General features: G+C 38.0%; 3 protein-coding genes and 2 long non-coding RNA genes across 5 annotated transcripts; 3 read left to right on the top strand and 2 right to left on the bottom strand.

The window, feature by feature from the left end:
- Window positions 1–6,234: 6,234 nt before the first annotated feature.
- Window positions 6,235–12,257, top strand: LOC113015013 (C-type lectin domain family 4 member E-like). The gene is made up of 8 exons (XM_026156903.1): window positions 6,235–6,398; window positions 9,372–9,482; window positions 10,461–10,538; window positions 10,758–10,826; window positions 10,965–11,024; window positions 11,400–11,551; window positions 11,651–11,751; window positions 11,870–12,257. The coding sequence occupies exons 1-8, from the start codon at window positions 6,368–6,370 to the stop codon at window positions 12,036–12,038; spliced, it is 771 nt and encodes a 256-aa protein (XP_026012688.1). The 5' UTR covers window positions 6,235–6,367; the 3' UTR covers window positions 12,039–12,257.
- A 25,898-nt stretch (window positions 12,258–38,155) lies between these two features.
- LOC113015437 (uncharacterized) lies at window positions 38,156–41,157 on the top strand. Its single transcript, XR_003271107.1, has 4 exons — window positions 38,156–39,085; window positions 39,253–39,420; window positions 39,541–39,636; window positions 40,087–41,157. It is a non-coding gene; the product is annotated as an uncharacterized LOC113015437 (long non-coding RNA).
- Window positions 41,158–45,030: 3,873 nt separating this feature from the next.
- Window positions 45,031–46,326, top strand: LOC113014849 (uncharacterized). Its single transcript, XR_003271020.1, has 2 exons — window positions 45,031–45,138; window positions 45,260–46,326. It is a non-coding gene; the product is annotated as an uncharacterized LOC113014849 (long non-coding RNA).
- A 10,726-nt stretch (window positions 46,327–57,052) lies between these two features.
- LOC113014886 (protein C2-DOMAIN ABA-RELATED 4-like) lies at window positions 57,053–59,193 on the bottom strand. Its single transcript, XM_026156687.1, has 2 exons — window positions 59,120–59,193; window positions 57,053–57,620 (listed from the first exon to the last, which is right to left on the bottom strand). The coding sequence occupies exon 2, from the start codon at window positions 57,604–57,606 to the stop codon at window positions 57,217–57,219; it is 390 nt and encodes a 129-aa protein (XP_026012472.1). The 5' UTR covers window positions 57,607–57,620; window positions 59,120–59,193; the 3' UTR covers window positions 57,053–57,216.
- A 3,567-nt stretch (window positions 59,194–62,760) lies between these two features.
- On the bottom strand, window positions 62,761–68,725 carry LOC113014756 (CD209 antigen-like protein E). The gene is made up of 7 exons (XM_026156482.1): window positions 68,667–68,725; window positions 68,456–68,530; window positions 67,598–67,729; window positions 67,095–67,172; window positions 63,304–63,455; window positions 63,097–63,221; window positions 62,761–63,016 (listed from the first exon to the last, which is right to left on the bottom strand). The coding sequence occupies exons 2-7, from the start codon at window positions 68,484–68,486 to the stop codon at window positions 62,839–62,841; spliced, it is 696 nt and encodes a 231-aa protein (XP_026012267.1). The 5' UTR covers window positions 68,487–68,530; window positions 68,667–68,725; the 3' UTR covers window positions 62,761–62,838.
- Between the last annotated feature and the right edge of the window lie 3,364 nt (window positions 68,726–72,089).

The raw sequence follows: 72,089 nt of genomic DNA on the forward strand, positions 1-72,089 counted from the left end.
AATGTCCAGTGAACTATACTATCACCTAATTTCCACAATAAGCATCAAGTTCTTGCTCCTGTAGCGCTACAGAAGCAACATATACAGTCAAATTTGTATTTATTAAAGTTATTAAAACCTGTCAGAAATAGTCAGTCATAATGTTTTACTTTACATTAAATTATTTTTATAGTAATTTATGTTAACATATTTAACTTGTTATTTTTATTTGTAATTGACATGTTAAAAATAATCTAACTTCAACTCAGACATTCTTCTTCATGAGTCTCAGGCAACACACTAGCCATCAGTGAAAGTTGTCTGACTAAATGTCTGACTTGCCATTTATTTTAACATATTAATTATATTAATTTTTAATATTAGCATAAACATACTAATTATATAACATTTAAAACATATGATTTTACCATACAGTTATATAATAAAATACTTGATTCATACTGCATTCAGTTAATGAAATATCAATTCATAACTAAAAAAAGATGAAAATTGTGTTATAACATATCTATAATAGGTTATGACATAATCAAAATATGTCAGAAATTTATTACCGGCTTTAGTGCAACCTCATGAATGTAATTTTGACAGGATGTTTTGTTAAATATTCTTTATCACACTCAGACCAAATCTGAAGGAATTCACACCTTCTTTGTCACATATCAGTGATGTCCAAGACAAAAATAAACACATCAATTAAAAAAAAGAAGATTTTAAGCTGAACCAAAATCAGCCAAGTTACTCTACTCCATAGGTGTCAAACTCTGGCCCGCGGGCCAAACTTGGCCCGCAGCCTAATTACATTTGGCCCGCGAAGCCATACCAAATTACTATTAGAGCTGGCCTACTGGTATTATACAGCTAATATATATATTGTTTAGTATTAAGCTTTGCTTTTCCATATTCAGTTTTTCAGCAAAACTTGTTTGAGTCCATAAGAAAAGATTCATTCTTATATCTGGAGGAAGATTTTTTTTTTTTCCAATAAATATTAACGTTAGCCCGCGACTTTGTTCCAGTTTTGAATTTTGGCCCACTGTGTATTTGAGTTTGACACCCCTGCTCTACTCTCTGTTTATATGGGTATATTGTTTACCTGCATGCTACCAAAGCCTGCTCATGTGTGAACAAAATCGTGACTACAAGTTTGCTGAAATAATAGCAGTTCTAGTAACAAGACCTTCTCCTTGGCTATTGACTCTGGAAAATCAAAGGCAGATATTCTTTACAGAGATTAAGTGAAGCCAAAAACAGTACTGACTGAGTTACATTTTTTTTTCTTATTTAAGTGTTTGAGCTTTTGAAAACCAAGGAAATGCTCAGAAAAATTGAACTGGAGCGGGAAACTGTAAAAATTCATGTCACGGGTAAGAAAATGAGACTCCTACACTGCAATTGTGGACTTTCAATTTTGTTTATGACCTCTGGAATTCAATCACATAACACGACATTTCTCCTAAACTTTTACTTTACTTTCCCAACATTCATTTTCTATTCTGTTTTTTTGTTTGTTTTGTTTTTGTTTTATTTTTTTTTCAGAGAAATTGGCTGAAATCAAACCATGCAATACAGTGACGCCCACATGTCCATTGCAGCCTGAAATGAAAATAAGTAAGTTATTAACTTTTCGCCATGACTTGTATCTGCAGAAAGAGATGGAATAAAAACATATACAGGATCAAAAGAGCATCCTGCTACAAAGAGACGATTGTGATGAAAAATTTATTGAGTAAACTTTTTTAAATTTCTTTTTCATAACAGTAACACAACCTTACAGCACAATAAAGCCTACAACCACAACCTCACAACGTCCTGAAGTAAACATGAGTAAGTTTTAGATTTTGTCTTTGACAATGTTTTTATCCTGTGATTGAAATAAAGTTGATGGACTGACAGAAATGATAAGATAAACTGTAACTGCAGCACAGAGGCACCTCCTTCTGCCTCCAAATCTCACAAACATAAACATGATTTGTTCCACCTGAAGAAATATCTTCCTGTAATCTCTTCAAAGATGAACCATGTTATAAATGTGAGGATGACTGGAAGGAACATGGAGGAAATTGCTATTACTTCTCCACCAATTCATCCCCCTGGAATGAGAGCAGAACTGTATGTAAAACTAAAGGAGGAGACCTGGTTAAAATAGACAGCGAAGAAGAGCAGGTATAAAACATTTCTGCAGGTTCATGTTCTCATCCTGATGTTTCAGTATCACAGGACTGAAAGATTCCCAAAATAATTTAATCAAATGTTCCTGTTTAGAATTTCTTGAGGAAAAATGTTCAACAAAAAATGGAGATACATGACATCCCTTTCTGGATCGGACTGACAGACTTAGCAGAAGAGGGCAGATGGTTGTGGGTGGATGGCTCCCCACTAAATGAAAGGTTTAATTCAATCTAATTAGATTATACAACATTACACACACACACACACACACACACACACACATATATATATCTATATATCTATATATCAATCGATAGATAGATAGATCTATATAAACGCCAACATCATCCTAGTGCACAGACAAGTTGAAGCAGACAAAAACAACAAGCACGCATGCTACAAACTTTACCCGAGTCATTTAGATAGCCGTTAGCACGTGATTCTCCTTATGGGGACCTGATATGTTTAATATGCTGCTGAGAATATAGCCCAGAAGAAGCGTATAGTATAGCTTTTATTTTGGAAAGAGCCATTTCTCTGTAATAAACTCTCTTTTCCAAAGATGAGTGATTCCTCGATTAGATAGATTTAATTATTTTTATTATTTTGTTCTTTCAGCAACATTAAATTTAAAAATTGTACTTTTGAGTTAAAGTATATATTTATAATTTTAATAAATGACAAATTAAAAAGGCATGGACATTTTTTTTATCGAAAAAATATTGAACCGTATCGATATATATGTATATATTAGGGGTGCAACGATTCACAGAATTCACGGTTCGGTTCTATACGGTCCAATATTTTTTCGGCGTAAATGTGCAGTCATATTCGTTGTGTTCCCACTAGTGCTGTCAGTGCTAATCTCGTTAAAATTACATTAACGCCACAAATCTCCGTTAACGAGTTACCGCGCATCGCCCCGTGCGTGGGGCTGGACGGCGTCAACACGTTAACAAGCTAACTGGGCTAACGCACTAGTTCCCACCAATTGAGCATTGCGTGGTACATCCGACATACTGTTTTACTTTTGTCCATGATGCGGTCATGCTTCACATGAAAACCAAGATAGTTCCAAACGCCAGATCTGAATGAGGGTGGGGAGGTTCAATTTTGGATAGCGTTGGGGCAGTTGCCATGTTGCAATGAGCTTAGCTTCTGTCTTGCTAGCTTGCGCTGTACTCAGTGGATCTGCACTCGACAGTGCAGCCTAGGCGGAGTAGTCGAACGCAGATCCACTGAGCGCTCAACACAGACAGCATCGTCAGAAGAAAAGTTGATAAAATAAATAAAAAATCTTGTATTGTTCGATACATATGCATACCGAACCGAAAGCACTGTATCGAACGGTTCAATATTGATACGAGTATTGTTGCACTCCTAATATATACATATATAGTCACCTTAAGGTGCATTATACTGTGAGGAAAAAAGGGACCGCAAAAATCAGACAATCCCAGTAGCATTTTATTAAAGTGAGTGAGGAGGTAAGTGGAAAGTGAAGAAAGAGAGGAAACACACACAGAGACCAGGACAGAACACAAACACAGGGAAAGAGAAGACAAGTTTTATGACATCCAATAGTGGCGTAAAAAAGACTGAACACATTACAAAAACACTTTTGTTCATTTCCAGAATCATAGTTCAGCTTTTACTTACTTACTTTACTTGACTCTTAACATTCTTTCTGTTTTTCATCCTTTAGTTTGACATTTTGGAGGTTTTTTGAGCCAGATGATTGGAAAGGGAAAGATCCTGATGGAGAGGACTGTGGTAGGATGGGGCCAGTGTATTGGTTTGATAACTCCTGCAAAAGATCTCGTGGAAGTATTTGTGAGAAATCAGCAGTGGTCGGACACCATATATTTGTATGTGTCTAAAATTCAGGTCAGCATGTATTTTTTTAAACAACTTGAGCAGAGTATGTAAAGCTAATACCACAAACATTTAAAGCTGCCTTTCAGAAATGCTCAGTGAAAAAAGAAATTCTGCATCGTGTATAATAAAATAAATGTGAATAAATATTATGTGCTGCATGTCGACATCTGAAACGTTTGCCTGTAAGAAACTTAAACTACGTAAACAGACTTCAATATTACTCAATCAACTCAGGAGGGGAAAGTAGTGCTTAGTGTTCTTAGATTATGTGATAATTTAACTAGTGGTTTCCTCAGTCACCCATGTTGTTGTCTGGTACACAGTGTGCTCTGTTTCCTGTTTGGTTCATGCAGCTGTGTTTGTCACAGCTATCTGATTTACCATAAATAAGAGGAAGTGAATGTTCACGGAAAAGTTGTGAAATACTGTGTGCATAAACATCATGGCCAGCTTATGACTTCTTTGTTTTAAATCAGTTGGCACAACTTTAATTTCAAAAAGAGAAAAAGAAACAAGCTACAAGACAGATGAATCCAGCATCTAAATTAAGATAAAAATATATATCTACTATTATCTGAGTTTACATGGCAATATTTGCCAAGCCCCTCCTTGTAGTGTTGTTAGTCTCATTAGTTAAGACCTAATTTATAATTAAAGGTTTGCCCTTTTGTTATTATTATAGTTTTATACTTTTGATTTACTGGAGTTGATGGTACACATGTCTGAAAATGTTGAAGGTAAAATTATTTACTTTTTTTTTTCAACAAACAAGCAAATTGTTTGTTGGATATAGTGAATTCAATCAAAACTGAGTGAATTCACAAAATGTCAGAGGATAGCGGCTGGTTTTAATATGCCGTTTTTTCAAATATTATACTTTGTACCATTTTCCTGAATGCAAACACAACCTGTGCAAATGTTATTGGTGAATAAAATTAGCACTAGAGGCAGAATGAAAATAGAAACTAAAAAAGTACTTAAAAAAATTAACCTAACCCCCAACTAGTGAGTTGTAGAAGCAGAATTAAAACAGATGCTAGAAAGGTACTAAAGAAATAGGTTGAATTGCTAATTTTTAATCTGATGTATTTTTTATCAAGTTTAGTGAATCTAAAATGCTATAGATTTGCATTAAATTTCTTAAACAGTTGTTTGAGCTAAAAAAAAAAAAACCCACAGAAAAAGTCACAAACCTTGAAGTTTGTAAAACTGCAATATCACGGGTAAGAATGGGATACTCCTATACTATACTATAAAACTGGATTAAACTTGGACCATCAGTGCAATTTGATATGATGGCTCACATCCATTATTACCCAGCTTTTCTTATTAAGTTTTTTTTCTCAAAACATTTATTACTTTTTCAAAGAAAGTTGGGAACAAAACTTAGAGTAAACTGCCATTATTACTAAATCATATTTTGTTGTTTTAAATCATATTAACTAAAAATGGACCACCAGAGCTTAGCTGACCATGATGATACTGAAAATAATTAATTTTATAATTTTAAATGAAAGACAAATTAAATTGTTATTGAAATGTGGAGTGTGCAGTGAGAGAAATCTTAATAATTGACAAACACATTTAATGTCATTGTAGCTCCATAAAGCTACACTGTGAAGTAGTAAAGTAGTAAATAGTAAACAAGCAGGACAGAAATGTCTTTTCATAAACATTTGAAAGTTTATTGTGAAAAACTAAAATTCAAAGTTTCTGACAAAAATCAAAACACAACTTGAGTCATGCACAAGAAAATGTTTAGCATGTTAAGCCAGAAAGGCATAAAAGTTCCTATCATAACATTTATTCTTATTGTTAAATATACAGTAACTGGTCTTCTGTTCCACTTTGTTATATTTTATTGTTGTGTTTAAGGTAAATAAACACAAATATTGATGTTTTAATGATAATATTTGTCATACTTGTAGCTTAACGAACTGAAACTAGTTTTCGTACAGCTCATTAGTGTTGAGCAGGTTTTTTAACTGATGTTTGAAAAGCTTTGTTGCTGAAATAATTTGTTCTGCTCTAGTATCTCTTTGAATTTGTCTTGAAATAGATGAGCTGCGCTGTAGATAGGCTCTCCTCCCCATCCTTTAAAGTCATCAGGAAGTTGTTGTTTTTTTTAACAGAGCTGTGAAAGGTGTTGTGTTTCACTTCTCTTTGAAAAGCCTGAGGTGAGGGTCGTAGAGGTGAATCTTGATGCTAAATTTTCAGTAAATATTGAAGGAATTGATTAAAATAATTGGTTTGTTGTTTTTTTTATTGTGATTCAGACACAGTTGGACTAACTCTGAAGTCAGGAGCTTGAAGCCTCAGCATGATGAGCCGTCCACAGAAATACATAGAAGGTAAGAACATTAATGTCAAGTCAAGTCAAGTCAAGTTTATTTAACCAAGGCTGACCAAAGTGCTGTACAATAAAATACAAATATAAAATACAATTAAACACAAGTACATAAAACACCTCACTGATAAAACAATAAGTTAATACAGTAAGTTAAACCTTGCTAAAAGCCAATGAGAAGAGGTGAGTTTTAAGAGCAGTTTTAAAAGTTCCTAGGCTTGTGGAGAATCTGATGTGAGGAGGAACTGTTCCACAGTCTGGGTGCAGCCACAGCAAAAGCCCTCTCTCCCCTAGTCTTTAATCTGTACCTGGGAACATCTAAAAGCATCAGGTCTGCTGACCTCAAAGATCTCCTGGGGCGGTAAATGCTAAGAAGCTCTGCCAGGTAAGGAGGTGCAGTACCGTTAAGAACCTTAAAAACCAGCATGTGGTGGTAAATCAACAGGGAGGAGAAAATACACACTTTTTGTGAACAATGTTGTTTTCATACAACGTAACGTGTTGTGAAATTAAACAATACTCTTTTGGGTAAAATATCTTAAGCCTGTTTTCTGGGTTTTATCATACGAAAATGTGAAAAAACCTCATGTCTGTCTATCTTGCGTGCTGCACAATATCGTTTATTATTTAGTATCTACTGATATCTACTGCTAGCTAGTTAATTGTGATGGTGCCGTTTTTTTTATTATTATTATGTTGCTCTTTGTTGTTTGCTTTCTCTTCTGGTTTTTTTTTTCTCCATACAGGTGATCCAGGTGTTTTTTTTTTTTGTTTGTTTGTTTTCTTTCTTCCCCCCCTTCTCACCGTCTCTTCTCCCCTTTGGTTTTCTTTCTCTCCCTCTCTTTGATTGATTGATTGATTGATTGATTGGTAATTTATTTCAACATGTGAACAATATACAAGTACATTTAGAAAAGAAATGAGAGAAAAAATATATATATACTATACAAATTACATACAAAAAAACATTCTGATTAATTTACATGTTGAAAGGGAGTGGGAAGAAGTATACACTTATTTAATCCCACCCCTGTCCCATAAATTATCAGTGAATATTTAGTCAGCTTCCTTACTGATATAATTTGTAATAAAAATAGTGAACAGATTTCTGATATACTATATACTATAATATCACATCATGAATTTTTTGTTTGTTTTTAAATAGAGACATTCACTTAATTTAAATATTTTCCTTTTCTTTATAGATCGAGAAGATCATATTTTTATAACTCTTTTTGAACAGTTTTATGTTTGGACATTGCTTTAATTCCATATTCAGTTTGTTCCATAGTTTCACTCCTTGAACAGAAACACAAAAGCCTTTTCTTGTAGTACGTACCTTCATTGTTTTGAAGTTACAAAAACCCCTTAAATTATAACTTCCTTCTTTCAAAAAAAACATACTCTGAATATTACCTGGCAGTTCTTTATTTTTTGCTTTGAATAGAATTTGTGCTGTTTGGAATTTCACTATATCGTCAATTTTCAATATTTCAGACTGCAAAAATAGTGAGTTTGTATGTTCCCTATAACCTGCATTGTGGATGATTCGAATTGCTTTCTTTTGAAGAGTAAAAAGTGAATGTAATGTGGTTTTATAGTTATTGCCCCAGACCTCTGCACAATAGCTTAAGTATGGTGAAACCAGTGAACAGTAGAGAATATGAAGTGATGTTCTGTCGAATACCTGTTTTGCCTTGTTTAGTACTGCAATGCTTCGTGATACTTTGGAATGAATATATCTTACGTGAGCTCTCCAGTTAAGTTTTTCATCTATTATTACCCCCAGAAATTTATTTTCACTGACTCTTTCAATATCAACACCATTTATTTGAATCTTTGCATTTGTATTTAAACTACTATTTCCAAATAACATAAGTTTAGATTTATTCAAATTTAATGATAATTTGTTTTTATCAAGCCAGAACTTCACTTTACTTATTTCATTAGTCATATCCTCCAATAAATTCTGCAGATCATCACCAGAGCAAAAAATGTTTGTATCGTCAGCAAAGAGAACCATTTTTAATACTTTGGACACTTTACAGATGTCGTTAATGTACAAGTTGAAGAATTTTGGACCCAAAACTGACCCTTGGGGTACACCACAAGCAATCTTTCTTTCATTCTTTCTCCCTGTCCTATCCCCCAGTCATGTCTGTCCCGTTTGTAGCAACTGAAAATAAAATTAATTCATAATTATAATAAAGGTCAATCAAATGGACCAATATGGCAAGGCCATGATGATCCACTTGGTAAAATAAATCCGCTTGGCATCTTTCTTGGCCTTAAGACAACAATTCTGATGGCTAAAGATCCAAACGGGACACAAAAAAAAAAAAAGAAAAAGAAAAAGAAAAACCTCATGTCAGAGATATACAGTTATCAAACAGTTAGGTGAATAAACAACACTGAGACACTTGGAGACTGTTAACGTGCTGCACGGGTGAGGGCTCAGAGAGGGACTCACACCAAGCTACAGCAATCGTCTTTATTTATAGCAGGGTGAAACAAGCATAGCAGTTTCCTTTAATTTTGCATATATGTGTGTGTGTGTGTGTGTGTGTGTGTGTGTGTGTGTGTTAATCTCTTGTGGTAAATGTCACAGGGTGAGCTTCCTGTTTCTAGAGACAGAGCGAGTAGTACATTTTGTTCTTTTCCTATTAAGAGTAAAATATGAACATATACTTTAATGCAACATAAAACTCATAAAAGCGTTTCTTCCTTAACACCTCATTTATGAAGAAAAAAATAACAAAGGAAACCATGTTGTTCTGTAATATGCAGTGTTTCATGTTTCCCGTTGGTCTAATCCAGCTGTGGTTCTCACCAATTTTAAACTTTTGTACTAGACAAACACTGAAATGACATTAAGCAGTGTAATATCTTTGCATCTGTCCTCAGATGCACTAGAGTTAGAACTATTTATTAAATGTTTATGTACTTGTGTGTTCACTTTCTGTCTCCTCTAAATCAGGTGAAGCTCTTGATTCTCAACATGCAAAATCAAACAATGCGTTAAAGCTCAGAGTGGCCGTGCTGGTTGTCTGTGTTCTCCTGGTATCGGCTCTTGTGGTAACTTATCTCTGTGAGTTTGTAGTTTTCTTCATAGCTTTAATTAAATAAGTGTCTAATTTACCATAAATTTATTAACAATCAGAATGTTTACTATAAAATTGTGAAGGAAAAACTTTTGAGTTGTGACCTAAACCAGCGGTCCCCAACCCCCGGGCCTCGGACCGGTACCGGTCCGTGAGTCATTTGGTACCGGGCCGCGAGAGTTGAGGCTCAGGTGTGAAATGTATAGTTTTCAGGGTTTTTAGCGTTATTTTGTTATCGTTTACTCGGTTTTCCTTGGTCTTTTCACGTGTGTTATGAATAAATCTTCTTTTTTTCAGTACCGGTACTAGTTTTATTTTTCTTGTATTTATCCGCGACACCTTAAAGGCCGGTCCATGAAAATATTGTCGGGCATAAACCGGTCCGCGGCGCAAAAAAGGTTGGGGACCGCTGACCTAAACCATAAATTGGATGGATAACACAACCACTTTTGAATGTGTTTTACTCTGTGGGGAAACTATGCTTTTTAGCTCATGATTTTTGTCATAATTAATATGTTATTATTTTTATTTGTACGCTAAGTTAAAAATCATAATTAAACTGTGACTCAGACATTCTTCTTCATGAATCTTAAGCAACACACCTGTAGCCATCGATGAAAGAAGAATACCTAGCTAGCTTCTTATTTTTAACACATTAACTTTATTAAATGTTAAGGCTAGCATATATATAAAAAATTATATTCAATTAAAAATTTAATATTAGAGTAGCCAAAGATTTTAAGATTAAAAAAGTTACTTTGGTCTCTGGTTATATGCACATATTCTTTACCTGCATGCTACCAAAGCCTGCTCAAATGTGAATAAATCAGCACTACAGGTGAACTGAAATAAGAGGTTATGGTAACAACAACTGTCTCATTGGCTGTGTAGATAAAGAGATAAAGTGAAACCGAAAATATTACTGATTGAGTTTTGTCTTTTCTTATTTTTATTGTTTTAATAAGTGTTGGAGCTTTTGAAAACCAGGGACATGCTCAGAAACCTTGAGATGAAGCAGGAAACTGTAAAAGCTGATGTCACAGGTAAGAACATGAGACTACACTGTGATTTTGTACTAAACTTTTGTTTGTGACCTCTGGAATTTAATCACATAACACACGTTATTATTAATATTATTAAATGTTGCTTAGCATTTTTTTTCCCAACATTTTAATATTTAAGTTATGGTGATTCTCATAACTGATCCTGATGAATAATTATTGTTTTTAAGCCTGTTTTTTAATTTGTTTTTTGTTTTTTAGAGAGACCTCCTGAAATCAAACCATGTAGTACAGTGCAGCCCACATGCCCAGAGCCTGAAGTAAAAATTAGTACGTTATGAATTTTAAACACATTTGTATCTGCAGAAAACAATTGCATAAACAAATATACAGCTGCATGACACAAGGACCATCCTCCTGCCTGAAAAATCGATGAAAATCAATTTTTTTATCTCTTTTTTATAACAGTAACACAATCGTGCAGCCCAATACAAACTACAAGCCCACAACTTCTTGAAATAAACACGAGTAAGTTTTATATTTTGTCTTTGACATGTTTTTTATCCTCTGATTAAGGAAACGGGATCAAAGGAGCATCCTGCTGCTGTCAAATCAAAAGTAGATGATCATGCTGAAAATTTTGCAAATATTTAAAAAAAAATCTCTCATCTCTTCTCTATAACAGTAAAACAATCACACAGCACAATACCGACTACAACCCCACAACTTCCTGATATAACTATGAGCAAGTTTTATATATTTTCTTTGATATATTTGCTATCCTCTGATTAAAGAAACATTGATGGACTGATATAAACAGTACGTTAGACTGTAACTGTGGAGTAAGTCGTGAACAGTGATTTCTTCCGTCTGACTGAAGTGTTTGACGTAATCTCTTCAAAGATGATTCATGTTATAAATGTGAAGAGGGCTGGGAGCAACATGGAGGAAAGTGCTATTATTTCTCCACCAAGTCATCCTCCTGGAATAAGAGCAGAACTGAATGTATCACTAAAGGAGGAGACCTGGTTAAGATAGACAGCAGTGAGGAGCAGGTATGAAACACTGCTGCAGGTTCATGTTCTCACCCTCATGTTTCATCATTCCGGAACAGAAAGTTTCATAAAATAATTTGATCAAATGTTCCTGTTTAGATATTATTGCAGAAAAAAAATGGAAAATTCTGGATCGGACTGACAGACTCAGCAGTAGAGGGCAGATGGCTGTGGGTGGACGGCTCACCACTGAATGAAAGGTTTGATTCAGTACACACACACACACACACATAACAAATTCTGAATTTGTCCATTTTCAAAATCAAAGTTCAACTTTAACTTTTACAGTTAATGCCCATTCTGTTCTTCATCCCATAGGTTGACATTTTGGTTCTTTACTGAGCCAAATAATATGCCCGTGCAAGATCCTGATGGAGAGGACTGTGCGATGATGGGGCACAATGGGATAATGTTTTGGTTTGATTATTCCTGCAAATTAACTCTTAGAAGTATTTGTGAGAAAGCAGCTGTGGCTGTGTGCGTCTAAAATTCAGTTCAGCATTAAAAAAAGAAAACAGTGGAAGTAAAGGACACATTGAGACAATTTTTCCAAAGCTAATGCTGCAAACATTTAAAGCTTCCATTCAGAAATGTTTAAAGAAAAAAAAATTATAGACACTGTTTATAATGAAATAAATGTGAATTATTATTATTCACATTATTTTGCACTTGATTTTCTTATTCATGTATTATGTGCTAAAAGTTACCAGGGAATTTTTTTTTTTACATAAATAATTTCCTGGATAATGTGTTATTGAACTGTCTTTTGACACTAAATATGTTTTGTGTATCTATATTAAAGAAAAGTACTACATCTAAAGACAAATGAGCCTGGAGTCAAAACAAACACTGATGAGGCAGATGGTGCTGCAGGTCAATATCTGAAAATTTTGCCTGTAAGAAAATTAAATTAAACTACATAAAGAGACTTCAGTGTTACTCAGAATAAGTAGGTTTTTTTTTTTTTTGGTTTTTTTTTTGGAGGGGGGTTTGGGTTTTTTTGCCTGTCCCGTTTGGCTCTTTTGCCATCAGAATTGTTGTCTAAAGGCAAAGAAAGATGCCCAACGGATTTACTTTACCAAATTGACCATCCCAGCCTTGCCGTAATGGTCCATTTGATTCACCTTTTATTGTTTATTTTATTTTCACTTACTGAATACGGGACAGACTTGACTGGGGGAAAGAAGGGGAGAAAGAAAGAGGGAAAGAGAAACAGCTGAGAAGAGGGAGAAGGGCAAAAAACAAAAACCAACAGAATGAGAAGAAAAAAAAAAGAAAAAAAAGAAATAAAAAATGCATATATCGATCACCTGGATCACCTGCTGAGAAAGAAAAAAGAAAACAAGCAGAAGAGAACAAGAGTAATAGAATAAACAACATCACAATGATATATGGGAATATGACAGTAAATACTAAATATTAAACATTATTGTGCAGCACATAAGATCAACAGAACACAGTGTGCTTTGAGGTAGGAGCCAAAAAGGGTGTAGTTTGTGGGTGTGATCACCCGTGTGTACACCTGTGAGCATGGACGCGCTTGTTTTTTTTTAAAAAAGGTTCCTTCATGTAATGATCTGCTAGAGGGTGTGGGGGGGCCACAGCCCCGTCCTCCAGGGCATGAAGCAGGTATGGAGGAGATCAAAACTCCAGACATCCAGAGGCCCCCAGAACACAAGAGACCAAGGAAGACCAACAGAGGGGCAGCCACGCCACTGTCCCAGAAAGAGCTGAGGAGAGTCCCAGATGAGGGCTCACTCAGCAGCCGCGGAGCAGAAGCCAGGGGGAGTTGCAGTGACGCGCCCGTGAGCTCCGCCGGCAGCCAGCCGTGCCTGAGTGACCGAGCCCCAGGCCGAGAGGCCGGGGGCACCCCACCCCCGAAGTGGCCCGAGCGAGCCCCAGGCTCCAGGCCCCGATAAGCGGCCGCCAAGGAGTGAGCCGGTGTGTACCTGGACGCCAATCTGGAAATTTCAGATTTGTGAATGTAGACACCCTTTGCTTTGTTGACTGCGCTGCAAACCCTTGCCCTTCTCTCAATGAGCTTCATGATGTTGTCACCTGAAATGGTTTTGCTTCACAGGTGTGCCTTGTCAGGGTTCATTTGTGCAATTTCTTGTCTTCTTAATGGGGTTGGGACCATCAGTTGTGTTGTGCAGAAGTCAGCTGACAGCCCTATTTGACAACTGTTAGAATTTATATTATGGCAAGAACCAAGCAGCTATGTAAAGAGAAACAACAGTCCATCATTACTTTATGAACTGAAGGTCAGTTAGTTCAGAAAATTGCTAAAACTTTGAATGTGTCCCCAAGTGCAGTCACAAAAACCATCAAGTGCTACAATGAAACCATCTCACACGAGGACGGCCCCAGGAAACAAAGACCAAGAGTCATCTCTGCTGCTGAGGATAAATTTGTCCAAGTCACCAGCTTCATAAATCACAAATAATTTCCCCCAGGGATCAATAAAGTATTCTGATTCTGATTCTGAACAGCACCTTAGATTAGAGCCCAGATAAATGCCACACAGAGTTCCAATAGCAGACATATCTCTACTTCAACTGTTTAGAGGAGACGGTATGAATCAGGCCTTTACCGTCAAAGGCTGCTAAGAAACCATGACTAAGGAAAAGCAACAACTAAAATTGATTTGTATGGGTTAAGAAACACAAGGAATGGACATTAGACCAGTGGAATCTGTCCTTTGGTCTGAGTAAGAATTTGAGATCTTTGGTTCCACCCACTGAGTCTTTGTGCAGCGCAGAAAGGATGAACGGATGGTCTTTACATGCATGGTGTGATGGTGTGGGGGTACATTGCTGGTGACACTTTTGGGTATTAATTCAAAACTGAAGGCACACTGAACCAGCATGGGTACCACACCATCCTGCAGCAACATGCAATCCCACCTGGTTTGCATTTAGTTGGGCCATCATTTAGTTTTTCAACAGGACAATGACCCCAAACACACGTCCAAGCTATGTAAGGGCTATTTGACCAAAAAGGAGGGTGATGGAGTGCTGCACCCGATGGTCTGGCCTCCACAGTCACCTGACCTAAACCCAATTGAGATGATTTGGGATGAGATAGACCGCAGAGTGAAGGCAAAAGCGCCAACAGGTGCTCAACACTGATTGTAGAGAGTTAGTTAGGACTGACCAACAGCTTTGTTTTGTCTTTTTTTCTGTTTTTATAGAAACATTTCCCATTTTCCATAAAAGATGGCAATTATTGATGTGTTAATAATAGAATTTGTCGTGCATGTAGCTAAGCAAATGTTTGAAATGAGTTTTCAAACATTTGTGTTGAACAGGTTTGGGGTTTTTTTTAACTGCAGTTTGAGAAGCTTCTCTGGCGGTAATATTTTTTCTGCTCTAGTATCTCTTTGGTTTTGTCTTGAAATAGATGATCTGCGCTGTAGATAGACCCTCCCCCCATACTTTAAAGTCGACAGGAAGTTTTTTTTTTTTTAACAGAGAGCTGTGACAGGTGTTGTGCTTCATTTTTCTTTGAAAAGCCTGAGGTGAGGGTTGCAGAGGTGAATCTTGATGCAGAATTTTCAGTAAATATTGAAGGAATTGATTAAAATAATAAGACACAGTTGGACTAACTTTGAAGTCAGCTGAAGCCTCAGCATGATGAGCCGTCCACAGAAATACATAGAAGGTAAGAACATTAATGTGGTGGTAAATCAACAGGGAGGAGAAAAACTTTTTATACATTTTTGTGAACAACACTGTAATAGAACGTAACGTGTACTGAAATGGAAATATCTTAATCTTTTACTTAGAATTTTAAAATATAAATATATCAAAAAGGTCATTTGAAGAAGTCAGCCTTATTGTTATGTAATATACACTTTGTCATGTTTCTCGTTGGTCTAATCCAGCTGTGATTCTTACCTGTTTTAACTTTTTTCTTTCATTTTAAACAAGACAAACATATATCTTTACATCTGTCCTCAGATGCACTAGAGTTAGAACTGTTTATTAAATGTTTATGTACTTGTGTGTTCACTTTCTGTCTCCTCTGAATCAGGTGAAGCTCTTCACTCCCAACATGCAAAATCAAACAATGTGTTAAAGCTCAGAGTGGCCGTGCTGGTTGTCTGTGTTCTCCTGGTATCGGCTCTCGTGGTAATTTATCTCTGTGAGTTTGTAGTTTTATTCATGTAGCTTTAATTAAATACGTGTCTGATCTACCGTAAATTAATTAGCAATCAAAATGTTTATTATAAAATTGTGAAGGAACAACTTAACTTATGACTTTTTAATTCATCTGCATCATATGAAATCCTTTCATTTTAAAATCCAGGCTTCAGGACAAATTTGTCCAGCATTTTATTTAAAAGAGAAATAATTATTAACAGAAAATCAGCTGCTAACAAAGGCCAGTGAGCTATACTATCACCTGCTTTGCTATGACAATCAGCATCAAATCAAAAATTTTATTTATTAAAGTTAATAAAAGCTGTTACCAAATTCATTAATTGGATGGATAGCACAACCACTTATGAATGTGTTTTTAGCACATGATTTTTGCCGTAATTAATATTATTTTATTGTTATTTATTATGTTATTTTATTTGTAAGCTAAGTTAAAAATCAGACATTCTTCTTCATGAATCTCACGCAACACACCCGTAGCCGTCAGTGGAAGAAGAATGCCTGCCTTGCGTCGTATTTTTAACATTAACTTTATTAAATTTTAATATTAGCATATATACAAATTATATTCAATTAAAAAATCTAATATTTAAAAGCTTCATTTACCTATACAGTTTTATTATAAAAACTTTAGAATTGGTAGCATTACGCATTCAGGTCAATAGCCAATGATTCTATGATTAACAAATCTGTATTTTTATTGCAGCGAATAGGTAAGGTTAAAGTTTAACACTCACTTTTGAGATTTGCAGACATGAAAAAACGGGGATCCAAACACTGTCTCGCAGCCTTTTCTATTAAAATACCTCATGTAGCACTAAATCCGGTATCTGAACATAGTGAAATATCTTCATTTTTAACATATTTATGGCTGTGATGAACCAGCATCTCTCTCATGTGTTCTACTACGTGTGACATGACGGTCATGAGTCTGCACACAGACGTCGTGTCGATGGCGCTGTGGTGAGGTCAGAATAACTAAGAGCTGATTGCGCTCAAAACGGAGACTTTTTTTTTCTGATTGTAAACAGCCTTGAAAGTTAAATGTTGCTACCAGGGGCGTCATAGTGGAAGCAAAAGTGATGATCAGATAAAGACACCCAAGGAGCCAAAGGAAGGAGGCAGCCGCAGGTCTCTCGCTTAAGGATGTAACACAAGATGAGCTCATACAGTGGCAATTAAACGTTATTAAAACAGCAAATATATTTTATCGGTGTGGTTGGTTTTAAGGCTGATTTAAAAAATTGCGTTCCTTTCTAAACAGAGGAGAGTTCAGCTTTTTTCATTATAACACAGAAAACGAAGACGTCATTTATTCATTGTTGAAAATCAGCGCAGTTTCAAGTAAACTGTGTGTCGGAAACATTATGAGTAAGCCACAGGACCACAGGCAATAATCTGGGAGTGGGCAAAAAGACGTGATAGAGGCGGATAGAAGTGAAGAGAGCGTGGAAACTAAAGGTTTTCTACCACAGAGAAGAGCTTTTGCGTAAGTGGTGAAAATGGTTTTCGGGCCTTTTTCAAACATTAAAGGAAAGAGAGAATCAGGCCATGACGTCAGAAACTCTGACAGCCCGTTCTTTGTGGGCGTTACCTATTTTCAATGAGCCAATATGGAACGTTGTTGTGGGCGGGGCCTGGTTCAAAGATGAAAGGCAAGAGAACCAGGCCGTGACGTCACAGTCAACCCAAGTCTATAAATTGCAGGTGAAACCCACACTGGACCAGCACGTTTCTTACAGTCACGAGCGATTCACTGGATGAGATTTTGTTCTGCGACCCTCAGTCTTATTTGATTCATTGTAACATCGTAGCTTAAATGTCAAAAACGAGTGACCAACAAGCAAAACCAGAATTAGTGTGCACTCTGCCAGAGAGTACACTGGGCGACCTGGAGGTCGAGGAGGAAGAAAATTAAAAAAAGTCCTGGAAGAGCAGAAAATGGTGAAGGACACAAAAGAAATGCAGAACAAAGTGGACGAGCAGACAGAACCATTAGCCGAGGCTGAGACAGAGAAAAAAGACACGGCAACCCCAGATTCCTCCTCAAAGTTGTGTGTCAACAAAGCTGTTCAGTTGATGGTTTCAAACGCCACAGAAAAAGCTGAACTGAACCAAGTGAAAAATGCACTCGAAGAAACGACCAAACTGGCAAAGAAAGAGTGTGAAGAGGCCAAAAAAGCAGTGAATGAAGCACAGGCAGCACTGTCAGAGGAGAAGACAATGGTAGAGGACGCAAAGAGACAAACTGAACAGGAAAAACAAGTGTTAGAAGAAGTGCAGTTTGTATTCAAAGATGAGACCAATCGGGCTTCAGCTTCAGCTTTGGAAAAGACACTGAAGCTGCAGAAAAAGGTGCGCGTCAACTGGGTTATTCAGTTGGTGGTTTTACTGGCCAAAGAAAAAGTCTCCTCCAAATACAAGATCTTCACAGAGCGCCTCACTCCTAACTGCATCAGCCATCGTCTGATTGAGAAAATCTGGCCTGAAGTTGAGGAGAAACACTTGAATTTATCCCACGACAGCATTTTCAAAGTGGGCAAGGCCATTCTCAAGGATCTTTGCAAAACACACAACTGCAAAGAAAACCTTTTGATTTTTAATCTGAGGGAAGAGCTTGACAATATTACCGTCTCAATCTTCACCAAACACCTCTTGGCATTACCAGCAAGAGTACTCAGTGTCTCTAAAAACAGGCAAGAGTACAAGGAAGTTGTAAAAAATGTGACCAAAGATCTGGTAATGCACGCCATGAGCGAAGGAAATGAGACGATGACACTGAATCCAGTAGCATCCGAGTTTATTGTAGAGAGGCTTTTCCAGAAGATCTGGGACAAAATTTTGTCAAAAAAGTACAAAATGTCCTTGGAGAACATTGGAGAACTCGCCCTGACAATATACAATGAACTCCATGACAGGTGGGATTCTCCAATACTCTTAATGTGGTCAAGAAACCCAGTAATGGATGAAGCAATCGTCAGCAGCTTCAAAAAACATGCAAAATTGAGGAGCCAAAACATCATCTTTAGGGCTTTCTCATGTGCACGCTAAAATCGAACCAACACGTGCATGTGAATATTCATTTCAATTGGGCTTTCTAAATTTAATTTTGAAACCAGAGTGGTTAAAAATCACTACTCTTCTTCTCCCAACTTCCTTCCCTCATCACCAACTGGCCGAGGCAGATGGCCACCCCCATCTCAGAGCCTGGTTCTGCCGGAGGTTTCTCTCTTTTAAAAGTGAGTTTTTCCTTCCCACTGTCGCCAAAGTGCTTGCTCTAGGGGATTGGAGTCTTTGTGCATTATTGTAGGGTCTTGACTTTACATTATAAAGCACCATGAGGGAAGTGTTGTTGGGATTTGGTCTGTTTCTTAACTCAAAAAGTCCAGTTACAACAGGACATTTTGAGTTAAAAAACAAAAATAAAAAAATGAAAAAAAAAAAACTTTGAATTTGTGCTTTGTTTCATTTACTATTTAAGAAGTTTGTTCTTCCTGCAACTTTTACAAACCACAAACAACAAATAGCTGAGCTGTTGGATTTACTAAGTGCATCCAAGAATACAAACAAGCAGTCCTCACACACATTTGAGAAAAACTGAGAGACCTTTGAATCTTTATAGCTTACTGAATATTCATCTCTTTACTTTGTCTGCATGTGTCCACTTTTTTTCTTTTTCTATTTGTATTATTCTCATTTCAAAGACATTCAAAGCTATTTGGAGACATGCAGAGTTCCTTAAAGATGAACCTAATATAATTACACGAGTTGTTTAACTGAGGTAATCACTCTTTCCCCCACAGTCCTACGATTTTTCCCTTTTTCTGTAAAGCAATGCAAATACATTTTTAATACTTTCAGTCAAGTATTTAATATTCATACAGGAATAAACTACAACAGAAACACAGTCACAAATATAGGCATTAAATATACAGACACCATATTTACATACACATTTAGTACAAATATAATGTTTAAAGGGAGTCTGATTCTTCAACTGATAAACATTTGACTTTGATTTCCAGGATTTTCCACTGTGAGATTAATGGAAAGTGTACATTGCACAAGTGACAATGAATGACGGACCCGACCACACAGATCGCACTTTACTACACTTTTTACTCAGTTTTTTGTCTCTTCCAGCCCTCAGCCCCAGCTGCACACACACACACAACAACAACACAACCTCAGATGTCTTATGCTGATGAACTGATGGCTCCGCTGTGTCAGCCTCCCCGCAACGTGCCACAAACCAGCCTGTACACACATTATATGTCCACAAACACAATCAAAGTGAAGGAATAAAAAAAGCAAACTAATCATGAAGCTACAGAGCCCCTTTACTGATATGGGTAAGGAAGGGCTTTATTGCATGGCCACATGTTGATGTGTCACGGCATTTAACATGAAACTATGAAAAACTAGGTACAACTAAGACAGACTGTGAAAAACTATAATCAACTATGAACACACTGGATGTGTTCAGGGGAAGTGAAAACACATGAGGAAAACAGCTGACTGAAATGAAACATGACGTCACAGGGAAAGTCAAACTAACACCAACGAACAAGAACACATCAGACTCTTTCAAAATAAAACAGAAACATGGAGAAAAATACAGTTATCAACAAAAAAAAACTAAAATAGACAAAACACTGGGTCGCAGATCCAGTACTGTGACACATATACAGCAGTTTACACAGTCAGATGCCTGCCATCTACCAGCTAACTGTGTGAAGAGGAAAAATTGCTATAAATGTCTGTTTTTTGTTGACACGCATGCTCAGTGTTTAGTAGCAGTAAGTTATTCCAGTGCTAATCACAGTGAGACTGATCTCATGGACAGTCATATAAACCTTCTTTCTGGTAGGTGGGATGGCAGACTCAGTCACTGCTGACAATAATTTTATCCTCATTTAACCTGTTAGATTCTTTAGAAAAGATGATCCAGTGAAATAGCCTTTGAAAAAGGATCTCTTCACATGTAAACAACAACTATTTAATACAGATTTAATAATTAAAGCCTCTCATTTAATTTAAAGACTGATATCTTGAAATGGTTTGACACACAGTGAAATGATTTAATGCACAGCAGAAAGTGCATATTCAATTTCATCTCCACATTAAGATGAGTAATGCCTTGAGACATTATATCTGTGGCTAAATCAGACAAAGGTCAGAGTGCTACAAAACTCAGCCACGTGATCTAGATGAAAACATTCTGCATGACTCGATCTCTTTCTAGTCGTCCTGTGGATGTCAAGTGCACGTCAGCAGTAGACGTTCTCAGCCAGCTTCCTCATTCTTTTATTGCAGTGTGCTGATGGGGAGGATGGACGGTGGTCTGCAATCTTTGGTGCAGGGACAAGCATACAAAATCCCACCTCATCTTCGGGTTGTTGCTCTGTGTTGTCTTTTTCGGGGTTTGGATGAAAGACTATAATAAATAAATTTAAATATTAGACATAGGACATAAACTGCAACAACACAGGCAGCTATAATTAAAGCTGACATGGACTCTTTTACAAAATCAGGAGGATGTGTGCTCATCTTCCAGCACCACACAGCACAGAGGATGCAAATATCAGTCAGATGAAGCAGAGCAGCACGGAGGCGAAAAAGAGCGAGGGCAGTGAGACGAGAAGAGAAGAGCACCAGGTTTCCACATGAAGTAGATGACTGATGAGGTTATTTTCTGGTTTTCTTTGGCAGGCAGGAAGGAGCGCAGCGAGCGATGGTAGGCCGTCACATTGAAGGCGATAGCCGAGGCCCGAGCCGACGGCTTTTAGAACTGACGAAGAACGAGAGGCAGCGTTAGAAACAAGCAAAGAGAAATGTTGTAAAGTGTGCCACTCCACATAAAGACAAGCAAATCTGGAAAAGTCCCAAAATCAGCAGACTTTTAATGCCATCATAACTTTGGTATATTAAGAGAAATTTTAGGTTCAGGTTTGTGGAATATTTTGACCTTTGAAGTACATAAAAAATAAAGAGGAAAATGATCTAAATATCCTAGTGTAATGGCTGTGTTGCTGTACCAATGAATAAAAATATCAACTAAACATAATTACCTGGCACATAGGTGTGGAAACTGACTGGAATTATCTATGGAGATTTGCAGTTATTAAATAAAGAGCTAAATTGGTGCTGGGCTAAGATATTTAGATCATTTTCTCTTCACTTATCTTAGTAAAATGATCAGGGAAGCTGCTGCAATTTTGCCTGACCACATTTTTATGACAGCTATAGTTACCTGTTCTTTCATAATATAGCATAATATAGTGTGTTTCATGGGCAAATGTTGTTCACAATTATTTGGGTGAATACTGGTTAACACTGTCTGTTTTATCTTTAATTGCCTAACTGTGGCCTCGACTCTCACCAACACTTTGAAAAAAGATCAAATTAATATTGAACAGAACTGAGTTCAGCTTAGTGATGCGATCCAGTTTGTCATGTTAAATTAATTGCCCAACTCTGCTTTAGATGGTCTCTAGAAACCTTATTGCATGGATTTAAAGGACTGTGCACTTTTGCTGGTTTGTTAAAAATGATGTAGCCACCAGTGGAAAATATGCATCGTCTATTATAACCAAAGGTTGACATTGTTTGAACATAATGCCCATCACAAGCAAACACCAGAATCTGAAATGAAATAACTAAACTAGAAATTTGAAATTTGTACTTAAGCTAAACCAAATAAACCAAAGGCATCAGCAAGACATTTATTGAGGCAAAGATACAGAGATGCACAGTTTGATGATAAATGCCAATGACCCATCAAATCACAACAGGATCCCAGCAGTGATAGGAGTTAGGATGGGACTCCCCCAGAGATGAAGATGGAGGCTTGGATGGAGCTCTGAGGGAAAGCGGTGAGACAAAGGTTACACAAACGAGAATCTGACAGGCAGGATGACGAAAGATTAACAAGTCGTTATTATTCGTTTAAGAATCAAGAGTGTGAGAGGCCAGGAGGTGCTAATCAAATGCACCTGAATATTTGATCATCAACACGTGGGAATCACCTGTGTAAAAGCAGAAGGCTTTATGCTATATGTTAGACTCTACAGGCCTTAGTTAGAACATTAAATCGCTTTGCAGTCACCGTGAGCTCCTTTGTATACTCTGACCGCTTGGCTGAAAAATACCTCTATTGGAGTTAAAGTCACTTAGACACATTTATAAATTTATTTGTGTATGATTAATAGGTAGTCCAGATTTAGAGGCAACAATACTGAATGTTTGGTAGTTCAGGCTTAAGGAAGAAATTTATGTGCTCATAAGTCACAGTAAAATGAATGGGCGGTACATTCCTTTCCTCTTCCCTTCCTGGAGACCTTTATCACTGTTTTCTAACACTCCTCGGATGCTGCCTATTGTAAGTACCCAAGTTCCAGCCTTGCATAACAGTAACAACTGTTCAGTTGTCCAAGGAGCTTGGAAAGAACAGCGTCTGGACTTCTCTAAAGGGGGTCCATGACCGTCTTGCGGACACTCCCGTAGGGCTTAAAATCTGGGACTCTCCACCAATTGCACTTAGAAGTGAAGAAGCCTTCTCGAATGCGAGGTGAAACCTCTTCAAGGAACTTAAGGATGTCCAGACGCTTTTTTTCCAAGCTCCTTAGACTACGATAACCTTTATTACTGAGAATCTTCACAGACAACTGTATCAGTTCTGCAGTTCCTCTTTTCACCCCCATTCTCTGTACGTTTCAACCCATGTACAAGCATATGAGGGCAGATCATTGTAGTAGAAAAGAATTGTATTTCAATTCATTTACCATATTTTATGCCACTATAAGGCCCACTTAAAATCCTTAATTTTCTCAAAAATTGACAGTGGCCTTATAATCCGGTGCGCTTTATGTAATGAATTCTGATTGTGCTTACCAGACCTCGAAACCGATTTTAAGTGATACACGAAGTTCAAAAATCTGTAAAGAAATGGTTTAGAACAACTTAACGGCTTTACGGCTACTGTAGTCAGGAGCCTTGCGATTTGGAGTAATCTGGGTCCAAAACTCCATCCGCTTCAGGTTCCCAAAAGTCAAATGAACACTGCTGGCATCACTGAGTTTAAAAAACTGTCTAAAAGTCTTTCATCTTTATAAAATGATCAGCGTTGCAACATTTACCAGCTGTAACTATTAAGTTTAAACATCCAGGCATCCATGAAAACAGAATTTATTAAATTAATGGAGTTAGAAGTTAGCAGGAAGTTAGCTCGCTAGTTTCCAAACATTATATGTCATGTTCTGACTGAGAGATTTCTAAATTTAAAAACTAAAATGTACAGCTCTGCTATTACTTCCGACATAAATGAAGACAGAAAACTAAACAGCAGTGACGTTTGTAGGGTTTACTGAAGTTGAACTAGCTGGTATGTAATGATGTGCTACGTGATCGCTAGCAACACAGCTATGTTAGCAATAACATAAACAAAGTGAAGCTGGAGGATGAATGCTAACTTTTTCCACTCATAAAAGTTAACATGAGGGTTCCTGATGGTTAGGGACAAATGCGATCGCGTGCAGGATTCTGTAAATGGACCAAACTTTCAGTCAGGAGAACAACTGAGACAATCCATCCACAATACGAGGTTAGTCATTAATAAACTGCAACAACAACCCTTATGTATGAAACAGACCCATTTGTTGATAGTGCGCCTTATAATCTGGTGTGTCTTTGGGTCCAAAAAATACTGTAACCTTTTTGTTCTATTGGTGTGTGACTTTAACATTCTTGTTGAAAAAACGTGTGACTGAAAGCATGTAGGAATTTCACTCTGGAAATATTTAGTTCAAGACTGTACCCATCACCAAGAAGGCAATCTGACTGTCTGAGTCTGTTTTATGTGATGAAGTTAAACTTACACTTATGTTTCAGAGGTGGGACTTTTCCTCAGTTCTTCACCCTTTGGCTCCACGCACCTTGAGGTGTACTGGTTCTCATCTTTGCGTTGTGTTTTCAGCTTTCTATTCATACCTAAATAATAAGAAAAAGATCATATGAGTGTCCTCATCAGGACAGTAATTTGTGTTGGAGTGTGGGGCTGTAGCTTATAGGAGACCTTTGGTTGAACTGTTGTGAACCTTTTGTGTAAAAAAAAAAAACAAATTGCCACACAGTGACAGTGGATGACGGCACCCGAACCACAAACAGATCGCACTTTTACTACACTTTTTAACTCATTTTTTTTGGTCCTCTTTCCATACCCCTCAGCCCCAGCTTTGCCAGCTACGACAACAACACAACATACAACACAACCTTCAAGGTCCCAGCATGTCTTATGCAGGGGAGGGGTGATGAACTGATGGAGCTTCCGCTGTGGTTCAGCCTCCCCCCACAAGCGTGCCACAAACCAGGTTTCCTGCTAACAACACATTATATGTCCACACACACAGATCAAAGTGAAGGAATAAAAACAGCAAAACATATCATGCAAAGCTACAGAAGCCCCTTTAGCTGAAATATGGGTAAGGAAAGGCTTTAAATTGCAATGGCCACATGGTTTGAAATGTGTCACGGCATTTAAACAATGAAAACTAATGAAAAACTCAGGTACAACTAAGAACAGAACTGTGAAAACCTATAAATCAACTATGAACACAAACTGGAATGTGTTTTCAAGGGGACAGTGAAAACACATGAAGGAAAAACAGCTTGACTGAAATGAAACATGCACGTCCACAGGGAAAGTCAAAAACTAAACACCACCGAAAACAAGAAAACACATTCAAAGACCCTCTTTTCAAAATAAAACAGAAACCATGGAGAAAAAATACAGTTATCAACAAAAAACTAAATAGACCAAAACCTGGGTCGGCAGATCCAGTACTTGTGACCACATATACAGCAGTTTTTTTACAACAGTCCAAGATGCCCTGCCAATCTTACCAGCTAACTTGTGTGAAGAGGAAAAAATTGCTATAAAACGTCTGTTTTTTTGTTGGACACGCCATGCTTCAGTGTTAGTAGCAGTAAGTTATCCACGTGCTAATCACAGTGAGACTGATCTCATGGACAGTCCATATAACCTTCCTTTCCTGGTAAGGTGGGATGGAACAGACCAGTCACGGCTGACAATAATTTTTATCCTCATTTAAACCTGTTATAGAATTTCTTCAGAAAAGATGATCCAGTTGAAAATAGAGCCTTTGGAAAAAAGGATCTCTTCACCATGTAAACAACAACTATTTTAATAACAGATTTAATAATTAAAGCCTCTCATTTAATTTAAAGACTGATATCTTTGAAATGGTTTGGACACAACAGTGAAATGATTTAATGCACAGCAGAAAGTGGCATATTCAATTTCATCTCCACATTAAGATGAGTAAGTGCCTTGAGACATTATATCTGTGGCTAAATCAGACAAAGGTCAGAGTGCTACAAAACTCAGCCACGTGATCTAGATGAAAACATTCTGCATGACTCGATCTCTTTCTAGTCGTCCTGTGGATGTCAAGTGCACGTCAGCAGTAGGACGTTCTCAGCCAGCTTCCTCATTCTTTTATTTGCATGTGGTGCTGATGGGGAGGATGGACGGTGGTCTGCAATCTTTGGTGCAGGACAAGCATACAAAATCCCACCTCATCTTCGGGTTGTTGCTCTGTGTTGTCTTTTCGGGTTTTGGATGAAAGACTATAATAAATAAATTTAAATATTAGACATAGGACAAATAAACCTGCAACAACACAGGCAGCTATAATTAAAGCTACATGGACTCTTTTACAAAATCAGGAGGATGTTGTGCTCATCTTCCAGCACCAACACAGCACAGAGGATGCAAATATCAGTCAGATGAAGCCAGAGCAGCACGGAGGCGAAAAGAGCGAGGGCAGTGAGACGAGAAGAGAAGAGCACCAGGTTCCACATGAAGTAGATGACTGATGAGGTTATTTTTTCTGGTTTTCTTTGGCAGGCAGGAAGGAGCGCAGCGAGCGATGGTAGGCCGTCACATTGAAGGCGATAGCCGAGGCCCGAGCCGCACGGCTTTTAGAACTGACGAAGAACGAGAGGCAGCGTTAGAACAAAGCAAAGAGAAATGTTGTAAAGTGTGCCACTTCCACATAAAGACAAGCCAAATCTGGAAAAGTCCCAAAATCAGCAGAACTTTTAAATGCATCATAAACTTTGGTATATTAAGAGAAATTTTAGGTTCAGGTTGTGAATATTTTGACCTTTGAAGTACATAAAAAAATAAAGAGAAAAATGATCTAAATATCCTAGTGTAATGGCTGTGTGCTGTACCAATGAATAAAAATATCAACTAAACATAATTACCTGGCCAACATAGGTGTGGAAAACTGACTGGAATTATCTATGGAGATTTTGCAGTTATTAAATAAAGAGCTAAATTGGTGCTGGGCTAAGATATTTAGATCATTTTCTCTTCACTTATCTTAGTAAAATGATCAGGGAAGCTGCTGCAATTTTGCCTGACCACATTTTTATGACAGCTATAGTTACCTGTTTCTTCATAATATAGCATAATATAGTGTGTTTCATGGGCAAATGTTGTTCACAATTATTTGGGTGAATACTGGTTAACACTGTCTGTTTTTTATCTTTAATTGCCTAAACTGTGGCCTCGACTCTCACCAACACTTTGGAAAAAAAGCAAATTAATATAACAGAACTGAGTCAGCTTAGTGATGCGATCCAGTTTGTCATGTTAAATTAATTGCCCAACTCTGCTTTAGATGTCTCTAGAAACCTTATTGCATGGATTTAAAGGACTGTGCACTTTTGCTGGTTTGTTAAAAATGATGTAGCCACCAGTGGAAAATATGCATCGTCTATTATAACCAAAGGTTGACATTGTTTAAAAGTGAGTTTTTTCCTTCCCACTGTCGCCAAAGTGCTTGCTCTAGGGGATTGGAGTCTTTGTGCATTATTGTAGGGTCTTGACTTTACATTATAAAGCACCATGAGGGAAGTGTTGTTGGGATTTGGTCTGTTTCTTAACTCAAAAAGTCCAGTTACAACAGGACATTTTGAGTTAAAAAACAAAAATAAAAAAATGAAAAAAAAAAAACTTTGAATTTGTGCTTTGTTTCATTTACTATTTAAGAAGTTTGTTCTTCCTGCAACTTTTACAAACCACAAACAACAAATAGCTGAGCTGTTGGATTTACTAAGTGCATCCAAGAATACAAACAAGCAGTCCTCACACACATTTGAGAAAAACTGAGAGACCTTTGAATCTTTATAGCTTACTGAATATTCATCTCTTTACTTTGTCTGCATGTGTCCACTTTTTTCTTTTTCTATTTGTATTATTCTCATTTCAAAGACATTCAAAGCTATTTGGAGACATGCAGAGTTCCTTAAAGATGAACCTAATATAATTACACGAGTTGTTTAACTGAGGTAATCACTCTTTCCCCCACAGTCCTACGATTTTTCCCTTTTTCTGTAAAGCAATGCAAATACATTTTAATACTTTCAGTCAAGTATTTAATATTCATACAGGAATAAACTACAACAGAAACACAGTCACAAATATAGGCATTAAATATACAGACACCATATTACATACACATTTAGTACAAATATAATGTTTAAAGGGAGTCTGATTCTTCAACTGATAAACATTTGTGTAGAATATATGTACTGGAAGTGCAAACTGATGGAGGTCAAATAACAAAGTGTTTGTGAATAAGAGCAGAAATGCGAATAAACATGAAAAGACTTTGAGGTTTACAAAAAGGTTTGACAGCTGTTGAATGCAAGGAGAGAAACATTTTGGACTTTTAACTGTTTCTTAAGTGTTACAGCATGAACTTCTCTTATGGCTGTTCATGCTTTCGCAAAGTAATTAAGTGAAAGAAAAACAACTAAATGACAGAAAAGTTCTCTTTATTTACTACTATAAAATACTATACTATAAAAAATGACAATGGGTCCAACGTAAGAAAAAGTATCTGATGACCCATCATAGAGGAAGGAGATCCTAGCAGGGACAGGAGTTAGAACAGGATCCCCAAAGAGTGAATAAGATCAATCTTACTGTTTCAATGAAGTCTGACTGTATATAATATAAAACACATGAATTATTAACAGCAATATTTCCAGAGGAACTGAATATAGAGATAAAACCAACTGAACTGAATGACGGTGAGGCGAGGGAACTGAAGCAAGTGTCCTGAAGCAAAACCAAACACAGGACAAGGCTTTATGATGGAAATGTCTTTTTTTATCCATCCATCCATCCATTCGCTACCGCTTATCCTTTTCAGGGTCGCGGGGGGCGCTGGAGCCTATCCCAGCTGTCATAGGGCGAAAGGCGGGGTACACCCTGGACAGGTCGCCAGTCTGTCGCAGGGCTAACACATAGGGACAGACAACCATTCACACTCAGATTCACTCGCACATTCACACCTAGTGGCAATTTGAATTATCCAATTAACCTATCCCCACAAGTTGCATGTCTTTGGACGGTGGGAGGAAGCCGGAGTACCCGGAGAGAACCCACGCAAACACGGGGAGAACATGCAAACTCCACACAGAAAGACCCCGGCCTGATGGTGGAATTGAACTCAGGACCTTCTTGCTGTGCGGCAACAGTGCTAACCACCGTGCCACCGTGTCTTTTTTTAATAAAAGCAAAAAACAAAAATAACACAAATATAATCTAAAAGAAATGTTCATTCTTTTATGCTCACAGTAGGCTGTAACATTGACACTTTCTGATGTCACCATTGGAGGGGGCTGTGGTCCAGCTGGTCTCAGCTCCAGCTTGGTTTCACACCAGTACTGGGCTCCATCATCTTCTCTATTGGAGGTGATGTTCAGAGTGAAGGTTTCATTCACGGGTTTCTTCTGTTCACTGTTGGACTGTAGGTGACCCAGTGCTGTGTTTCCTCTGTAGAAGGTCACAGTGAGGCTTTGAACAGGAGCTACGTTCTGTACGCTACACTGCAGGGTGTAGGCTGATTCTCAAACATCATCTCAGTGTGGTTTACAAAGCTGATGGAGGCACTTTCTGGAGACTCTGAGACGACAGGGAAAGAAACAAAAATGTAAAGAACAACATGTAAGCTAGAGGCTTGAAAACATCAGCAGAATGACTTTATATTTACACATACAACAGAAATCAAATTCCGATTATAAATATAAAACTCACCAGCAAGTGTCACATGAACATACTTACGATACACATTTATACTGGGAGTGCTATTATAACACTGATCACCAGCATCAGTGTTATAATAGCACATGACATATGTTTCCCATTCAGTCAGTTTGTCAACTGTCCAGAACAAGGTGGTTATATATTCTGTGACTTTTCCCACAGCGTGCTCCAAACCAGAAAGATTTCCATGGCATCCCACCTCACATACAACACATGTAGCATTGGCTGGGTCACCATACTTCACTATCAGTGCAGGTGGAGTAAACACAGGATTGTTTGTGCAGCTAGAATCTGTAAGAAACACATTAAATGTATGAGACGGCACAATTAATATCAAACCGAAATGCTGCCAACACTCACCATGTTGTTATTTTTTCGTAATTTATTACAGATTTTCTTGTAGATAAAAAAAATAATGTGCACTTTGCAATTTAACTGCTTATTTCGTTCACCAGACACTGACACCTGAAATAAAAGCGAGATCAATCCTTACCGCAGCTGGACACTTGGTGGATGCACAGAAAAGTAACTGAGGAGGAAACCAGACGAAAAAAAATGGTCAAATGTCATGATGAAAATGTTCAAACACAAAGTCCAAAGGTGGTCAGAGAGGGGATGGGCTGGTTTGTTTTTCTGTTGCAGAAGAACAATATTGGCAGTCTGGCCTGTTTTACAATGACACACCGTCTCTCTTTTCTTAATCTTGCAAATTGTGAAAGTCAAAGTGTAGCAAGTCACCGACCGGTCAGGGAGCCTGAAAGAAGCAGGTCAAGCCTGTCTCCTAAGGGGGTTCCCATTTATATTTCCACCCACAGTTCATTTTAAATTGACTTTACAGAACATAATGTGAACAAGTGCAGAGTGCTGTAGAAATCTCCCCCTGACATACACAGTACATATAAAAATAATCTTCAATAATAAAAGAAAGATTAACAAGTCGTTATTATTCGTTTAAGAATCAAGAGTGTGAGAGGCAGGAGGTGCTAATTTGTATTTGTATTTGTATCTTTATTTATTTCAGACATAATAAAACAAACAAAAAAACCAATATATACTCATCTACATGTATTTTCATTTACGAATATGAATATATGTGTAGATATACACACACACACACACACGTATTTGTACAGACAAACAAGAAAAATATAATAAAATAAAACACATTCGTCTAACATGAGATAACAGTTGTTTGGTCTGAAAAGGAGTAGGAAGAAGTATGCACATACTTATTAACTCCTACCCCTGCTCAACATCTTATTAATCCCACATATTTACCTAATTCTCCTCATCACATATTCCACACAATACACAAGAAAACTTATATCAACAAGGCTGGCACGATATTTATAATTTAAATACGAGTTGACATATTTATACATACAATGGGTGATTGTCTTTTTCAATATCATATCCTTCCAAGAATCAAATGCACCTGAATATTTGATCATCAACACGTGGGATCACCTGTGTAAAAGCAGAAGCTTTATGCTATATGTTAGACTCTACAGGCTTTAGTTAGAACATTAAATCGCTTTGCAGTCACCGTGAGTTCCTTTGTATACTCTGACCGCTTGGCTGAAAAATACCTCTATTGGAGTAAAGTCACTTAGACACATTTATTTATGTAAGGCAAGGCAAGGCAAGGCAAGGCAAGTTTATTTGTATAGCACAATTCAACAACAAGGTGATTCAAAGTGCTTTACAGAGACATTAGAAACAAGAACAAATAAAAAGCATGTATGTATATGTATGTATGTATGTATGTATGTATATAAATTTATTTGTGTATGATTATAGGTAGTCCAGATTTAGAGGCAACAATACTGAATGTTTGGTAGTTCAGGCTTAAGGAAGAAAGTTATGTGCTCATACGTCACAGTAAAAATGAATGGGCGGTACATTCCTTTCCTCTTCCCTTCCTGGAGACCTTTATCACTGTTTTCTAACACTCCTCGGATGCTGCCTATTGTAAGTACCAAGTTCCAGCCTTGCATAACAGTAACAACTGTATCAGTTGTCCAAGGAGCTTGGAAAGAACAGCGTCTGGACTTCTTTAAGCAAGGCTGGATTAACATCCAGCTGAGAGAACTCTTAACAGAGTTAAGAGAGTCCCAGTCTCTCTGCTTACCTGTGAGATTTTGATTTTTGATGACACGTTCACACTCCTTTTTGAGACCTTGCAGATTTTTTAGCATTTTCTTTGTTCTAATGTGTTCAAAAGCTGATTAAAGGAAATCAAAAGTTCATGTTAGTCGACAACTCTGCTAAGAAAGAGTAAAACACATCAGCTGGACTAAAACAGCTCAACCAACTGAAACTTTCATCATCATTAAATCTACAGTAAATCAGGTCATTCTGTTGAAGTGAAACGACACTCACAGAGATGATAAATCACAATGAAAGCAACTGCCAGGAGGGAACCGAGAACCAGCAGGGCAACTTTCTCTGTTGTGACCTTTGACCCTCTTTTTGATTTTGCATGTTGAGAGTCAGGATCTTCACCTGATGAAGATTTAGAGGAAATAGATGTGCAGAAGTTAGACAAAATAATAACCAACTATTATACCAGCTTTTTTGTAAAGTACTAAACAACCACAATGAACCAGAGTGCTGTACAAAAGAATAATTATATAAAAACACAACTGTGACACATGATCCCACCAGACTCCAAACAGCTCCACTGACGTCACATCAATATATCTGTCTGTATTCTGTAATATATTTGGATTTCAGTTTTACACAAAGTTTCTAATGTGATTTAAAAATTGCTTAAATAATCTTTCTTACAAGGAAAGGAAAACCACAGTTCAGTAAATGACAATGTGCTCATAGCAGTCACATCACACATCCTGTCCCCCTCCTTAAGCACCTTGAAATCATTTGATGTCTTTAACTGTGTGTTTATCTATTATTTCTGGCAATACTTCACCTTAAAGTGTCAGTTTACCCTGAAAATAAGTACAGGCTACATATTTTTTCCTCCAGCCTGTAGTAATATTTACACAAGGTATGAATTTATATTTTGTAAATGTATTATTAGTATGAATGGCCAGATCCTATTAGTATTTATAGATATTTAATTCATGGTTGACATACATTGTAATACAGTTAGGTGCATATACCACAACTCTAGTGCAGAGAACCACAACTACATTAGACCAACAGGAAATATGACTCTTTTGTGTTCTTTCATAAACCTTCATGAAGCTTTCTTTGCGTCTCTTACTCAGTTAATGTTAAAGTTAATGTATTAAAACATACGTAGTCTCCAGTTTGGCTTCAATTTATATGAAAGGACCACTCGGATCTGATTAACTGATTTACCACCAGATTTAATGTTCTTACCTTCTATGTAGCTCTGTGGACGGCTCGTCATGCTGAGATCCTGACTTCAGACTTAGTGACTAAGTCTGAATCCAAAAATACAACAGCCTGGTGTTATTTCTCCTGTATCTTTACTGATTCAGTTTGCATAGTCAGAACATCAAATAACCTTGTGAGCATCAAGACACATACTGAATGTCCTCTGCACCTCACTGGTTTGGGCTTTCAGAACAAAAAAAAAAAAAAAAAAAAAAAAGAATTGCAACACTTACAACACTTCCTGTGGAAATGTGGAGATGAGCAGGCTTTTTACTACAGCCTGGGTCCTGCATTTTGATTTCTCATTTTATTCAGATTAACAAATAATTTCTTTTGACTTGAACTGAGGTCACAGATGATGGTTTCCTGTGTTTTCATTTATTTGATTTAAAGATTGGTTTTATTTTCATAGATGTGGACATGCTGCCCTCTGTTGGAACGGCAAGGGGGGTTACTGCCTCAAAAAAAAGGTATTAAGTAGGACTTTGAGTTCCAGACAGAGAAAATGGCCAGTAAAGCAGGGATGAAATATTGCGGTTCTGGACTGCATCAATATTAGTCTTTTCAGTTTTGTATGTAGAAAATGGCTTTATTGGCAGTAAGTATTTAATAGATGGTTGTAACATACACTGCAGTTGAGTGCAGATACAAGAACATGTATCTGTTACTTCATGTATATTTGTCACAGTTCTACATGCTTTCCACAGCTGTATTACACCAACGTCTCATGTGCCAAAGTGCAGGATGCAGGAGACATAACATGAAAGCACTTTATTACAGTTAGGAACTAGGAAACCTAATGCTAAGGTTACATAAATACATAAGAAGGAAATGGGCAAAGTGGAGATACCTGTGGAGAAACAGCTGAACTGAATGCACTTAATGACACAAGGGGAAGCAAAACTGAACATGATGCACTTAGGACAAGAGACTATCACAATAAAACAGGAAACACAGGGTATGACACATGAACCTGACAAAGGCACAAGAGAAACATGGTAGTTTTAAGTAGTATTATTTTCATCTTTATCACACCACATCCAGCATATCTTTAAGAAAACTTATGCAAACTCACTCTGCATGTTGAGAGTCAGTTTCACTCGATAAACGTTAAGAGAAGACATAAAGTGGACATGTAAGCTTTCAGTAACACAACAGTGTAGTTTTATACAGGTAGATGAACATTTACAGCTGTTGAGGACCACAGCTGTATTAAAGACTGGACATAGAACCTTGTTGCTGTGAGACAACAACGCTAGCAAATAATAGTTTTCATTTCTAGAAGATTCGATCAATTCATTATTTTAAGTAATAATTTGATTAATTTTAATAAATTTGACCTGAAATTTAAACCTTTTTGGATGTTTTGCTCTCCTCTGGTAGATTTTCCATATGTCTTTGGAATTCTCTGGAAATTCAACAACATATTTTTCATCAGACAATTCACACTTATGAATCTTTTTCACTGGATATGTTATATAACATCTTTGTACTTCAATATGAGTGCCCAAAGTCTCTCACACACACACACACACACACACACACACACACACACACACACACACACACACACACACACACACACACACACACACACACACACACACACACACACACCAATAACACCATTAGCATAATTCCAGCTTTTGATCAGCACCATGGACAGCAACCACAGTCAGACGTCAGAGGAAGACAGCTTATATTTAATTAAGTTCATGCTAAATCACCAGATTTTCAGATTTAACCTTACTAAAGTGAAATAAAGACAACTGTAATGTGTATAAGCATGCAACAAAAGAGAGAAGTCTATTAACCACAGGCCTTCACACACTGGATGGGTCACTGTAGCAAACAAGCACAGTCATTTATAGAATTCCACATTAAACAATCATTTCCAAAGGACGAGCTGCTGGATGAATTGCACACACATATTACAGTAGGAGTGCACATTTTCAAAGTATAACAATATTTCAGAGCTTCACAAAAACATAAACTACTTACTCATCAAAACATCTGCTCAACAAAGTTTTGCCAGCACTGCTTATTAGTAGTGTAGTCAACATTTAATCAGGAAATATAAGTAATATATTTTCCAGCATGCCTCTCCACCATCTAAACGTTACAGAAAAAGGAGCTTTGGAGTCAGCCAGTCCCCAAAGGTGTGTGATATTTTAACATGTGGTTACCTAAAATAACATGCTTTCTGTTGGTCTGACAGTCATCACAGTTAGCAGTATGAGTACTGAAAAAGGTTCACACGCTGGAAACTTTGAGAAACTAAAACAATCTGTGGGAGGAATCCCATACAGGCACAAAGAGAAGATGCAATCTGTCCAGACTCCAGATAAGATTAAACATAGAGCAGTCATTCTGTGAGGTGACAGTGCTAACCACCACCATGATGCTTTAGTCATATTCAGATCATTTTGTTTTATATCAAATGTTATGTTCTATAAGTGTTTGTTCAGTAAGTGACGGGTGGTAGTTTGTCTGATGACCGCTCAGATCGGACTAAATCTCTATCTTCTTCTTCACTTTCCTGCTCCTTTATCATCACATTGATGTTCTTGTCAGGGCTCTGTGTGCGGGCAGGCGGCGAGGAGGATCTAAGCACAGGACTCAGACACTGAACTGTAACTCAAAACCTCAGCTTTATTGCTGGCATAAAACAAAACATAAACTGAGCAATGGCAATGACCGTGAACCACTGACACAAAAACACACAGGCAAAATCTGAGGGTACGACATGACACAGAGCATGGGAAAACACAGGGCTTATATACACAGGGTAGTAATGAGGGAATGGGCAACAGGAGGGAGACACAGCTGGGAGAGATCAGGGCTAACGAGACAGGGGGAACAAAGCTGCACACACTAACATAAGACAAAGACTTTCACAATAAAACAGGAAACATGAATCACTACTCAAAGACACAGACTCGACACAGAAAATAATACATGAAACTCAAACAATACATAAGACCACAATTCCTAAAACATGGATAAACAGAAACATGAAACTCTAATAATAAACATCATCATAATCATCATCATCAACACCAGCACAACAAGTGTTTCCAGTTCATGCAATCCATTATTATTATTATTATTATTATTTTTATTTTTTTTTTTTTTTTATTAGAGACAAGACCAAGCTACAGGTAAGAGTTTAGAACTGCCTTCTTGCTTTCTGCTCAAATTAAAAGTGTACAAGGAAGTTTTCCTTGTTCTAATCCAGTCAGAATAGCCTGTGCTGTAAAAGCCATTTGTGTCCCTCTGATTTACTAAGATGGATCCAAACTCATAACAATCACATGAGTTAGATCATGTTGTTACTGTTGTTGGTTATGTTAGATATATGAAGACATGTTGCACACAGCAGAAAACATTTGCTTTGAAAAACTTGAAAATTAATGAAGAATGTTACAAAATTTAAATCTTTTTGTCTTCAACTTATCATTTATATCTATTTAAACAGTTACATTTGTTTCCTGTATTTTTGCTCCTGCTCCCTATGTTTTAATAATAATCTGATCACAGAACTGATTTATGTGTGGTGAGTAAACCCACGTTCATTTGTACTATCTCACATGTCTGAGTTCATTTTATTACAACACTTTCTTTTATATTTTAAAATTAATTAAAATAATCTGCTGCCTTTTTTGAGCCCCTCACATCCCTGAACTGGTTAAGTGGTTGAAAATTTGATGTATAGATGCTTGAGCTTTTCATCCTTTCATCAGTGTTGGTAACATTTATGGAAAAGACCCCATTAATAAAGCATGTGATAACACCAAAGTGAACAGAAACACAGTCTAAACAACACCAGCTTTTAGCACACTAATCTTTGCACACACATTACCTTGAAACCTGAGGGCTCAGCGACAAGCTCATACTGTGAGCTTTTTAGCACCAACAGTGACGACATGTATGTGCACAAAGTATTCCAGCTTTTGTCCTGGGATACCTTCTTGTTTTTTGGGTATAGGTCACAGAGCTGACTGTGAAGACATGTTACACACAACATTAAAAACCCTAACCCACGAACCTTCCTGAAACCCAAAGAATACCTGAACTATAAAATCTTAGCTTATTTTTTTTTTAATTAAAGAAGGCCTAATTCAGAATATGCACATGGAAAATTCAGTCAATATTCAAAATATAATTGTAATATCAACTAACAGAACAAAAAAGCTTTCTTTCTGGGATCAGGAGGCTAATATGTAGCATTTCTACAGGTCTCCGAATAGTAATAGTTTGATAAATGAAATGAGTTCCAACTACTTAAAAACCTGTTATAAGTTCATACACCTTTATTTTTTTGAGTAGTTTGAACAATTTTGTTTTTTCAAGTTATCAGTACTTGAATATATTGATTAGTTTCTAGCATTGCGCTCAAATAATTTGAGTTTTAACACTGACGTCACTTACGTGCCTACGTACGTACCTACGTGCGCCACCTGTTTCTTTATGAAGTGCTGGCAACCATCTTGGATTCCTCGCTTCGAGTGCGAATGCCCGCTCATTACCCCGAAAGAAACTTGTGGAACGTTAATATCCGAACAGAAATAAAAACATTTGTCAACGGGTTTTTTGCGGCATTGCCTTTGACGCTGGATAAAGGAGGGCATGCTATGGTATGTTACGGACTTTTGAACTGGAACAGCTAACCCTCTGCACTTGGCTAGCTGCATTTACCGCCTTCGCGGCATCTTCAGGAGCACTTTGTGGTAAGTTTTATTTTTTCTGAAACTATAGTTCTCCGTTGTAATATGGGTTTTTATCGTCATAAATGTACAACTCTAGCAGGCATTTAAGAATTACATGCATGCGTCGTTTTATCCATGTCGGCTTGGCCCCAAAGTGTTTGCATGAATTATGCTAATACGCTCATATTTAGTATAACACATTATTAGTCCCAGGGACTAATAATGTGTTAATAACTTTTCTAATCTCTTACTATTTTAAAAGAAGTCTTTAGAAGGCATTTCTGGATTTGCAGATTATAAACTGCCTTGTGGTTAAATTGTTGAATCAATATGCGCTGCTTCACACTTAGCGCATACGTGGATATTGATATTGGCTAGCCCATTTGCTAACTAGTGGAACTTGAAACTTACGTTTAGTTCTCTGGAGTTGTACATATTAAAACTGGGGCAGCAAAATTGTAGGCACAGGACATACTTACAAAAGCAGTGAATAATCATTACATAATTACGCGGTAGAACTTGGTTTACATTGCAAATAGTTATGTATACCAAGTTGAAATGTAGAATCTTCTGAACTGTAAAATTGTTGTGCCTGGTCTATTTTAGGTTAGCTTAAGGGTGAATCCATCAATAATATATTTACCAAACAGTTATTTTTTCGTTTTATTTTATTCTGATGCCCAGTGTTCATTAGTGAAAGACTTAGTTTTTTATCTGTCAGGGGCTGGGTCTGTGAACCAGCATTTTGAGTTTATTTTGTAGTTTTGCTTTCTTATGTTATATTGAAATGAGGTGAAGTTCTTGTATTGTTGTTATTATTAGTTAAGGTTTAGTTGAGTTCTGGGCTGGTTATGTTTCATCTGTGTCTCCTTGGTTGTGTGTCTTTTCTGTTCTCTGTGTAGTCTGTCTTGTCTTCTGTGTTTTACTGTTATGTCCATGCCAGGGCAGAAGTAAATTTTCAGGGGTGAAGATGCTGTTTACCTTGACCACCTAAGACTACAGATTGTAGATGAAGTCGAGAAAAGTGAAAAGAATCCTGATTACAAAGCTGATGCTCACAACTTTGGCCTTGCAATGCAAAGAGATCATCAATGATGACCTACCAGTAGGTCAGATCCTGGATTGCTGGCCTACTCTGAAATCCCAGTCCCAGGTAAGAATGTATATAGATGTATCTAACAAGATGTATTTTATATCAACCCCTGTTATCTGGCCTGTCTGAACAAATTATGCCTTTGGAGTGTAAGGAATTTGATGTATTTTGCAAAGATTTATAGACTAATTGAAACTTGTAAACACAAATGTATCCTGTGTGTTCAGATCTGTGCAGAATTCCACAGGATTACAAACCTCCACCTGAAGAACTACTTTTATGCTGTGCTGGACCAACATGCTCCCCGGCTCCAGAGCTTATTCAGATAGAAAGCTGTTTGCACAGGGAACGTGTCTGATGTCCTGTCTCAGCTCTTCAGAAGCTATAATCTCCAGGTTAGTGAGTTTTTGTCTTGTTTTTTGAGCTTCATTTGATTTGATCAATTTTTCAATTTTAATTACCATTCTTGACTAGGTTAGCCAATAATTTAAAATAAAAATTTTCTTGTGATGTAGGAACAAGCTGATATCCATGCCCAAAGTGCTGGTGTGCTTCATGCCCTCTCTGCCTATTTGTACGAAGACACCTCTACCTTCATCAAAACATGGGATGTAAGTTTTGGACAAAGTTGTGAACAATATCTTAGTAGCATCCTTGTTTAGATTTCTCAAAACATTATGACACTTTGAGAGTTTGAGAAGCATCTCCATGCTTGGATCTGTCTACAACAGTGTCCATGTCACATAATGGAAACACTACATGTTTTTAATGTGCGTAGACCTTCTATAATGTTCCTAGCCCAACCATACATCACTGTACAAATGAAAAAAATATATAACTCCTATTGACTTTCTGTTGTTATTGCTACGAAGAGGTATGACTTTGCTTTACTAAAAGTACTATTTTTGTCAGTTTGTTTTCTCAAATCTTGGTGTGTTGTGGCTTTTTTGTTGTTCAAACAATTGATTTCTGAGCTAGTAATAATCCAGAAATGTGACTTGTATAGATGAAACTAAGAGAAATAGGAATGCACTAACATGTAGTAATTTTGTTTTCTGTAGATGATGCATTCTGATAGACCAGATATTAGTGAAGTGCCACTTGGACTCCTCCTGATCAGAGCCAATTCCAGCGATGCAACATTCTTCTGCCCTGAGAAGACTGCAGTTTTGGTCGAGGGTAACATGATCATTGTTTTCACCACCCTGGCTGATGCATTTCTAGTAATATTTGGACTGACTGACGTCCTGCACCTAAGCTACCCAAAATGTTTGGCCAACATTTTTGACTTTATTCAGAAAGTTTTGATGGGTCTGAAGGGTGGGAAGTTGAAGCCCAAAGTGCTGAGTCTTAAAAATGATCTTTTGGCAGCAGAATAATGTCCAGGATTCCTACACAGCCCTCAAGTGCCTGTTAAAGCAAGTAATTCAGTTTATCATGTTTCCAAGTCTGGATAAGTTTTTTATAAAAAGAGAGAATAGAATAAGGAAATCTTTGCAGACTCTGTTTCATACTTCATTATCTAAAAGCCACATCCAAAGTAAAAGGGGTGATTTTATTATTTTTATTTATTTTTTTCCCCCCATCATCACTTGTGTTTTAGTTGATTTTGATTGTGTTTTTAGTCAGATAACTGTAAATCTATAGAGAAAATGAAGGACAATCTCATTTCTGGCTTCTAGGTGGGATCTTGAATGTCACTTAAGGAATGTTCCTCCTGAACTACTCATAACTGACATAAGGCGCTAAGGAGGTTTATAACACTTTGTTTATGTCTCTAAAGAAGTATTTTTCTATTTAAAATTTTATTGCTTTGTTGTTGAGACTGTGATTGCACTCTACAAATTTGCATTTTGCATAACCACAGTACTGGCATATTAAAAAGGTTACCAATTATATTTCAGTGTATTAGCTGCACTATACTATTACTTTCATTCGGTTTTCCCACCTAATAATGCAGGATTTTCTTTTCCTTTTGTTTGTTTTTTTAATAAAAAGGCCATACTCATGTGTTAATCAAATTTGAATACTCTTAAAACATGTTGTGAAATTCTTTATTTCTAATATTGTAACCTTGTGCCAAAATTTCTGACATTATTCCCTATAAAATGTGGTGGATTTATGTCTTTGGGCTTTTTGTGTCAAAGTAACTCAATAAATCTGTAACTTGAATTTATATTTTCTGTCTTATGTTTTTACAAGTGTAATTATTTTGGGCACTTTTTTTTTTAAATCAAATTCAAAACACAGTAGATTTGGATATTACAAGCATTTGTATTTAAAATTTTTGAGTTGTATTAGCTTAAAATGGTTAACATTTTGAAACTAAAAATTAATTCCTTAAAGTTACTTGAGCTAGATTTGTACTTGAAACTCAAAATATCAAGTAGAGAGTACTAAACCAAAAATGTGGATATAACATAAAAACATTTATCAATGGTACTTAAAAATATTTATCTAAAGCTAATAAATAAAGTGTGTTTATTTAACTTTTATTTTTAAGTTTTAGTTAAAATATTTTATGTAATCAGTTTCACCAAAAGTTTTGAGTAAAATTAACTTATTGGGTTTTACAGTGTATTTGTAAAACCGGTTTACTAAGTTTCCTGTTCTAAATTTTAGATATTTATGATTTTACATACTTCTTTGCTATGTTTACTCTAAAGGTTCATGTTATAATGGCCTACTGCTCAGTTTCCAAACTACTGAATAGTGGAAGTGGATCACTCAGTTTTAAAAAAGAAAATTAAAAGAAATGAAATATTCTCATTTTGATGAGCTCAAGATCTTAAACTTGCAGGTTATTGCAACCCACAGATGCATTTAATTTTGAGAGTGGAGTCTATTGTGTAGTAGTTATGAGAAAAGTAAAGGAGAAGAAAGTTGACATGGTTATAAAGTCTGTGCAGGGAGGAGGTTTTGAGTAAACAGGTAGGATAAAAATACAACCGATAAGCCACTTAATAACCCTGGAGCACTTGGAGCACTTAAAAACAGACACAGTTGTGTAGTGAAAAAGCCTGAACAGACTCAGGAACACAGTCCATTGCTATATACACAGAGGATATACAGACATCACTGAGGATTGCATAAATGTGCTTCATCCAATATAATATATAATAATAACATAATATTAAGACCTTCACTAGGGCTGAATCCAGGTATCCTGGCTAAAATGTAAAGCTCTATTGTTCCTTATCCACAGTAATGTAGACTGTTATATGAGATCTGAAATCCATTTTCAGGGTTTTCATCATGCTCACATTAACCAAAAATGTTAAACCTCTTAAAGTCTGTAAACTCTTTCTACTACACTTCAGTACTGCTGCTCTGTTTCACCAATCAAAATAAAGTTTCTTGCAACAAAAAAACAATGACTAAGTAAATATTCAGACAATGTTTGACATGTATGATTTAATAAAATTAATTATATTGAGATTACAGTGATTGACAAACACAGAGTTTTGAAGAGTAAAAGTGAGGTATGATAAAGTGTGACTGGACATCAGGTTATTGTGTGTCAACAATGGTGATTGGATGTCCAGAGAGAAGGAGAAGAGGAGGAGAGAGGGATGCTTATTTGGGTTGTCAATTCCTCTAGTGCTTGTAATGTGCAGACGAAATCATCTGAAGATTGAGCTTTGAAATTATAGCAACCAATGCTTTCTCTGCTCACATCTTAATATTTCAGTGTGGCGGTATATGGAGCCAAAATACATAAACTGTCTTTTCCAAACAATTATGGCCTGAACTGTATATTTACTGTAAAAAAGGATTCCAAGAAACAAACAGAATGTAATAATAATTATTTCAGTTCATGCAAATCCAAAATGGCACCAAACAGCAAAGATTAGCAAATCTGTAGACTTCAAGGGAGCAACAAGTAGCACACAAGAGAAGGTGAAAAGACGCTGAGACAGTTACTGAGAGCAAGGACAGGACGATTTATAAACAAAAGGAGATCGTGGAAGACAAGAAGGAAGTAAAAATAGAAAAAGGAAAAGACAATGGAAGATGAGACAGAAAACACTGACCGGACTATAAATACCAACTTGCACTAAAATACAACAAGAGTTAATGACGCAAACAAAACCAAAACCTAAATATCAAACACCGATGAAAACACAAACAAAAATTCAAACGTCCATAAAATCAAAGTCCCAGTGTCAGTCAGTGAGAAAGACTGATGTACACTGCTAAAAAAAAAGAAAAAAAAAAAGACGACGATTGTACCGCATTTTGCTCCAGGACTAAATCTGCATGAAAACAATCGCTCACTCTTCCTGCTCAACAAATGACAAGGGCAGAGCCTTATACCACGTGATACAGAAGCTGGCTGCTAAAATTGGCAGGGAAAAAACAACGGAGAGCACGTCAGGGATGACGAGAAAGTGACTGGACAAAATCCGTCCCGGTCAACCACCCAAACATCAATAACGGGAACCTTATACAGCGCTTCCCTATACCCGTCGAACTCCCGCAGGCACAAAGAAATTACGGAGGCTATTACTTATCACCTGACCAAAGATATGGCTCCCATCAACACTGTGCAAAACGAGGGATTTAGGAAAATGATCAACACCCTAGACAAACGCTACACAGTGCCGTCCCGCAACTATTTTTCTATTGTTGCACTACCTGCTCTATACACGCAGCGTCGAGCAACGGTGGAGACGGAATTTCAAGCAGTACAACATTTTGCGGCAACGACAAAATGTGAGACATTTGTTGTTTTTATGTTTATTTATTGTTTTTATGTTCAGTCTCAACTGTTACGAAGTTGATGTGCAGTTAATAAGTGCAATAAATATTTATACTGGAAAAGAAAATCGTGAGAGAATCGTGATCTCAATTCTAAGCCAAAAAAATCGTGATTCTCATTTTATGCAAAATCGTGTATCAAATCCTCACATTCTCTGTAAGATTAAGGTCGACTATATGTATATATATATATATATATATATATATATATATATATATATATATATATATATATATTTAGAAGTAGAGGCTTTAAAACCAAGTTAACGCTGAAAGTACAAACATCACTAATGTTACATAACTTTGCCAACATGTGGCCAACAGTAATGTTTTAATGTTCTTCATTATTAAACATTCGCACATAAATAAGTGACATAGTATTCAGTACTTACTTTTGACAGTTCACTCTTCGGCGCTCCCTTCTGCCGTATTTTGCGGCAAAATTATCCACACCCACCGCCGCGCTATGAATTGTGGGATATATGGGACCACGAAGCGTGCACCGGACCACGCTTGATATTTGGGGAATTCGACAGCGCATTTGGAGTACGCATTTGAAGTACACTTCGAGTTGGGACAGTCGTCACGTGGCGGTGACGTAATTGCACTCAAAATGCATACTTCAAGCGTGTGGTCTCTGAATTGGGAGACAGCCCCAGTCTCCATTTCAACTTGTGTTGAAAGTGCGGACTTCAAATGATATTTTCTTAATTGTGTTAATAGGCCAGAGTTATGATTCAAAACAAAAGAAACAGTACAAACGGTGTTTTCTGAGGACAGCGCTACCAAACACTCTCCGTTGGCGACCAAAATTAAAAAAACAAAACAAAAGAAAAACAAACAAAAAGGATGCATGTCTGCCATTGCCTGCCAAAACCGGAAGTAACGTAATATTCCGTGGGAAACGTAGTTTTTCCCCCCTTTATAAACCTATACTGGTGGTTTTAAGTTATGTCTGACATATGTCTGTGCAGTTTCTGGGATGCTTAGACCTCAAAATGCACTGTTGGAAATTATTTTATTTTTTATGTTTTGTTTTGTTACTTTTCTAAAAACAGATGGTGATCTTTTCTAAAAGCGATAGGACAGGTGTGGAGGAGAATGAAGCAAGAGAATGGGTTCCTAAGGGGGCAAGAAAAATCCAGCTAAGTTTCTTCTCCTGTAGTTAACGATGTAAATATGTTGTTTTCACAAATCCATGGAAAATGAGCAAAATATATATTTTTCTGCTCTAAAAGCAGTCTGTGAGCTCATCTGAAGATGATGGGACAGATGACTGGAAACCCACACAGGATGAATCTGAAGGCTATTCAGAAGAGGAGGAAGAACAAGAATGTGAAAGGATTCCTAAGGTAGCCATGAAAAACAAATCTGGGCGTCCTGTGCCACAAAGAGAGGTGAAATTCATCCTCAGTTTCAGTGCTTCCACAATCTATCAAAAATTGATAGACATATTGTCTTCTCTTAAAACAGATGGCGGCAGCATCTGGAGAGGATGGGACACATGATAGCAGACCCACACAGGATGAATCTAAAGATGATTCACATGAACCTGGCACTTTCACTTAACAAATTATGCCTACCTGTTAATTCAGAGATGAGGAAAGAAACTCTGAGTCAATTTAAACCATTATGTTTAGCTTAAAACAGTAGATAGAGTCATTGTAGTCATCTAATGCTGGAATTGTCATAATCCTGGGTCTGTGACCCAGTGTTTTGAGTTTATTTAGTTTTTTTTAATTTTTCTTACGTTAGTTTAACATAATATATAGTTCTTGCAGTATTATTTAATTAGGATTTTGTTTCATCCATGTCTCCACGATTTACGAGTCTTTTCCTGTCGCCTATATAGTCTGTCTTTTCCTCTGTATTTTACTTTCTATTATGCCCATGCTTCAGTCTCTTCCTGTGTTCTTTGTCTCCTCAGGTATTTCATGTCTGCGTGTTCCATGTTCTAATTGTCAAGCTTGTGTTGTCATGTCTATGTTCCACATTGTTTCCTGTTTTATTGTGAAAGTCCCTGTCCTGTGTGCAGTATGTCTAATTTTGCTTCCCCTTGTCTCCTTAGGTCTGATTTGTCGCAGCTGTGTTCCCATCTGTTCCTCAGCCTCTCATTATCCTTTTGTTTATTTAAGTCCTTTGTCTTCCTCTATTCAGTATTGGGTCGTCTGTGTGTCTGGTTGTATGTTTCTGTGAGTTTCCTGTTTAGCTTAATGTTGCTATTTTAAACAAAAAACAAATCTGTGAACAAATTCACAGATTTGAACTTTTAGGTTTTTAGCAGATGCACATGTGGAGCAATGACATTAAAATCGCTCTTTATTTGCTCTTCCTTAAAATGACCTTCTTGGTCAGTACTAACATATATACATTCATATTCTTTAGCCCAGGACGAATAGATCAGCGCCAAAATGGAGGTGCTGGTTTTGATTTACATGTTCGGATAGTTACTCTGATTTTGAAGTTTTTCTTAAACAAGGCCCTGGTGTTCATGTCACGTAAATGCCAGATAGCAGTGAATAAATAGATTATTTTCAAAATTCACCCTGGGGTCTGTTTGTTCTTAGAGAACAAATTAAAAGCATTTCATTTCATGTTCTGCTAGGACTACGTACACTATATGCCAAACGCATTCACTTTTCTCACATTTGTGAGATCACACACTAACGTTGGACAAAAAGGCCTGGCTTGCAGTCTGTCCCCCAATTCACCTGAAAAGTGTTGTATCAGATCATATTACAATCCTGTACAGGCTTCCCAAGTTCTTCCACAACAAATTTGCTACATGCTTTTTATGGCTCTTGCTTTGAAATGGTTAGCACACGCCACGTGACAGGGGCATATGGAAAGCGTAAGGAGTTATCACAGAACCAAACTGGACTTCACTGAGCTCCTGAGAGCAATCCATTCTTTCACCACTGTTTGTAGAAGCAGTTTGCATACCTGTGCTTGATTTTATAAAACCTTTGGCCATGGAAGTGACTGAAACACCTGAATTCAATTATTTAGATGTGTGACTGAATACTTTTGGCAGTGTAGTTCATCTCAGAGAGACTGTTTTATGATTTATAGGAAATATGTAAAAATCATTGAGGAGTTTACCCGTGAGTCTCTGTGATTTACCTCACCCTCTGCCATCAGTGGTGTCTTTTAATCCAGCATACCTAATGGGGAAAACAGGATAAAAAACTATGTTGAAAGGCCTACTTTTTATTATTATTTTTATTATAACCATGTACCTGAGTGAGACTTTTTCACTTGTGTAGCCAACTAAAACTTCAACCCTAACAGCACAAAACTACATCACTGAATGAAGAAAAGCTTTGCAGTCTTTAAGAATTCTAAATTATTTTTTGGAATTTTTACAATTTGAGACCACAGAGACTTTACTTAGGGTTGATCCTAACCCTTCTTTCCACTGTGTTCCTGTTAATGATAAACTACAATTTTACCCTAAATTATTAAAATATTGATATTTTAATGTGAGAATTGATTCTAGAACATAAATGACTGGTATCGGAGGAATCGATATTTCAGTATCGATCCACACATCACTAGCAAGCACTTAGACCTTTAAGACACATCGCAACCTTGATGTTTGAATGAGAATCCTTTTGTTTGGAAGACCACAACCTCTAGAGTACTGGAGCTGGAAAACCCTGCTCTAATGTCCTACAGCTTTTAGATGCATCCTTGTTCTGACACACCTGATCAAATAAATGGCCTGTTGCTGGGCCTTTGCCAAACTTGATGGCATGCTTAAGAGGTGATTCAACCATTTGATTCTGCTGTGTTGTAAATTTAAGTACCGTATTTTTCCCATTACAAGGCGCACTTAAAATCCTTTTAATTTTCAAAAAAAAATCTACAGTGTGCCTTATAATCTTGTACGCTTTATGTATGAATTAGTTGTGCTTACTGACCTCGAACCGATTTTATGAGGTATATGGCGCTCAAATCTGTCAAATCTTTTAGTAGGACTTTGGTAAGCTACAAAGCTGCACTTGATGGATTGTCGGAGCATTATGGCTACCGTAGTCAGGAGCCTCGTGGAGTAATCTAGGTCCAATCTGAAAAAATTAAAACGTACAGCTCTGCTATCACTTCCAACATAAATGAAGACAGAAAACTAAGCAGCAGGTTTTAGATTTGTCCTTGACCAACACAGCTGATTTAAATGACTAAATTACCTTCTCAAAATGTCTTGAAGTTCTCCAGAGGCCTGGTAACGAACTAATGATTTGATTCAGGTGTGTTGACCCAGGGTGAGATCTAAAACCTGCAGAATGTCCCCAGACATATTTCCCCTAATTTAACAGATTACCATCAACTGGATGTGAGTCTTTGTGCTCTCCAACATTAGTGCATTTCTTCTGTAATCCAGAGATTCACCTGTAAACCAATTTTTCAGATGACTTTAAAACTAATATTTGCTATTTGTGTTTTTAAAAGCAAACTAAAACAGTTCATTCTTATCTCTGATGTATCAGGAATCATACACATACACTACCAGTCAAAGGTTTGGACACACCTTCACATTTAATTGTTTTTCTTTATTTTCATGCCTATGTTCATTGTAGATGAATGGATGAAATATGGAATTCTGTAGTAAACAAGTCTGAAATGACTCAAAACACGTTTAATATTTTAGATTCTTCAAAATAGATACCTTTTTCCTCTGATTACTGCTTTGCACACTCTTGGCATCAGTTCGTGGGCTGTCCAAATCACGGACAAACAGTATCCCACAGTTACGTTTTTAAACCCATTTTGCACAAAGAGGCATTTTTTGAAAAATGTATTGATAGCAATGTTGAATATTATTACACAGGGGGAAAAAACCGTGTAAAATAATCACGCCATAAAGATAGTTTGTTTTTCTGTTATTTAAGGCTACGTCCACACGTACACGGGTATTTTTGAAAACAGAGATTGTCCGTTTTAGTTAAAATTAAAAAACATTCTGTCCACAAGTGGAGTTTTGAAAAAAATATCTCCGTCCACATTAGTGATGGGATTTCCGGCTCTTTTTAGAAGACCGGCTCTTTCGGCTCGGCTCACTAAACAGAGCCGGCTCTTTCGGCTCCCAACCAGCTCTTCGGGTTGTTTTGTTACTTTAATTAATTTATTATTAACAACAATATAAAATTATGCACAACAGGAATTACTAATGTAAAAAATGAGTTTTATTTATATATGTTTATATATAAATATTTACGGTGGCACCTAGAGACAAAGCACGTACAAAGTCCAAAATATATTTCTAGAGTTAACTGAACTTCCAAAACAGAGCTACCTAGATCACTTAAATTACACAATTGAAAGCATATGTGTATTGTTTGTGTACTTATACACAAGCAGTCCTATATATTCAAATAATTTAAAAAAAAAAAAAAGTTCATTTACCTGTTAATACCACACACCAAATCCAATCATTGGTACTTCTTAGCTTGTGTAGCCTCTAGGTAACGAATGCTCAACACTGCGCCTAGCATCCTGGAGCACTAATGTTGTGGTTTGTACGTGCTATAGAGTTTTCACGTGCTTTGGAGTTTGTATGTGCTTTGTCTCTAGGGGCCACCGTAAATATACTTTTATTTATTCACTCCACATAAAATGTAATAAGTAAATCATACAATACAAAAGCCAACTATTTACATTTCACATTATAACTTTTTAAATTTTCAGCTTTTTCCTTTTAAACAAATTTACAGTGAACACAAAAAATATTTTAAATATAAATTAAAATATGAAAACAAAAAGAAGATGCACATTCTCTGTCATACAGGCCTGCATGAATAAACTTTCTGAATCCTTTATCATCTTCAACTGAAAATAGTTGGGAATGATTACTATACCTTTACTATCCCCTGAGCCTCGGTCGCCCTGTGATTCATGTTTTGCAACATCGTGTCAAAGCTTACTGAAGAGGTGTTCCCCAAGTTTCAGTATGTTTTTCTCACTGTGGACAACATTGGTGATCTCATCGCCAGTCTTATCAAGGACCAGTTTCCAAAACCGTTCATTTACACCACTTGGGAGTGGTTCAGCATATTAACAAATAGACTGTACCCTGGATGTTCCAGGCTTCATGGCTTTGATTATTTCGTTCAGATGACATCTTTACATATACCTCCAAAGGGATTTTCTCTTCAGGTAATTCTCAGTTAGGTAGTCACTGGCCTTCACTAATGCACAACATTGTTGAGGTGGTATCACTAGACCTTTTCCTTTTTCAAGCACACGATTATTATGGGCCCGGTTACCTTTGTTAGTCAGTAAAGTAAACTGCAATCTTGGCTCTTTGGATTCCTTGGGGAATTTGATTGCTCTCAACACTTTGGGTTTATCTTTGTTTGGATCCCAAATGGCGTGCCATTTTGATCTATGGTTTAAAGCAAAAACAACAATAAAATGTTTTTCTTGTACAGTCCACCACCATGTTTTTTTTTGTTGAAGTGTCATGACCATAACAGATCTACAGCTGAGATGGTTTCTCCAGGTTTATTTAACCCAGACAAGGGCTCTTCAAAATCACGTGATTCAAAACTATCTCTAGTAGTAGTTGCTGTTATGGAACTTGCATCCGTTCTCTGAGAGTGCCTTTTAAGACAGCTTCTCTTTGTATGTTCCTGAGAGATGGGTTTATATTTTTAGTTGTGTAATTTCCTCTTACTTTTTCTCATACTTGTACTTTCTGCTGAACTGTCACTGTCGGAACATACCCATATGTTAAAGAAATAGAAAAAACTTAGAAAAGATTTGCATCAGCTTTAATTTGCTCCATATATAGTGAATCATATAAGGTTTGTATGATTTACTCCTGAAAGTGGCCACTTTCGGATTACTTTCATACATGATAATAAAGAGGATCACATAAGTTATATAAGGAAAGTACATGTCAAAGTATGTATTCCATAGATGTTCCATATAATTTTTTGCATAGTTTTTTAGTACATTTGTCATAAAGACATATGCTTTACATATATGAACAAAATCTGTTAGATAAATTTTTTTATATGTAAAGTAAATGTAGTTTGCAGGGCAATAATCTCTTTTTTTTTAAATGCTTTTAATACATATATTCTAAGAATATGTTAGATTACATATGTTTTCTCTTTATGTTTAGGCAATACATTTTTATGGTAAACTATTTTTTTTTTTTTTACATTTTTCTTCTAAGAATTCTTGAATCTCATCTCATAAAAAACCTATAAACTTAATTATTAATTTTATACAAATTAACATTACTAGAAAAAAAAATCTCACATATGAAAAAGACAACAGTATCATTTGCCCCTGCTTGACCAACATCAGTTAAAAACTAGCAATGCAAAGACAAACTCGTAAGCCAACATAACTTTCTTTGACAGGTCGGCAGTCAATGTATTGTAATACTGAAGAAAACAAAAACAAAAAACATGAATACTGGGCAATCTTTAAATTCAATTAACTTTTATTATTCTGATATAACAGTCACATACTGATATTTCACAGAAATATTTAACCAAATCTAAGCTCTATTGTTTAAAGAGCATGCTAAGCTGCATACCTTTTTGCTGCAAATTTGTGGAACTTTTACCTGCTAACATAAGTAAAACTTTGGAGGGCAAAAAACCTGCCCACTTAAAAAACAAAACAAACAATCTATCTTTAATAGATAAAACATGAATTGGCATTATAATAACATGCCAAACGAGACATTGAAAGTCAAGTTATGGGGATGCTGTGACAGAGACATTTTTATTTCTGGCCCGGAGTTCTGTGATCTTGGCATTGATTGTAGTACCAATGCTGGAAGGATGGGTCCCAGGCCACTTCTCAAGGGTTGCACCTATATACAGTGGGGCAAAAAAGTATTTAGTCAGCCACCGATTGTGCAAGTTCCCCCACCTAAAATGATGACAGAGGTCAGTAATTTGCACCAGAGGTACACTTCAACTGTGAGAGACAGAATGTGAAAAAAAAAATCCATGAATCCACATGGTAGGATTTGTAAAGAATTTATTCGTAAATCAGGGTGGAAAATAAGTATTTGGTCACCTCAAACAAGGAAAATCTGTGGCTCTCACAGACCTGTAACGTCTTCTGTAAGAAGCTTTTCTGTCCCCCACTTGTTACCTGTATGAATGGCACCTGTTTGAACCCATCATCTGTATAAAAGACACCTGTCCACAGCCTCAAACAGTCAGACTCCAAACTCCGCCATGGCCAAGACCAAAGAGCTTTCGAAGGACACCAGGAAAAGTATTGTAGACCTGCACCAGACTGGGAAGAGTGAATCTACAATAGGCAAGCAGCTTGGTGTGAAAAAATCAACTGTGGGAGCAATCATCAGAAAATGGAAGACATACAAGACCACTGATAATCTCCCTCGATCTGGGGCTCCACGCAAGATCTCATCCCGTGGGGTCAAAATGATCATGAGAACGGTGAGCAAAGATCCCAGAACCACACGGGGGTACCTGGTGAATGACCTGCAGAGAGCTGGGACCAAAGTAACAAAGGTCACCATCAGTAACACACTACAACGGCAGGGAATCAAATCCCGCAGTGCCAGACGTGTTCCGCTGCTGAAGCCAGTGCATGTCCAGGCCCGTCTGAAGTTTGCCAGAGAGCACATGGATGATACAGCAGAGGATTGGGAGAATGTCATGTGGTCAGATGAAACCAAAGTAGAACTTTTTGGTATAAACTCAACTCGTCGTGTTTGGAGGAAGAAGAATACTGAGTTGCATCCCAAGAACACCATACCTACTGTGAAGCATGGGGGTGGAAACATCATGCTATGGGGCTGTTTTTCTGCCAAGGGGACAGGACGACTGATCCGTGTTAAGGACAGAATGAATGGGGCCATGTATCGTGAGGTTTTGAGCCAAAACCTCCTTCCATCAGTGAGAACTTTGAAGATGAAACGAGGCTGGGTCTTCCAACATGACAATGATCCAAAACACACCGCCCGGGCAACAAAGGAGTGGCTCCGTAAGAAGCATTTGAAAGTCCTGGAGTGGCCTAGCAAGTCTCCAGACCTCAACCCCATAGAAAATCTGTGGCGGGAGTTGAAAGTCCGTGTTGCTCGGCGACAGCCCCAAAACATCACTGCTCTCGAGAAGATCTGCATGGAGGACTGGGCCAAAATACCAGCTACTGTGTGTGCAAACCTGGTAAAGACCTATAGTAAACGTTTGACCTCTGTTATTGCCAACAATAAAGATGTGTTTTTAGTTGTTTTTTAAAAGTGACCACTGAGTCTGCAGATCTTGAATTCCGAGGAAGAGAGTTCCACAGTCTGGCGGCCACAGTGGCAAAAGCTCTACCACCCTTGGTTTTCAGCCTTGTATGCTGAATAACAAGTAGGCCCTGTTCACAAGGCCTCAGGGACCTACTAGGGACATAGGGCTGTAAAAGTTCAATGATGTACGCTTGTGCTTGTCCTTGAAGAGCTTTAAATGTCAGAACCAGTACCTTAAAATGGACTCTAAATTCAACGGGGAGCCAGTGCAGCTGTATAAGCAACAGTGTCACATTGGACTACTTAGATGTTTTTGTCAGAAGCCTTGCAGCAGCATTTTGGACAACCTGCAGACGCTCCAGGGAGTTTTTGTTTAGACATGTAAACAGTGAATTACAGTAGTCCAATCGTGATGAAATGAATGCATGAATAACAATCTCCAGTTCAGTATGAGATACTATAGGGCTCAATTTAGAGACGTTTCTTAAATGATAGAAGCAGGAAAGAACCAGAGATTTGACGTGAACATCCAGAGTAAGAGCAGAATCAAAGGTTACCCCGAGGTTCCCGATAGACGATTTCACAAATGTTGAAAGAGGACCAAGTGTCACGGTCCGCTGTGACGGACCGAGTGGAGAATGCGTGTAATGGACCCAGGTGCGTACACAAGTGAGCAGACGGGAGTGAGCTTTAACAGAAGGCGAGCCTTTAATATGGCTGAAAACAAGGTGTACAAATACAGCAGGGATAACGTGGCTAAACAGAAACCTAAACTGGGAACAAACGATGGTGAGGCTATGGCTTGGAAGACAACAGACCAGGCATGGAAACACGGAGGGTGGGAACACAGACGACGCGACACAGACTGTAAGAAACACAGAGACTAAATACACATGAGGGATGATCAGGGGAAGTGGCCACACATGGGAACGCAGCTGACAGACATGAACTTAACGACAGGACAGGAGGAGTGAAACTGAATACACTGACAGTGAATGCAGGCCTTCAAAGTAAAACAGGAAACATGAGACACGAACCGGGGAGACGTAGTACAGGGGGAGGTGACAATACTGACAGCATGAACTTGACAGTACAAGACGCACAGACATAAACACACGAAGGGCAAGGGAGACGTAATGCAAGGGTGATATATACAAATGGCTGGACTACCTTAATGAACCTAAACAATCAATAAACATCAAAATAGACTAAACACAAAACACCGGGTCGCACGACCCAGGATCATGACACCAAGAGCATTTATTATGTTAGGTACATGTCTGTCCGGAGCACATACAAGGACTTCAGTCTTTTCTTCATTAAGTTGGAGGAAGTTGTCAGCGATCCAGCCTTTGATGGATTCTAAGCACACATTTAGAATCTGCAGCTTAGAAACATCTTCAGGTTCAAAAGAAATATATAACTGGATGTCATCTGCGTAGCAGTAGTAGCAAATGTCCTCAAAGGGCTCAAAACATGCTGGAGAGGAAGTAGATATATTAAAAACAATAAGGGCCCCAGCACAGAACCTTGTGGCACACCATAAGACAGGGATGTGTACTTAGAGACCGCGAAAGAAAAATATTGTTCATAGAGATACTATGAAGCAGAGTTGCAGTCTTACACGCCTCTCTGCAGCTTCTCTCTTCCTGCTACCCCCCCAAAAACCCATCTCCATAGAGACTGTGCCAGCTCCCAAACAGACAAAAACAAACTAAAAACCAGCAACAAACAACTTAAACATAAACAATCACAGAGAAAGAACAATAAAGTATCCACATCTGAACCAAAGAGTAAAACAGTGAAATGTGGATTATTAAATATTAGGTGATCAATTGATCAACAAATCGATTCACTCTGCCTTACAGAAACCTGGTTGCAGCAGGATGATTATTGTGGGTGATTTTAACATCCATGTAGATTCTAAAAATGACAGCCTCAACATGGCATTTAATCTGTTATTAGACTCAACTGGTTTCTCTCAAAATGTAAAAGAACCCACCCACCACTTTAATCACACTCTAGATCTTGTTTTAACATATGGCATAGAAACTGAACATCTAACAGTGTTTCCTGAAAACCCTCTCCTGTCTGATCATTTCCTGATAACATTTACATTTACAATAATTGATTACACAGCGGTGGAGAGTAGACTTTATCAAAGTAGATGTCTTTCTGAAAGCGCTGTAACTAAGTTTAAGAATATAATCCACCCACTGTTATCATCTTCAATGCCCTGTACCAACATAGAGCAGAGCAGCTATCTGAACGCTACCCCAACAGAGGTCAATTATCTTGTTAATAATTTCACCTCCTCACTATGTATGACTCTGGATACTGTAGCTCCTGTGAAAACTAAGGTCTCTAATCAGAAGTACCTGACTCCGTGGTATAATTCTCAAACACGTACCCTAAAGCAGATGACTCGTAAGCTGGAGAGGAAATGGCGTGTCACAAATTTAGAGGATCATCATTTAGCCTGGAGAAATAGTTTGCTGCTTTATAAGAAAGCCCTCCACAAAGCCAGAACATCTCACTATTCGTCACTGATTGAAGAAAATAAGAACAACCCTCAGTTTCTCTTCAGCTCTGACTGTTTTGGAGTGTAATTTGTTTCATAGTTAGATGCCTGACTGACAACTGTATAAAACGAAAACTACACACAATATTCGAAGCACATTGCGCACACTATGGGAATTTACGACTGTGCGTAAATTCCCCCTAATTTTGGTATGATCCGAGCTTGGGCACTAGGCGAGGGGGCGGGGGGAGCTACTGCCTGCGAGTGTGCTGTTGGAAATGTGCAGCCAGGGAGACAGAGGAGAGCTTCAGTTTGACCAGGAAGCAAATCATCCGTACTGGACAAATAATGTAAATACGACGGTTTATCACAAAAGATTGATATCAAACTGATCACTTGACCCATATTACGTTACTTGCTCTTTGAGTGAATCAACAAATGGCGAAATGAAAAGCCGAACAACAACAATACTGTTTTTTAGAGAGTCTTAGCTTAGGCCTACATGTGTGTTTATTTCATATTTTCAGTTATTACCCTCCACGGCTAAATAAAGCCCTCTAAATCGGTTTCAGGTATGTACTGATGAACACAACAATGGACATAAGGGGCTTCTTTCAAGAAAAAACTCAGGTAGATGTTATTTTATATATTATGCTTTGTATGTTGTTTAGTATATTTCTATGCAAAACAAGAGCATTTTCAGCACACAGCAGTATATTCACAGTTGAAACCAGATATTTACATACACTTTTTTTTTTTACTGTTACTGTTAAACATCAATTTAGAGTAAACTTGTTTTGTTTTAAGATAAATAAATATTGAAATATCATTTGAATTAGTTAAATGTCAGAATAACGAGAGAAAGAGCTGTCTATTTTAATCACTTTCATCAAATTAAGGAGTACATATATATTAAGTTTATTGGTAATTAATAAGAAACTCCAGACGATTCCATTCTGAGCTTAAGAAGCTTCTGATAGGTTAGTAGAGTCCATGTGAGTAAATTGGTGGCACACCTGTGGATGCATATAAGGCAAAACACAGAGCCTGTTTCTTTGACATGGGAAAATCAAGAGATGTCAACCAAAACACCAGGAAAAGAATTGTGGAGCTCCATAGGTGTGGCTCAATTGTGAATACAATTTGGGTAATACAGACAATTTCTCTCTTTACTCTTAATTTTAACAATTTCTTAAAATATTTATTAATGTAAAAAAAATAAACAGTCTGATGTGATGTTACAATTAAAAAAGTGTTTGTGTTTTTATCTGAAGAGTGTGTAAATATCTGGTTTCAACTGTATATTTGATGATGTTGGTGTTTGGCTTGATTGTCAGCACAAAGAGGGTAAGAGAGGAGCAGAGAGGGAACAAGAGCAGGTGAGACATGTCAGACATTCTCTGAATATTTGCTTAGTCATTCTTTTATTGTTTTTATGTTTTCATTGCAAGAAACTTTATTTCAATTGGTGAAACAAGGCAGCAAGGACTGAAGTGTAGTAAAAGAAACTTTACAGGTTTTAAGAGGTTTAATATTTTTGGTTAATGTGAGCATGATCAAAACCCTGAAAATGGATTTCAGCTCTACTATAACAGTCTACATTGTTAAGCTGTGGTAAATGAAGGCTGCCTATGGACATCAGATGTCATACAAATCTCTGCATGCCTACTGACTGTTTCAACCAAGAGTATAAGTATAATGGAGAGTCCCGCCTTTGGTCAGGAAGCAGTCATGCTGATAGGTTCCCACCTTGAGCTGCCTTTGGCAGACTCCCAGCTGATCATCAAAGACCAAGTCTACGTCATAAACCTCGAGGGTCAGCGTGTCATTTTCCTCAGTGTAGAAATAGGAGAATTCCTCTTCCCACCAGGGGTTTGGGTCATTGTAGCGAACAGATGTTTTACCCAGAGAAGTAGAACCAGAGGACACTGTGACATAGGCATCTGTGGTTAACAGGACAACGGTGGGAAGATCAGTCGCTCGCAGATCATACACCTTGAGTTGGGCTTCGACCATGATTGAACTGCACATGAGCAGCAAAAGGACGAGGGGCACGCTAGAGTCCATGGCTTTGCTGGAGGCTGTGGAGAAGGAAAAGTAGATTTACATTTTAGCCAGGATACCTGGATCGACACAGTCAGCCTTGTGAGGGTCTATTTTATATTGGAACACATTTATGCAATCCTCAGCATTGTCTACATATATATTCTCTGTGGACATTGCAGTGAACGGTGTTCCTGAGTCTGTACAGACATTTTCACTAAACAACTGTGTATGTTTTTAATGCAGTGCTCCATATCAACTCTCTTCTCCTTTACTTCTCTCATAACTACTTCACAGTAGACTCCACTCTTAAAATTAAATGCATCTTGTGGCGGAGGTGTGGTCCGGGGCGCGGCTGCAGGGGAGAAGTGGTGCAGTGAGCTCAACGGGGCAGTGCTGGTGAGAACAGCTGATGGCGATTTGGACTGATGGTGGTTTTCCTTCCTTTTATATAGTGAGGTGGAGAGGAGCGGAGGAGGAAGACGCTGCGGGAACCGACCGACGGTGTTCTGTTATAATTCCGTGGACACTCTCAATAAATGTGGAATCTGATGATAACAACCTGTGTGTGGGTGTATCTGTGCATAGCATACGTCACACATCTATTGGTAACAGTAAAACTGAGTGATCCACTTCCACTAGCCAGTAGTTTGGAAACAGCAAAGTAAGCCACCATTACAACCTTTACAACCTTTACAGTCAACATAACAAAAAAGTATATAAAATCACAAATACCTAACATTAAACAGGAAAAAAAGGTTTGACAAATCAGAGACCTGTAGAAATGCTATGTATAGTCCTGATCCCCCAAAAGAAAGAAGCTTATTCCTTTGTTATTTAATATTAAACAATATTTTGAATATTGAGTGAATTTTCCATGGGCACAGTTCAGGTATTCTTTGGGTTTCAGGAAAGTTCTTTAGGATTTTTCATGCTATGTGTAACATGTCTTCTTGCCTATTCACAGTCAATTCTGTGTGTTACAGGAAAAAAGCTTTTTCAAAGCAAAATGTTTTCTGTTGTTCACATTATAAAACATTTAGCATAACTAAAAACAGTAACAACATGATCTAACTCAGCGGTCTCCAACCTTTTTTGCGCCCGACAATATTTTCACGGACCGGCCTTTAAGGTGTCGCGGATAAATACAACAAAATAAAACTAGTACCGGTACTGAAAAAAAGAAAATGTATTCATAACACACATGAAAAGACCCAGGAAAACCAAGTAAACGATAAAAATGATAACAAAATAACGCTGAAAACCGATAAAAACCCTGAAAACTATACATTTCACACCTGAGCCTCAACTCTCGCGGCCCGGTACCAAACGACTCACGGACCGGTACCAGCCCGGGGGTTGGGAACTGCTGATCTAACTCATCTGGGAATTATGAGTTTGGATCCATCTTAGTAAATCAGAGGGTCACAAATGGCTTTTAGAGCACATGTTATTCTGATTGGATTAGAACAAGGAAAGCGTTACACTGTAGACTTTTAATTTGAGCAGAAAGCAAGAAGCAGTTCTAAACTCTTACCTGTAGCTTGGTCTTGTCTCTCGCCACGTTACCTGCTGTTCAGGATGTTTTAGAGGCTGACTTATCAGCTTTATGTCAACAACACACTGGCCACACAACCTGCTCAACTCCCATGATTATATAATATGTCCGAATTGGAACATCTGCTTATGGTGTCTTGTTTGGCCACCTTCTCCAAACTCTCAGAGTGCTGTGAAACCGTGTCACATCCAACTTGTTGCATAGGCCACTGTTGTCACTTGATCCTCCTTAGCTGTTAGTTTTCAGTGTGCAGGGCAGTACAGTTTGTTTGTTTTTACAGTCTAGGTATGCATGGAAGGATTCTGTTAATCTGATCCAGAACTTGTCCTCCGAATCCTTCATTTTGTATCTTATTTTTTCAACCAAGAATTCCTAAATGGAAATTTAGATTAAAATTACTCTGTTTTCTGTGCCAAGATGACAAAAATGTAAGAATCAGAAAACATGAACCTACAGCAACGTTTTATACCTGCTCCTCCGTGCTGTCTATCTTAACCAGGTCTCCCCTTTCAGCTCTGCAATCGTCTCTGCTCTTGCTCCAGGACAACTTCCTGGTCGATAAATAATAGCAGGTTTCTCTGTGTTGCTCCCAGCCTTCTTCACATCTTAGAAAGGGCTCATCTTTGAGGGATTGCAGCAAAGAAGAATTTACTGTTCATATTTGTAGGAGTTGGAGACAGCAGGAGTGAAAATGTGCATTTAATAATAATAATAATAATAATAATAATAATAGCTGTGTCTCAGAAGATTAAATTTCACTCAAGGTTGATATAATGCTGCAGTGTATGAGCTCCATATTCTTAGCTATAGGAGAGGGGTTTTTTTACAGTTTCCAGCTTCAATTCAAGGTTTCTGAGGGTTCCCATGGTTCTTATGAGTGCAAATTCTAGGAAAATTAAAAATAAGAAACACATACATGCCAGTAACAGTTAAGGTTTCACTTAATCTTTGTAAAAAAACAAAAATACAAATACAAAAATACGGCTTATTGTCATGGCTCGGGCAGATAGGGTTACTTTATGCCTTTTTTAAATTTTTCCTGTGGTGGTTCTGAGTTCAAGGTGCAAATCAAGGTGGAGCGCTCTGGTCTGTCATTCTCACACCTGCTCTGAACTGTTGCAATCAACCCCTGAAGTATTTGGCTGAATGACCAACAGATCTCTGTGGTGGTAATCAGGCTCACCTTACTATTATCCTGCATTCCTGTTTATAGATTTCTTATGTTGTTTTTGTTCTTGACAGTGGCCTCCAGCCTCACCTGGAATGCTTACTTTAGCTGCATTTCCACTCAGTTTGTGGGTTCTGCCCCTCCTCATGAGCTCACTCTCACCTCCAATACTGTTCTAATTATCTCACACCATTCTCAGTTCTTTATTAGTTCTGAGGACATTTTCATTTGGGGCCATCATTCTATTATATTTAACTTTTCCATCTGTCCCTCTCTCCTGTTCGATATCTTGTTAATTCTTATATTTTAAACTCCTCCACTGCTGCTAAATTTTTTCCTGATGTTTTTAATGTGGTCTTGCCTGTCTCTAACAATGTTGATTTATTAACAGATCTTTTTAATAATCATTGCCTTGATGCATTCTTAATCAACCAGGTAAGTAAATCTCCAAAAGTTGATTCTGTTCATCTGGACGTAGCACTTTCAGTGGGAGAAATGTTTCATCACTCAGCCAAGTGACTTCTTCAGTCTCAGCTGACTGCAGGTTTCTCCAATCTTATAAACAGTACATTTGCATAATGACTGAAACCAGCCCACTGAAGGAACAATGGGCTGGGAGGTCATCATCCTTCATCATGATTATGCAAATTCTCATGACCATTGATCAACAACCACTGATCAAAGACCACTGATCAATGGCCATAAGTACCATTCACAGAGTGTTGGGGAAGTCACGTGAAGATTCATCAGCCAGATTAAGTGTTTACTTACAATTGACAGTGATAGCGGACATCATCATCACAATTCCAATCAATACTCTCCACACAAACAAGCATAAAAACACTCGACTATCACTAAATCAAATTTAACACTCCTACACAAACACGATTTGTAATGACGCAGGTTCAGTTTACAACAGGGCTCATTCGCTCGGTCAACAAGTGGAGTAAAACCAGGGTCATGATAAACAATATATATGCTGTGTTTTTTTCCTGAATACTTTCTTCACGTTTACTGTCTAAGGACAGTGCTCGCAAGCACCCTCTGCTTATGAACAAAAAACAAAAAAAACCTTTCGTGTTGGTGGAAAAATGTACAATATCGACAAATTGAAAAATGATATGGCAACATAACATTTGGTTGTTTAGGTAGAGGGGGAACTTTTAGGACTGACGGCGAGAGAGAGACAGCAGAAAAAGAGAGAGAGCGAGTATTGAGATGTGAGAGATTTAAGACGTTTAGCGTGTTTGGAGTGTGTAGTTAATGTTTTGTCTTGTGTAGTGTTGTGGATAGTTTTGTGTTGTGTGTCAGCACAATGAGACGACTGCTGTCTCCAGGTAGAAAAAGGAATGATACACCTGCTGCTGTCAGACCTGCAGGTATCAGGCTGTGATGTTCTCCTTTATAGTGGACAGAAATAATTTTTTTGGAGTGGCACAAATAATTTGTGTGGCATCTTATTGAATGCAGAACAGCTGATTGTTCTGTGAATAGTTTGAAATGGTTAAAAAAAAACAAGGTAAAAGGTAAACAGGTGCAAATAACTTTGCAAAAGTTGTGTTTAGGATTTTAAAATTGACAATTTGTAGTTGCATTTAAAGTTATGAAATATGATTCATTAAACGTGTTTGTGGTTGTTAAAGTAAAAAAAAAAACTTTTTCTACTCGGATTTTATGTTTTTTGTCTGATTTTAGATCAATTGTGTTAATACAGTATGTCAAAATGAAAACATGACTGTAAATTCAGACACGTGAGGTTGTGCTGAAAAGGATGATACCAAACAAGGAAAGGTAAATAGTTTATAAAGGTGAAAAGTAAAATCAAAAGTAGTCAAAAAAGGCCAATTATACCCTGGATCCCAGAGGATTAAACTATTTTTTTAAGTAAATAGTTACTAAATTAAAGTAAATTAATTACTTTTAGAATCTTGTAACTCAGTTAATTTTTGGAATGAAGTAACTAGTAACTATAATGAATTACTTTTTCAAAGTAATTTGCCCAACACTGCACTCCAGTGACGTTGAGCGCAGACAAAAACATATTTTATTTACGTTGATTTCTCAGTTATAGCAGTACTGAGAAGTGTCAGCCAATCAGGTGACTCCAAGCACTGTAATGGTCAATTCCACTTCTTTTTCAATGATATAAATATATTTACTCCATTTTAACACTTAACATTTCTTCCATTCTGCTTTAAATGTTATAATAATTAATAATTCCTTCAATAGCTATTTTGCATATTTATATATTCAGTGAAATCCAAAATGTGGTGGATTTTTTTTCATTGCTTAAAAGTTGTAAAATTGGGACAATTTATAATTGAAAAAAATATTGAAAATTTCACAGGAGCTCTCACATTCGTTGTACAAAAATAATGAGAGCAGTAAGGAAGATACCAGATACACAAATTTTACTTTCATTTATTTAATCATACTCTTTTTTTGTCTGTTTGCAACAATTCTTTTAAAAAATTGCATCACTCCACTCTGGTGTTCAACATGGTGAACTGTATTTCAGAAAGATATGCATTTAAGTTGCAGTTACTCCTGCTTTCTCACAAATACTTCTTTGAGGCTTTAAGCAGGACTGATCAAACCAACACTTCAGATCTTTATTTTCAAATTCTTCTCCCATCCTCACACAGTCCTCTCCATCAGGATCTCCCTCTGTCACATTGTTTGGCTCTTTGCCAGCCCAAAACTTCAAACTAAAAGATGAAGAACAGAAAGAAGTAAAAACTGGGAATATTAATTCTGGAAATGGATTTTTTTTTCACAACAATCAAACCTTTCATCCAGCAGTGATCCGTCCACCCACAACCATCTGCCCTCTACTGCTGAGTCTGTCAGTCCGATCCAGAACTTGTCCTCACCTTCTTTCATTAGTTGTCTCACTCTTCTCTCCAGGAAAGCCTGATCACAAAAAGATGAAGAAAATTACCTTATCTGACAGTTCTGTGCTGAAACATGTGGAAACGTGACTAGTGTTTCATACCTGCTCCTCCCTGCTGTCTATCTTAACCAGGTCTCCTCCTTTAGCTCTACAATCAACTCTGCTCTGTTTCCAGGATAATTGACTGATGGAGAAGTAATAGCACTTTCCTCCATGTTTCTCCCAGCCTTCTTCACATTTATAAAATGAGCCATCTTCGAAAAGATTACAGCAACAATTTCAGTCACATGGCAAAAAAAAAAAATCACTGTTCATATATATCTATAAGGATGCAAATGTGTCAAAGACAAAATTCATCCAAATGTATTTATCATTTGGGATTTCGGAAAGGTAGGGTGCACCGTCCTGCATGATTATTCTAACAGAGACTCTCTCTAAAGGATAACTAATAATTAACTTTAATTTAATCAGGACTAGTTTTTTTCTGGTGCTTGAATGTAAAAAGAAAAAAATACAAGGGAAGCGGCGGCGGCCTAGAGGGAAGCGAGCCGGCGTCAGGAACAGGCTGAGAGCTCGTGCACACCGCACACCTCTGCCTAGCATCCTGCTCGCCAACGTCCAGTCACTGGAGAACAAGCTTGACGACCTCAGGGCCAGGGTAAAGTTCCAGAGAGACATTCGGGACTGCAATCTCCTCTGCTTCACCGAGACATGGCTGAACCCAGCGGTGCCGGACCACGCCATCCAGCCGGCCGAGTTCTTCTCGGTTCACCGCATGGACAGGACACGGGACTCGGGGAAGTCAAGGGGAGGCGGCGTGTGTTTAATGGTGAACAACAACTGGTGCAACAGTGCGAACGTTGTTCCTCTCACACGCTCCTGCACACCAAATCTGGAACTACTGTCCATCATGTGTCGTCCTTTTTATCTACCTCGGGAATTTACATCGGTCATTGTAAGTGCCGTTTATATTCCACCACAAGCGGACACGGTCACCGCCTTATGCGAGCTGCATGAGGCACTCACACAGCACCAGACACAACACCGGGACGCTGCGCTTATTGTGACGGGGGACTTTAATAGCGCCAACCTCAAACGCGCAGCGCCGAACTTTTATCAACACATCACCTGCCCCACCAGAGGTGAAAGGACACTGGACCACTGCTACACTACGGTCAAGGACGGCTACAAGGCACAATCCCGCCCCCCGTTTGGCAAATCTGATCACGCCGTCATCTTCCTCATGCCAAAATACAAACAAAGGCTGAAACAGGAAGTTCCGGTTCAGAGGAAGGTCGCGCGCTGGACGGATCAATCGGTGGCCGCGTTACAGGACGCACTCGATGACGCAGACTGGGGCATGTTCAGAAACAGCTCCGACGATGACGTCAACGTGTTTACGGAAGCGGTTGTGGGATTCATTGGGAAACTAGCGGATGATACCGTGGAGACAAAGACTATCACAACGTTTCCCAACCAGAAGCCGTGGGTGGATAAAACCATCCGCAACGCTCTGAGATCCCGCACCGCTGCCTACAACACGGGACTCATGACGGGGGACATGGACCCGTACAAAGCCGCGTCATATAACGTGCGGAGGGCGGTGAAAGAGGCGAAGCAGCGCTACGGGAGGAAACTAGAGTCACAACTCCAACAGAGTGACTCTAGGAGCCTGTGGCGGGGACTAAGGACAATAACGGACTATAAAGCACCAACAACCGGTATGACGAACGCGGCCGTGACTCTGGCAGACGAGCTGAACACTTTCTATGCTCGCTTCGAGGCTGCAGCTAAGGTCTCCAACAATGCTAGTGTTAGCGGCGCTAACGGCTGCAGACAGGAAGATACTGCCAGCACCGGAAACGTGCTCGTCATCTCCGAGCATGAAGTAAGGAGAAGCCTTCAAGAGAGTGAACACCAGGAAAGCAGCAGGACCAGACGGCATCCCAGGTCGTATCCTAAGAGACTGCGCATACCAGCTAGCTCCTGTGTTCACTGAGATATTCAACATCTCTTTATCTCAGTCGGTGATCCCCACATGCTTTAAAGAGTCCATCATTGTTCCTGTCCCGAAGAAACCCCACCCTGCTTCTCTCAATGACTATCGCCCTGTAGCCCTCACCTCAGTAGTGATGAAGTGCTTTGAACGCCTGGTCAGAGACTTCATCATTTCTTCACTACCAGACACACTGGACCCACTACAGTTCGCTTACCGTCCAAATCGTTCCACAGACGATGCCATCTCTCATCTCCTCCACACATCACTCACTCACTTGGACACTAGAAGGGGGAATTATGTTAAAATGCTCTTCATAGACTACAGCTCTGCATTTAACACCATAATTCCCTCCACACTCACCACCAAGCTGGAGCATCTGGGACTCAGCTCATCTATGTGTCAGTGGATCTCCAACTTCCTAACTGGCAGACCACAGGCAGTAAGGATGGGCGGACATGTCTCAGCCTCCACCACTCTCAGCACTGGAGCCCCCCAGGGGTGTGTTCTGAGCCCCCTGCTGTACTCTTTGTACACATATGACTGTGTGGCCACTACCAGCTCCACCACCATCATCAAGTTTGCTGACGACACCGTCGTGGTGGGCCTGATCTCTGATAACAACGAGACGGCCTACCTGAAGGAGATTAGGAATCTGGAGAACTGGTGCCAGAGGAACAACCTCCTTCTAAACGTCAGTAAGACAAAGGAGCTGATAGTGGACTTCAGCACTAAGCAGGAGAGGAACTACCAGACCCCCGTCATCAACGAGTGCCCAGTGGAGAGAGTGGACAGCTTCAAATACCTCGGAGTTCACATCACGCAGGACCTGTCATGGTCCTGTCACATCAACACCGTGGTGAAAAAGGCCCGACAGCGTCTCTACCACCTCAGACGCTTGAGAGACTTCCAACTGCCCTCCAAGGTGCTCAGGAACTTTTACTCGTGCACCATAGAGAGCATCCTGGCGGGAAACATCTTAACCTGGTTCGGGAACAGCACCATGCAGGACAGACGAGCTCTACAGAGGGTTGTGCGGTCAGCTGAGCGCACCATCCGCTCCGAGCTCCCTGACCTGCACTCAATCTACAGCAGGCGGTGCTGGACCAAGGCCAGGAAGATCGTGAAGGACCTCAGCCATCCCAACAACAGACTGTTCTCTCTGCTGAGGTCAGGAAAGCGATTCCGCTCCCTGAAGACCAACACAGAGAGACTGAGAAGGAGCTTCTTCCCGCAGGCGATACGGTCTCTCAATCACACCACCACACAGTACTGACCCACATATACAGTTCTTACACACACACTGGACTTTCTGGACTTTGGTTTTGCACAACACTGGTCACTATATTCTTCATTTCCGGTTAATACTTGTACAGCTGCTGTTATTGTGTATATATTTATTTACATTTATATTTCTTCATACATTCTTATATAGTTCTATATTGTGTATTGTGTATTTTGTATTTTGTTGTACAGTTATTTTATTTTCAACTTTAATTTATATATTTATCTTTATCTTATTCTTCCCAGTTAAATTTACCCTTCATTCTAATTTGTGTTGTACAGTTATTTCATTTTTAACCTTAATTTATATTTTATTCCTTCTTAGTTAAATTTACCCTTTTTAATTTTTCATATTTATTTCCTATCTTATTCATAGCCTTTTCCTTTTTTGTTCTCTTTAGGTCACGAGCAGTTGTCCAAGCATTTCACTGCATATCGTACTGTGTATGACTGTGTACGTGACAAATAAAATTTGAATTTGAATTTGAAAATACATTCTTTGTATCCAGTAAAAAAAAAACTAAAAAAAACTATTGGCTCATACTCAGCTATGTGCCAGCAGAACAATCCAAGCATAGCCAAATATCACAGCATATCATCTTTATTTGCTTACCTGTAAGAACATTTTGAGACTTCATTCTGAGCTCTTCCAGTTTTTTCAGTGATTCTCTGGTTTTCGTGTTTTCAAACGCTGAGTTAAAAAAAAATAAGAGAAGCAAAGATTTTGTAAATTAACAAGGATTACAAAAAACAAAAGAACAAAAGCCCTGAAAAAGATAAACACATAATCTTTAATTTGCTGCAAGTCTATTAAAACACTGAAGTGACATGATGGCTTGTCCAGTGTGCAATATGCACCTTGTGATATTCTGGATTAGGCTCTTGAAAAGATCAGGACAGAAGGACGTGGATAGGTGCTTTATTGAACAGCAGGACAACACACACTAACTTGTTGTTTTCTTAGCGTTGCGCAAACTACCCTTTTTGTTGTTATATATTGGTCAACCAAGAACTAGCCCTGTAACAGGCACTTCTGTATTTTACCACTGGGGGGCAACAATTCACTCTATTACACACCTCATCTGATTTATAGAAAATGTAAAAATAAAAACTCACTCGCACACTCACTGAGACGATAAATAATGAGGACAGCAGCTGCAAGCAGAAGACAGAGAACCAGCAGTGCCACTCTCTCTGCCTTGACCTTTGACCCTGTGCTTGATTTTGCATGCCAAGAGTCAGTTTCACCTGATGAACATTTAGAGGAGAAACAGATGTGAGCCTTCAGAAAAGTGTTTATTCATCTGTTATAACAGTTTTTAAAATTTTCTCAAAATATAATACTATAGTACTACTATAATAGTACACTGTATTATAGTAGATTGTCAATGCAAGAACAGTTAAGTTGATTAAGATGCTTTCCTCCAACAGGAAACATCCCATACGTGAATATCACCCATGTTAAAACATGTTTACATGTCACACGTCAAATACAAAGAGGTCAGTTCCTCTTTGTATTTGGTCTTGGTTATTTCCTTTTTCACACCTTTTAAACACCTTTTAAACACTTAACAGTTTATCGTCTTTTTCTTTCTTGCATATTTGTACATTTTGATTCATCCTCTCTGAGAACAATTACCTCGAATCTTTACATTTTTGATAACTGCAAGGACTAAAATAAATTGATATGATTAAAGAATGACTCACCTTATAAGAGAATGAGTGGATGAGTAAAGAATTAACGTGGGCTTGGAATATTTTTAGGTTATGTACAGTTAATGTTGTTCTATTTCAGTATACAAACCTTATTCTGTCACGGCTAGCGAGGTGTAGCAAATATGATGGAAATTAAAAATCATACATGGAATTTTTTTAAACAAATTTGTCAGATGGTTAAATAAACTTTCAAGTTTCAAAATAACTAGAATTTTCGGGCAATGATTTCATATGATTTTAAGGGGTTACTGGTCTTACCTTCTATGTAGCTCTGTGGACGGCTCATCATGCTGAGGCTTCAAAATCCTGACTGCAGTGTTCGTCCAAATGTCTCTGAATCACAAAAACAGAACAAAATTTTGATAAATTACTCAGATAAACTCTTTTTGTTATTTATTCCATTGCTATGCATTTAATATAGATGTAGATAATCACTGGTCCTCATTCTAATTCTTTCCTTACACCTTACCGTAGGCTTGTAATAAGTACTAGATGACAACTTCATGTTTCACAACTTTTAAAAACAACAACTTCCCTAAACTAAAGCGGATGGAGGAAGCATCATCGATCGTCTTGTTCCTCCCACAAGAGTAACTGCTGTTATTAACTAAGGCAAAGTTGTTGATTTGTTGTTGAGATGTGTGCCCGGTGGTCTAGTGTGCTGCCTTCTCACATACAAAACATCTGAGTTCTCTCAGATTGCTATTAAAAAACAACACAAGTGTTTCAAATAAGAAGTGAGCAGGTCGAGGCAGAAAAAAAAGAACTGTTGATTGGATGAGCTGGTGTTTTACAGTTTTTTCTGATTGCTTAAGCACATTTTTTGTAACTATTGGCTAATTTTGCAAAACTCTTCACACAAATAAGAAAACCTGTCACCCAATCATCAAAACATTGTAGTTCTCTTGCAAAAGCAAACACAGCTGGATTAACTCTTCACACCTTCGTAAAAATGGTGTTTCCGTATCAAACAGTACACACAAGCCATCATCTACTAAGCACACAATGCGCCAACTGCACACCGATGGTATGAATACAAAACACATCTGGCGTTTGCCTTCCCTGTGCACAAGGTAGGCTATGTCAGTTTGAGCTCATACTTCTGTCATAGATCCATAAGCATAGAGGGATCCAAACTTCAAGTACTGGTGTTTAGTCAAACACATCAAAACAAACACAAGTGTTTATTTCCAAGTATAGGATTATTTGCAATCGCCATAATGACTATATGGGTTAAGTGGTCTGCAGTGAACATGCTTCCTCTGCCCCCTCCTCGTCTTCCTCTTGCTCCTCCTTGTCCTTGTCGTCCTCTTCATCCTACTTCTTCACCTCCACGTCCTCTTCCTCGGCCTCCTCTACTTCTCACTCTTTCTGCTCCCACCATTGTACTCCGCACACACAGCTTACCTGTATTACAGTTTTTTACAGTCGCTAACAAGCGCCTACCCATACTTCAGATACTTTTTCTAAACTCTTAACACAGACCCACACCTACAAAACACAATTGGCCAAATGGATAATATCCTTCCCAAAAATACACTTTGTTAAATATATACTAACTCCTCATTTCAAAATTAGAACACATCTTTCTCTGCACACACTAACTGTACAAAAACACTATAAATCTGACTCAAAATGAAATTAGTCTGTCAAAGAATAACACTTGTTTTCACTTCACAAGGTACATGCAGTCAATCAAAGTACACCAGGTTTCAAAATACTGGCTATTATTGACATTACAAAAACTGCATAGACTTTTATGTTTCAGTTTCACAGGTATTTGCATGCGAAACATGCAATCCACCATATTGACACCAAAAATGTCTTGGTTGGTAACTGTATGTCCACATGTACAGTAATGTTCACATTCAAAAGCATTCCAGTAAAAAGCAAACAAGTTTTTGTTTCTTTACTGTTTACCACAGGAGGTACAGTAGAAACACGGTATGATAGGACAGAGAAAGTTTTACAGTATTGCTTACAGTGAACAAAATATCCATGAAACACACAAGAGCATTCTGAACAAAAAAACAACAGCAAAAAGCCAAGATAAAAAGGGGGGGAGGGGGGCTAAAAAAAGGCAAAAAAGTTGCATCTAATCTCTGCGATCTTCAGGGTTAGGCCACATGTTTTCATCAACATCACATCTGATGTCAGCCAAGTCGATGCACCTGGGATAAAACCGCCTGGTATGTCGGATCCACCCTTGGCAATCGTCAACTGTGATGTCCCTGGAGCCAGCATCCATGGCTTCAAGGAGAGACATCTGGTCATGTGGCTGATGGTCATAAACCTTCCACCGCCATGCAGAAAAGAACTCCTCTATGGGGTTGAGGAAAGGTGAATAGGGTGGAAGGAAGAGACTCACCAATCTTGGGTGGACTTCAAACCATGTTGTTATTGCTTGCAAGTGATGGAAAGCCACATTGTCCCAGGTAATTACAAAGGTCCTCATGTTTTCACCCTCCTGACCCTGCTCTGGAACCAGGCGCTGGTGGAGATCATTGAGAAAGGCAAGCAAGCGCTCTGTATTATAGGGTCCAACCTGACATTTGTGAAGGAGTAATCCTGCATTTGCAATTGCTGCACACATGGTAATGTTTGCCCCTCTCTGTCCTGGCACATCAACTGTGGCCCTTTTTCCAATTACATTCCGTCCACGTCGACGCCTTTTGGCCAGATTGAATCCTGCCTCATCGATGTATATGAATTCATGAGGGGCCTGGTTGGCCTCCAATTCCATAACTCTCTGAAACAAAGTTTATGTAAGTCATGTTAGTACTGTATACCATACTGTACTGTAACCTAGTATTGTGTAGGTTACCTACTTGCAAAGTGCAAAGCTTATAGAACTGGACATTGGATTGAATATACACTGTACCTGGACATATTGTCGTCGTAGCTCCTTGACCCTCTCACTGTTCCTCTCAAAGGGAACAGTGTAGAGCTGCTTCATCCGCACTCTGTGTTTGGACAATGTCCGCGAAATGGTTCTGAGGCTGATTCTATCGATATTGTCGAATATCTCATGGTCCGCCACAATTCTGGTTTGTATTTCACGCAGTTTTATTGCATTATTTGCAGTAACCATTTCCACAATGGCAAGCTCCTGATCATTACTGAGGAGCTTTCCTCTTCCCCCAGAGGGTGGAAGACGTTGCATTCTTTAGAAAGACAGACAATTCAACATATGCATTACTGTATGACCATATTGACATGTCAAGTGAGAATAGGAACAATCCATGTAAAATGCAATACTTACCTGTTGGTTTGTTGAAAGGTGCGTATAATGGAGGCAACCGTTGACCGCCTCAAATTGGGCTGCACTCTTTCACCAGCCTCTCTTAGTGAAAGACCATGGTTGATTACATGGTCAATGATAGTGGCACGGATTTCATCACTGACTACTGTTCTTGCAGCCCTTGGAATGCCACCACCACGCATTCTTACACCTATACCTTGCCCTCTCCTTGGGCCTGCTCTTCTCTCTGGGCCCCTTGCTCTTACTCTTCCTCGACCAGACATTACAGTGTTTGTCTTTTTTTTGTTTCCAAAAACATCACTCCTCAAGGTCTTGCCTTATGAACCCCACTGAGTCTAAGCCAGAATGGAAGAAGGTGTGGTTGGCCCAATTTACCCAACATAAATCAGCTGTGTGTCAATTATTCAATTGTTTGTTTGTTTACAGCTGAGATATATTTTTGATATTGATATTGTTTTTGTACTGATATCATTGCAGGGGCAGAGGTTTTTATACTGTATCTACGGTTTGGAATATTGTTTTTGCTATTGTGGGATGTTGTGTGTTAACATTCGTAGATACTACAAGAACAGTCCATAGTTTTGTTGGGAGGTATAACTTGTCTGTTAAGAAAATGTAAGCATTGTGGAA

The sequence above is a fragment of the Astatotilapia calliptera genome, chromosome 22 (assembly GCF_900246225.1).
Source record: "Astatotilapia calliptera chromosome 22, fAstCal1.2, whole genome shotgun sequence".
NCBI lineage: Eukaryota > Metazoa > Chordata > Actinopteri > Cichliformes > Cichlidae > Astatotilapia > Astatotilapia calliptera.

What these genes read in the sequence shown, in the direction of transcription:
- LOC113015013 (XM_026156903.1), top strand. Translation starts at nt 6,368, where the DNA reads ATGATGAGCCGTCCACAGAAATACATAGAAG. An exon ending in TCCACAGAAATACATAGAAG is followed by an intron (nt 6,399 to 9,371) that starts GTAAGAACATTA and finishes CCTCTAAATCAG; the next exon opens with GTGAAGCTCTTGATTCTCAA. An exon ending in TCTTGTGGTAACTTATCTCT is followed by an intron (nt 9,483 to 10,460) that starts GTGAGTTTGTAG and finishes TGTTTTAATAAG; the next exon opens with TGTTGGAGCTTTTGAAAACC.
- LOC113014886 (XM_026156687.1), bottom strand. Translation starts at nt 57,606, where the DNA reads ATGGACTCTAGCGTGCCCCTCGTCCTTTTGCTGCTCATGTGCAGTTCA.
- LOC113014756 (XM_026156482.1), bottom strand. Translation starts at nt 68,486, where the DNA reads ATGATGAGCCGTCCACAGAGCTACATAGAAG. An exon ending in GTCTCAAAATGTTCTTACAG is followed by an intron (nt 63,456 to 67,094) that starts GTAAGCAAATAA and finishes ATCTTTTCGAAG; the next exon opens with ATGGCTCATTTTATAAATGT. An exon ending in GGATCACTGCTGGATGAAAG is followed by an intron (nt 63,017 to 63,096) that starts GTTTGATTGTTG and finishes TTCATCTTTTAG; the next exon opens with TTTGAAGTTTTGGGCTGGCA.